Source organism: Camelus bactrianus, chromosome 29 (genome assembly GCF_048773025.1).
Source record: "Camelus bactrianus isolate YW-2024 breed Bactrian camel chromosome 29, ASM4877302v1, whole genome shotgun sequence".
NCBI lineage: Eukaryota > Metazoa > Chordata > Mammalia > Artiodactyla > Camelidae > Camelus > Camelus bactrianus.
The window spans coordinates 5,597,357-5,658,304 of NC_133567.1; the positions used below are offsets into that span (position 1 = coordinate 5,597,357).

At 42.8% G+C, this 60,948-nt stretch overlaps 2 protein-coding genes across 4 annotated transcripts; one reads left to right on the forward strand and one right to left on the reverse strand.

Annotated features, from left to right (window-relative positions):
* The first annotated feature begins 3,244 nt into the window (after positions 1-3,244).
* On the forward strand, positions 3,245-24,818 carry UBXN2B (UBX domain protein 2B). 2 transcript variants are annotated; one of them, XM_074354856.1, is made up of 8 exons: positions 3,245-3,385; positions 7,481-7,584; positions 10,887-11,037; positions 13,729-13,812; positions 14,610-14,719; positions 17,296-17,433; positions 19,585-19,746; positions 20,718-24,818. In XM_074354856.1, exons 1-8 carry the CDS (start codon positions 3,272-3,274, stop codon positions 20,878-20,880), a joined length of 1,026 nt encoding a protein of 341 aa, XP_074210957.1. In that variant the 5' UTR covers positions 3,245-3,271; the 3' UTR covers positions 20,881-24,818. The 2 variants fall into 2 exon arrangements, with proteins under 2 accessions (XP_074210957.1, XP_074210958.1); XM_074354857.1 differs by having other exon boundaries at positions 20,805-24,818.
* Positions 24,819-48,744: 23,926 nt separating this feature from the next.
* Positions 48,745-60,332, reverse strand: CYP7A1 (cytochrome P450 family 7 subfamily A member 1). Of its 2 annotated transcripts, none has more exons than XM_010970675.3 (7): positions 60,013-60,332; positions 57,063-57,179; positions 55,281-55,521; positions 53,911-54,488; positions 52,308-52,438; positions 50,766-50,941; positions 48,745-50,180 (listed from the first exon to the last, which is right to left on the reverse strand). In XM_010970675.3, exons 2-7 carry the CDS (start codon positions 57,140-57,142, stop codon positions 49,881-49,883), a joined length of 1,506 nt encoding a protein of 501 aa, XP_010968977.1. In that variant the 5' UTR covers positions 57,143-57,179; positions 60,013-60,332; the 3' UTR covers positions 48,745-49,880. The 2 variants fall into 2 exon arrangements, with proteins under 2 accessions (XP_010968977.1, XP_074211029.1); XM_074354928.1 differs by having other exon boundaries at positions 59,946-60,332.
* Between the last annotated feature and the right edge of the window lie 616 nt (positions 60,333-60,948).

The following is a 60,948-nucleotide window of genomic DNA, read 5'->3' on the forward strand; positions in this document are numbered from 1 at the left end:
GTCCTAGCTGTCACTCAGACTACTGAAATATAGATTTTCCTCTTCATGAAAACTTTGGTGCAATCTCTTCTCTTAATCCAAGGGCATGTTCCAGTCCTAATCTTGATTATCTGCAGGAGATGACACTGTTGGGCTCCTCTTGAAAACCTCACTATCACTAGTTGCTCCAGTCCCTTGTCTTCAGCCTCCCTCTCTGACCATGCTCTCCATTCTCTACCGAGTCCTTCCGTGTTGGTAATTCTGAGTATTCTCGGTCCTCATCTCTTATCGCATATCACACCGTCCCAGAAAGCATCCTCCAGTCTGCTATCAGCTAGATGCAACCAACACCAAATCCCCATCTAATTTTCAACCCAAATTTTCTCCTAACACCTAGACCCACATTTGTGACTGGTCCATGGTGTATCTTCCTCCTAGCATCCCACATCAACTTCAGAATCAAAATGTCCATCACGCTCTTTCCCCTTGCGATTTGATGACTATCTTTAGTGCTGTGTTTGAAGTCCTTTCTTTGTGTGTGTGTATCTATTAGAGATTTCTGATTGCCATGAGGTTTATATATAGCAACCTATAAATATATATATGATTACTTTAAGTTGATGATCTCTTAAATGATCTCTTTTATTTTATTTTGTATCTACATGATTTGATAGATGTTCACTAAACCTACTGTGGTGAACATTTCATGATGTATGTCAGTCAAATCATTATGCTGTACCCCTCCAACATATACAATGCTATATGTCAGTTATACCTCAATAAAACTGGAAGAAAAAACAAAATCACACGATGTCCACAACACATTCATTTCTTTCTTTCAAAGTCTGCTTCTCCCTTTCAACTCAATAATTTACAAGTAACACCATTTAGCAAATCACCTAACCAAAGCATGAGTGTCATTCTTTATTCCTCCTTTCACATAGTCCCCGTGGAAGACTCCAACACCAATTGGGTCTGACCCTAACATCCCTGCCAATTATTGCTTCTCTCTTTACTCACTGCCACTGATGAACCTTGAGTCCCAATCACCCCTCATCGTTGAAATAACCTTCTAATTTCCTGACTCTGGTTCATCTTATACAGTGATCCGTCTGTTATCTTTCTAAATCACAAATCAGTTAAGGGTTCCCAATTGCCTTAAACCAGTGGTTCTCAACCATGGCTGCACAACAAAATTATCTGGGGAGGTTTTTTCAACCAACTTTATAAATGTATAATTTACATATAATAAAGTACAGCCATTTTAAGTATACAGCTCGATGTGTTTTAAACAAATATATATAATATATATATAGTGTGACTATCACCACCAATCAAGATAGAAAATATTTCCATCATCTCGAAAGTTCCCATGTGTCCAACTTTTTCAGTCAAACTCCCCAAAGAGATGACCCCAACCAACCACTGTCAGTAGCTTTCTGCCAGTAAAGGTAAGTTTTGCCTGTTCTAGAATTTTGTATAAATTGAATGTTTACTCTTCTGCAGCTGGCTTCTTTCACTCAAGAGAATGTCTCTGAGATTCATCCATGGTGTAAGAATCAGCAGTTTCTTCCTTTTTTACTGTTGAGTAGTGCCCTACTGCATAAATTTCTCAAAACGTTGTCCAATCATTTGTTGATGGACATGGGGATTGATTCTAGTTTGGGACTATATTATGAATCAAGCTCCTATGAACACTTGGGTATAAATATTTTTGTAAACATACGTTTCCATTCCTCTTGGGCCAATACTTAGGAGTGGAAATGCTGGGTCTTATTATAACTGAATATTTAACTTTAGAAGAAACTGTCTATTTTCCAAAGTAGCTGCACCCTTCTACATTCCCACCAGCACTGCGGGCGAGTTCCAGGCAGAAAGCCAGGGCAAACAGCTCATCTTGCTTGCTTCCCTTCTCTGGCATAGCTCACATCTGTACAGCCTGTAATTCAATAATCGTCTGAAGATAATCATTTCATATATTTTGTCTAGTTTTTTCATTGTTGGGAGTGGAAGGGCAAGGTACACTGTCATGGCCGGAGCAAAATCCACTTGGGGAGTATCTTTAAAACACCTGATGCTTGGGTCCCAGCCCATTCTAATTAAATCTGAATTCCTGCTGGGAGGGTGGGGCGGCTCTAATGTGCACCCTCCTTGAGAATCACTGGCCCAGCGTGTAATACTCAAGACATTTCAGCATCTGTCCTAAGCCTCATCTCCAGTCTAGACCCGCACCCAGACTCCCCAACCATCTTTTGTCATTTCTCCTAAGATTCAACCATGGAGGATTTTATCAACATGAACATGGTATTTCAAACCTATGCCTTCCCCCTTTTGGTCCAAAATCTACTAGAAGTACATACCCTTCAAGATTCAGCCAAAATGCCACTGCCTCTACGGGATATAAAGAGCCAGTGATTTCTAGGGCAGAATGTTGTAATAAAAAGAGTATTGGGACAACCAACAAATGCACGGTTTAGTTTCTGGCACCGTCATTTACACACGGTGAGTTGAGTCGTTATTTGTCGTCTGGTTTCCCCAGGTATGACACGGAAATAATACTTCCTTGGCAGAGGGATAGAGTTACGGTTAGACTACACATAGGATGTACCTAGCCTGGTGCACACAGGTGGCGCCAATAGAATACTCCCCTTCACACCCCATGTTCCACTCATAACATTCCCTGCAAAGCTCTACTGCAAGTGGCATTTTATTATCTGTTTATATCTCTCTTTTCCCCACTGGATTGTGAGTTTTTTAATGACCGGGACTACTTCTTTTTACCTTTGCATCCGGGGGCATAAAAGTGCCCGGGATAAAGCAGGAGTCTGAACAAATTTCAGACGAACGAAGGAGCCTCTAGCTCTGATTGCAAAGAGCGTTTACGGTGTTCTTCATCCTCAACGCCAACTCAGGCTTTGGGGGCGACGTACCACTCAGTCCTCGGGAGGGAAATGAGAGAAACTGACCGACACTGGAAAAGTAAGGTGGCAACTTTCACCAGATGAAATACCCAGAGGACGTTTTCACTGTTGGGTTACGAGACCCCGCAAGTCCGTGCTGCCCTCCCGGGCGGCCCCAGCACCCTCGGGTGTCGGGCACAGGGAAACTCTCCTCGGACCCGACTTCCTGGAAGGAAAGCGCGGGACCAGGCAGGTGGGCGGGCGCCGGAAGGAGGGCGCGGGCTGCGGGGGAGGCGGGACGCGCAGGGACCGCCCCGCCCCGCGGTTGCCAGGCAACCGGCCCCGGAAGTCGCGGGAGGCGCGTCGGCAGTGGCGCCGGGAGCCGGTGAAAGATGGCGGAGGGCGGCGGCGGCGGCGGCGGCGGCGGCGGCGGCGGCGGCGGCGAGGCGGGCGACCCGGAGCCGAGGGCTGCGGGGCCGCGGCCCCCGAGCGCGCGGGACCTGCAGGTGCGGCGAGCGGCCGGGACGGGGGCGCGGCGGCGGGGGCGGCGCGGCCGGGGGCGTGTCGGGGCCGCCCGAGGGCTCAGCTGAGCCTTCCTCGGACCCCGCCTGGGGACCGAGCTGGGACTCCGGCGCCGCGGGTCTCCCCGGGCGGCGCGCCCGACGGCGGCGTCGGTGGACACAGGTGTCCGAGCCCGGCTCTCCCGGGAGCCCGCGCCTCGTTCTCCCTCCTCTCCATTTGCAGTTTAAGCCGCAGCTGGATTTAGAGTGGCATTTGGTGGGGTCGGTGGAGGGTTGATGCTTCGGTCAGGAGACTCACCTGCTGTGGTCGTGGGGAAGTCAGCGGTCGCTGAGAAAGTAACAACGTGTGCTGCTCTGAGCTTTCTTGTCTTGGATGCTGTTTCTGGCTTGATTACTTAGGTATAAAAGGGCTTCCTTTTTATCAGATAGCTTTTCCCTTTTAAAGGGGTGAACTAAGAAGTATTTCGTCTACGGCTGCACAGCCTAGTTACCAGGTACTGTCTAAACTACTGCCTATAAGAAACCGGGAAATAAAACTTTATAGGACATTGACGTTAGGTAAATAGGAGCGCACCAAATCTTGCTGTCAGATGCTTAACATTACTCGTTTTAGGTTTTGTTTTGTTTTTTTTTCACTGTCTCTTTATAAGGTCTTTGATAAAATTCAACAACTAAACATCTTTAAAGAGGTATGACTAAAAACAAATGAGACTGAATCCACAAGCCTTGGTAGGAAAATTCTATTACTTTATCGTCATACCTTCATTCTACCTCTTTCAACAAACATATTGACCACCTGCCACATAACATACTGCTAAGCTCTGAGAATGCAGAAATAAATAGGACATGAGGTCCCCAGTTGGTGCTGGGACACTATTGAAGGGTATAGAAGTGTAAAGGCATTTCTGTGTATTATTTGCAGAAATAAGATATGAATGTATTTAGCATAATATTTGAAGATGGAATATGATTGAAATGCCAAGATAAGCAGTGCATAAAATGATGGATTTGGAGGATGGAGTGGTTAGTGTCGGGTTAGTAGATGAACTCAGTGTAGAAGAGTTCCAGTGTTCAGAAGTCAGTTCAGTAGTATAAACAGAATTAAGGAACAGGAAGATCTCGTCTACCTCATCTTTTCTATTGAAGACCACTGTCACTAAGAGGCAGCACGGGCTGTTGGGGAAAAAAATGAATTTCCGGTCAGAACAACTTCGGTTTGCATCTTGGCCCTGCTACATAGTAGTTGTGTGACTATAGGGGAAATGTCTTAACCTCTCTGATCCTCAGTGTCTTTATGTGTAAACTCAGGGTGATGGTGGTGGTGTCAAGGTTGAAATAAATGTCTGTAAAGTCCCTGTTCAGTCCCAGATTATCCCGGCTCAGTACTGCTTAGTAAATACTTGGTTCTTTTTCCCTTAAAAGAGTAGAATACAATAACTTTCACTGGGTAGTCCATTCTAATGCCTTTAGGGTTAAAACTATGTAACTTAATATCCTTTCTCTAATTTAAATCTATTTCTTCTTTTTATGTGAAAACGGAAAACATCTTGGTTAATGATCACCTGATACCTGACAAATTTAGACTTAATCCAGTGGAGTAAGATATGATTGATAGCTGGAGATGTGACAGATGTTGCTAATTGTCAGAATGCCTTCCTTTCAACCATCAATTAGAAAACAAGGGTGTCTTTTATCCCCTGTCTACTTTCTATTAGGTGGGTTTAGGTAGATAATTGTTTTTTTAATGACTGCGATTTGGTATATCAAATACACTAAGTATTGATAATGTTTTCTTTAGAATTTAATAAGAATATGAAGAAGTTGCATAGAAACCTGAAAATAACCAAAGAGATGACGTCTGAAGAAATAGTATATGATCAAAGGTTTAAAAGAATTGGATAATGTTCTTCTCCCCAGCTGGTTTCTTGAATATTGATTATTTGGGGATTATCTTGTTTGATCTAGCCATGCCTCTTTTAAGAGTTACCCTGTTAGTTGGTTTCAGTAGGTACTTTTTACTTTCCTGACATCTTGCTCTAAGAGTCTTTTGCAGTATGGAGGAGAAGGGTGATGTATTACTAACTGGGACAAGCAAACACCCCCACCCCCACCCCCACCGACGGCCTTAGTTGCCATGCCACCTACGGCTTGTTGGCATCTAAACCAGGAGAGATTTCCTCATTCTCCACTAGAGGAAAAGATGGGTAGTCATCTCCCAGGAAGTCTCCCAGCACAGTGAGCCTCTGACTCACAAACCATAGAAATTTCCCCTGGGTCTCAAACCAGGAATAGATCTTAGCTCTCTTCCTCCAAAATTGGGGATGTTCAGTGGAAAGTTTGGGACAGGACTGACAGTATGAACCCTAAAACCCCTGATGTTCATTAGTATTTCTGAACATTTTCAGAGCCCTTTGTCTCTCCTGGTGCCCCCGAGGCCGTCCACACACATCGAGTTAATGGTTAAGGTATTTAATCGTATACTTATGTATACGAATTTTCCTCCAGAATAATATCAAAAGAAAAAGGTCTGTTTTCAGTTCTTTATTTCCATGTAGGATGGAGTTGGGGAGAATTAGGGCCAACTTCAGTACTTATTAGGGTTAGGGGGCAAAAAAGGGAGTTCTAGGAGAGAGGAAAGAGTGTCTGATGCTGTTAAACTTGCCACCAGTGCCTTAATCCTGTTGGAGAGCAAGGTTCTGTATCATTGATTCTCAGTTTTAAAGTGCATGAAAATCATGTGGAAGGCTCATTTAAGCACAGGTTGCCGGGCCCCAGCCCAGGGTTCTAACTCATTTGTTGTTGTTTTCTACTGGTTTAGACTAATACATCAGTTTATTTTGATAAGTTTAAATGATCATTTCCTCTTCTGATGTGGTGTCATCTGCTATGTCAAATAATAGAAATGAACTTTCTTTAATATATTTACTTACCAACTTATGTCATATGATGGATCCTGGCGTTAGTTCCTCAAAGTACCATTCATCTTCCCCTTTCAGCTAAGTGGAATCCCTGCTCTAGTCATGTGATTTTCTCCATATTCCTGTTTTGTTAATATATATTCCATATTCTATGGAGTCAAAAGACATTGTTTGAGTTACTCTATTTTTTACAGAAGAAAATTATTATTTGATTGACAGAGTTTATTCAGATCTGTTGACTAATAGAGTCTTCAGAGAATTAACTTTGCCCCAACTCCCTGTTTTTCTTTTCCTAGTGAGGAAAGAATCCCTTAGAGGTATTTTCGTATTTCTCATGTTTCTAGAAGGAGCACTTTATCTGGGTTTTTAGGGAGTTTTTTTGACTTTTTTTTTTTTAAGATTTTTCCAAAGATTATGGTCATGCCAGTTCTAATTGAATAGCCACAAGGGGCATTAAGGAAAGTTTTTGACTTCTTGTCCAAGTCTGTCAAAAGTGGAAACAAAATAACTTACACAGTAGTGAAACATTTGGATAACTTTTTAAAATTCCATTTTCAAAAACTATGTTTATTTCATTTTGAGGCTATCCTGCCATATATCTATAAAGCATAATTTGGCAGTTTTGCTTTCTAAAAGTTATATAAAATGTATGTATATAATTCATTGTCTTTTATTTTTTAGAAGCTCATTTTCCTAAACTTGATGAAATTTATATGTCTGGTAAACCTTTAATTAGAATAATTTTGGAATTTCTTTATGTGCTCAGATTTTGAAAACTAGAACAGCTAAATGAAGTGTTTTAAGGTATCTGATGAGAGCAACCTGACACTAGTGTGAAACAGTTTCAAGAATTGTAGGCCCAACTTTGAAAATGATTTGTTACCAAATACAGTTTTTGAAACTTGACTAGTTCATTAAAAATAATTAAACAATTATTGTAACTTTAATTCATCCTACTGTATTTGGCATTTTGGTTAGTTTTATAAAATGAGAGATGCAGTGGTTTTGTTCTGGAACGGAGTCATCTGTAACGACAGCCTTTACTTCTCATTAGAAATCTGCTGCTCAAATACAAGCTGATTTTCTACTCGTAACTTTGCATTGAGGGGAAGGGTTTGTTTCTAGTGTCTTTATACTGTATGACAAATCTGTTATTTCATAGTTGGCCTTGGCAGAATTATATGAAGATGAAGTGAAATGCAAGGCTTCCAAAGCTGATAGACCTAAAGCTACAGTCTTTAAAAGCCCACGAACACCACCTCAAAGGTAAGTTTTGTTTTGTTTTTTTTAAATTGTATCTCTTTTTAGTGCACTAATCCCAAATTATTTTAAATGGCCTTGGGAATTTTTTTAAACCACAATTCCTTAAAATAAATATTTTAGGTGTACTATTTCTAAAACTGTAATAGTCAGAAAGCTAGAAGAAACATGGGAAAATTGTTATCTTAAATCCCTAATATTTTGGTAGACTAGGGTTATATACTGAGTAGTATTTTTCTTGGGCACAGTGGTTCTTTTTTAAGTCACAGAACTCACTGAGGATCTGACAAAAGCTACAGTCCGTCTCCCACAAAACAACAGATATGCACAATTTTGTCAGTCATTTTTAAGGGTTTGTGTGTTTCTTAAAGCCCACCCATGAGCCCCTGTGTCTTTTGTCCTCCATTTAAGAATCTGTAATTTCAGAAATCTGTCCTCCCATTGGGTGGTGACCCATCAAGTAAGTGATTTTCTAGATAGTATTTGTGTTTGTTAAAATTCCTGGATTATAAAAAGAACCAGCCTTGAAGATTTAATAGGTAAGAACCAGGTGTATTTTCTTATCATGAGTTTTCTGGTTTCCAGGAATATTTTAATTAATGTTTTTTTAGTACTGCAAATCTCATTAGTGAGGAGAAACTTGAATTTTCCCAATATATATCATTCTCAGAAAGTCTATTATTTTACCAAAAATTGAAAAATTCACTGGAAATTCTTTCTTTCATGTTTGTCACTACTCCACATTCTTTCTTTCTTTGGGACAGATAAAAATGACATTTTTCTGGACCTGAATAGAAAGAAAGGATTTTATAATTTTTACTCCAAGTTTTTAATTTTACAAATTTCTCAAATCTATAGATAACCAAAAGATTGTGACAGTGAGTATATGCTGTATCTGCTGCACCGACACTCCCCAGTGCTTAACGTGTTACAGCAGCCCGTTCATGCACACACTCTCTTTTACTCAACTATTTGAAAGTAAATTGCAGTATGTATGTTCATGTCTGACTGAAGCTTTATGCTGTGCACCGGAAATTGACACAACATTGTAAACTGACTATACTTCAATAAATACGTATTTATATATTTATACAAAAAATAGAGAAAGAAAGTAAATTGCAGTCATCATAGCACTCCATCCCCAGATACGCTAGCCTGCACCATCCCCTAAGAAGGACACTCTCCTTTATAACAAATAACATCTCACACCTTAGAAAATGAGCACTAATAGCATAAAGTCATTTAATACATAGTCCACAGTCAGATATGTCTTAGAGCCCAACCAAGGGCCATACATTCCACTGATGAGGCCTGTCTTGACTCCAAATCCAGAGAATTCTTCCCACTTCTTTGTTGTCTGCTCTTAGCTCATCTTTATAGTCTAAAATTTATTACATTGACTTTGAAGAGCCTAGGCCAGACGTCTTGTAAAATGTCCCACATTCAGGGTCATTCTTTTCTCATGATTAGATTCTTGTAAACATATTTGTCAAGAGTACTAGTAAGTGATATTGTCTGCTATTAATTGTATCACATCAGGAGCCATATAATTTCAGGTTGCCCCACTATTGGTGATATGTTCACTTGGTTAAGGTGCTGACCACCACATCACTCCACTGTAAGGTACAGTTGTCCTCTATAATCTGCAGGTTGGTATCATGGCACTATTTGAATATCCTATCCTTTTATTTAATTCTTACTTGATATATACGTGTGTGTGTATCTGTACATACATACGTACGAATATGTAATACACATATTGGTGGGGAAGGGTATAGCTCAGTGGTAGAGTGCATGAGGTCCTGGGTTCAGTCCCCAGCACCTCCATCAAAATAATAAAACTCCAGAAGAAAATAGAGTGTCTTCATGACCTTAAGGTAGACAAAGATTGCTTACATAGGTTATAAAAATCATTGACCATAAACAAGGTAGTAAATCTTTTCTATGTCAAATTTTCTGTGAGGTCTTTCTCAGCAAGACCGAGAACAAGGAGCCGTGTAGTTGTCCCCTTTGCTGGATGAAGAACAAGAGACAGGAGGGAAGGGGTTGCAACAGGAGCAGCTGCAGCAGGAAGCTTACCCTTCCCTCCCCTCCCCCTTCCCCTCCTTGCCCCTCTCCCCTGCCTCCCTCCCCTTTCCCTTCCTTCCTCAGTGCTGCCATTGAAGGCATCTGTTTCAAGCTCCCTCTAACACGGAGCCTCCTCTGAAAAGCAACTGTGGCCGTGTTGGCCTTGCTGTGCTGCACTGGGCCCCCTGAGTATCAGCTGGGCGGGAAGGTTTCCTTGGCTCCTGCCCTGGTAACCTCGGTGTCCTTCCCCAGGGCCCCGCCCCCCGCAGTTGTGAGCTGGCCTTGGTTGGGGGTTCTGCCATGTCCCTTGTTCTCTACCACGGGATCTTTCTTCCACTACAGTGAGTGGAGGGCTAGGCTGCCCTTCCCTTTCCTGTTGGGTTTTGCATGTACTGATTTGGGGAAAGTCCTGAAGGTGACTTCTGCCCCTGGCTAGTCTCTAGGGCTGATAGGATTCTCCCCGTTGGTCTTGTTGTGTGAGTCATTTCAGTGCAGATGTGGAACTGGGTTGGAGGGTATAGGTAGTTAGGCATATGAGCTTCAACTGTCATCTTATTCTGGAAGTCTCCATGTTGACGTGTCATTGGTTATGTTTTCTGATATCCTTGATTGGAAAAAAGTCTTGAAAGATACAATGAGGTCCTAATTTTATGTAAAGGGAATTTTTATGTTCCCTGGGACCTTTATGAAATAGGAAAAAGAGTAGAAATCATTCACTACATAGTTAATACAATAAAAAAAAAAACTGTGGTTTAAATTATTTACCTTTAACACGGGGGGTTAATTTTCCGATCCAAAAATCTCTGAAGTGTGAAGTAGCCCCGTGGTCTAATTTAGATGCTGCACTATCGAAATCTTGCAGTCTCTTCCCTAACCAGGTCCTCCTGAGTGTGGGTTCCGCGGGGGAAGAGACTTAGCCTCTGGGCCTCAGCAGGGTGGTCCCCACCGCGAGCTGTAAGGATACTTGTGAGAAGCAGTCACGGGTGAGGGAGGGAGAAACAGGCTCGTTCTCACAAGAGAGGCTGCACCAGCTGCCAGCAGACGTCGTGAAAACACATTTATGAACTATTTGCTACTGAATTCCTTAATCCTGTTTTTAAAATTAGATATTTCCAGAGAGGTCATAGAAATGGCTCTTTTTAAATTAAAAAAAAAATCTTTTCCTAAGACTCGGTAGTTTTTTGCTTTAAAGTAGTTTATGTTTGTATTCTGTTTTTATTCATGAACTGTACTGTTTAAAGGTTCTGTTCAGGTGAACATGAATACAGTGGATTACACATAGTCCGACCTTCAACTGGGAAAATTGTGAATGAACTTTTCAAAGAGGCAAGGGAACATGGGGCCGTCCCTCTGAACGAAGCCACGAGGGCTTCAGGTGATGACAAATCTAAGGTAAGTGCTGAATTTCAAAACTCGAGCATGCTGTTTATATGTTTGATCTCCTATTGATTTTTATATCATTTGCAAACGTTGTTTTTCTAACTTTATATTTTTGATTCAAATATTTGCTTTATTTTTATAAGCCTATAGATTTTGTATTAAAGGTTGAAAGTTGAAGCAGTTTCTTACATTTCTATAAAACTTCTCTGATTACCATTTTATTTTGAAATAACTATAGATTCACAGAAATTTGCAAAAAGCATACAGAGAGACCTTGTTCACCCTTTACGCAGTTTCCCCCAGTGTTATAGTTCAGTGGCAAAACCAGGAGATTTATGCTGGTACAGGGCGTGTATGTAGTTCTGGGTCACTTTATCACGTGTGTAGATTTGTGTAGTTACCAGCTCAGTGTACATGCTGTTTCACCATCACAGAGGTCTCCCTCTTGGGGTACCCCTTCGTAGTCCCACCCACCGCCCTCTCCCCCACCATCTCTGACCTCTGGCCCCCACTATTCTGTTCTTCATCCCTGTCACTTTGTGATACTGAGATGGTTACACAAATGGAATTACGCAGTATGTGACCTTTTGGAAGTAGCTTCTGTTCATCTTGCTAACGCCCTCGAGATCCTGAAAGTCACTGAGTGTCTCAATAGATCGTTCTTTTTCACTCCTGAGTAACACTCCTGGTGTGGATGTACCACAATTTGTTAACTATTGGCTTGTTGAGGGACATTTTAAGTGTTTCCCGTTTGGGGCTATTGGAAATAGAGCTGCTGTGAGCAATTGTGCTTTTGTACATATACCAGTTTTTATTACTCTGAGATGAATGCCCAGACTTGCCGTTGCTGGGTCGTATGGCATGTATATGTTTAGTTTTTCAAGAAAATGCTAAGCTGTGTTTCACCGTGTATGAGAGCAGTTTCTCCACATCCTTGCTGGCGTTGGTAATGTCACTGTTTTTAATTTTATCTGTCCTGATGGGTGTGTAGTGCTAACTCACTGTGGTTTTGATTTGCATTTCCTTAATGGCTAATCAGGTCAATTTTCATTTTCCTAATGGCTAGTCATATTGAATGTCTTTCCATGTGCTTATTTGCCGTGATCTTTATTTTCCTCTTCAGACTTTCGCCCATTTTCAAATTGGATTGTTTGTTTCATTACTGTTGACTTTTGAGAGTTCTGTGCTTGTTTTAATAGGTATGAGTCCTCTGTCAGATGCATGGTTTCAAATGTTTCCTCCCAGACTGTAGCTTGTCTTTTCATCCTCTTTCCGGGGCTTGTCAGTTTATCCTTTTTTTTTTTTCTTTTATGGGTTATTATGCTTTTGGTGTCTCATCTGAGAACTGTTCATCTAACTGTAGGCCCCGAAGATTTTCTTCCATGTTATCTAGAAGATTTTATAGTGTTACATTTTACATTTAAACTTATGATTCATTTTGAGTTAATTTTCCATAAAGTTTACATCGAGGCTCATTATTCTCCTTTTGGATGTCCAGTTGCTCCACCATTGTATGTTGAAAAAGCTCTCTTCTCTTTTGAACTGTTTTTGTGTCGCCTTAAATTTCTATAAAACTTTTATAGAGCTTTTATAACCATATCCACTGACATAGTACTGGTACAGTGAAGAAGACTTCAAGTGTCCTTTTGTGTATAATTACATATTCTTACAATTATTGTTTCCCGACCTGAGTTCCCTCATCACAGTCACGTGGGGAGGTTTTCTAAACTGCCACCTGGCCTCAGGTGTCGTGGTAGGTATTCAGTAGGTCTCCAGGGTGCCTAGGAAGCCTGTCTGGTAATTGTGACGGATCTCCACTGCTGAGGACCAATTTTTAAAATAAAACATAAATTTTAGTTTTCATTTTGTTTGAAAGTTTCTTTCAGTGAAGTCTAAGGTAATTTTGGTTCTTGCAAGTTCTCTGATTCTGTGAGAAAAATGTGGAATTGATATAATTCAGTCTATAGAAAGGAGAGCAATATGATGATTAAAATCTCGTTAATGGTATGAACGGTGATTAAAAGGAATGGCATTTTTACCCCATAAGCTGTCTTACCTGAAAAAATGAAGAGCTTGTGATCGGTGTAACAGAAGTACAGCCTGGTTGATTTATTACAGTAATCAGAGCAACTTATTTATTTATTTATTCATTTTTTTAATGGAGGTGCTGGGGACTGAACCTAGGACCTTGTGCATGCTAAGCACGCGCTCTCCCACTGAGCTGTAACCCACCCCAAGCTTATACAACCGTGTGTGTAGCACTTTCCTTCAGGGTACTTTATACTCGCTTGTAAAATCCTTCCTTTCTCTATGAAACTTTTATTTGCTTTGTGAAATATGATTCAAGAATTACAATTTTTATTATAAGATTTGTCAAAATCTTAGTGGTGTTTTTCTAAAGTCTGTTTCTACTTGAAAATAGTATTTCAGTGTATAAATGTATTTCTTACTTTAAGATTGGCCTAAGTTATTTCAGCTTCTGAGTCATTAATGTTTTGGTGGGAAGAAACATAATTTCTTACTAGAGTACAATTCTCTGTAACATAAGACCTTTATTTTAATATAAAAATGTCCTGGAAAGTATAAACCAGTTTGGCTAATTACAGCTGATCTCATTTTAAAATATAGGTATAGCACACATTATCATAACATTTTGCTTAATAAGCCTTAGTGAGTTTTTAGCTCATTTGCTGTGTATTTTAGTCTTTTACAGGTGGAGGCTACAGATTGGGTAACTCCTTTTGTAACCGGTCTGAATACATCTATGGAGAAAATCAGTTGCAAGATGTAGGTACAGTAATGAAAATGGAAAGTTGTAGGGTTTTGCCTCTAGTTACTACTGTGTTTTATAAAATTTAAAATTGAGAATATAAATAGAATCTCCTTTTGTTCTGTTATTTTTCAAAGCATGAGTTAGGGGCTGGTATCTAAGCATCAGGCTCAGATTTTGTGTTTTGCATCTCGGTTGTGCCTTGCACTTAGAGATGCACAACTGTTGGTTCAAAGAACATAAGACTCATTGTCAAACGAGCCTACGTGTGTGTTATAATAATTATTACAAATGGCATACTGTCACGGTACAGAATTAGCTGAGTTATAAAGATAGAAACGCCTAAAGTCATTCTTTGTTTCTGCCTTTTGAAATAATGGGGTCGTCATTTCATTTTAAACATGTATAGTTTAGCCTTGAGGGCCCCTGGAGATCCTGTCCTGCCCCGTGCCGTGAGTGTTTGAGCTCTGCAGCTGAGAGGAACCTGGGCATGGGTGACAGGGAAGGCGGGTGTGCAGTGGCAGCTGGGTGCTCGTGTGACTGTTTTTCTCAGTGAACCGGAAGTAATTGTACTTCAAGGCCAGGGTCCTGCAGTGGGACCTTTGCTGTTTCAGCCATCGTCAGTTTGTTAAGCTAAATACAGAGCTGCTAAGTAGACACACGTAGTTTCACTTATGTCTTTATTTTAGCTGCGTAAGGAAAACTACCAGTAACTCCATATTTTAAATAAAGTAAATTGTAAATATCATGTTTGAAAATTGAAATTGTTTAACGCAGACGGGTGCTTATGTTTCTCTTCTTCCTGTCTGGAAAGGTTCAGGTTTTGCTTAAGCTGTGGAGCAATGGTTTCAGTTTAGACGACGGAGAATTGAGACCTTACAGTGACCCAACAAATGCTCAGTTTCTGGAGTCTGTTAAGAGAGGGTAAGGTGTATTATTTGTATTCTGTTTGTTGCTGAGGGCGAGACTTTTTTTAAAAACAAACAGACCGCCATTCAGTAGTATTCCGTGGGTTTTTAATTGGTTACTGGAATATGTTATGTAAGTGGTTGCTGGGGGAAGGGTGTTTTTACGTGTATAAAGGGTATTTTACATGTATATGTATTTATACGTATGAAAGTATATATGTGTATATTTTTATGTATATAAATCCTTTATGTATCTGTAAGTCACTGGTTCTTAACGTGGTGCGGGAGGAGCAGTAGACATTGGTCCCTTTTAAAATCTGGTGAAGCTGTGGTCCCAATCCTGAGAATAAGCACCGTGATGTAGCAAGTAAGTGAGCTGATCAGCAGGAAGCTGCCCGTCCGCTAAGCCACTGCCCTGCTTACCGTGGACAGGGTAACTCTCATTGCACGTGGGCCTCAAATTCAGCCACTTACATTAGAAATAAAGTGGCATTACTGCTGGCAGAAGATTTCAGAATGTTAGTTTGAGGTTATAATTTGTGAAAGTAAACCAGACTGAACAGTGCTCTGACCCATCTAAAGACCATTGTAATTCACCAGCCCTTTTGTAAAGGACGAAGAATCAAATGATTTTGCTGTGTTTTTATAAAAACTTTACTGCCTTCTGCTTTCACTAGCTGCCAGTGTGATCACCCCTTAGTAGAAATACAAGTGAAGACACTGGGTTGGTGAGAACTGAGAGGCTCACACAGCAGTGAAGGAACTGGAGCAGGAGGTATACTCCATCCAGGAGCTGAAGGCGGGGCTTTTCCAAGTGATGAAGTCTGTCCAGGGAGAGGGGCTGAAGTGGAGTGGAGCTGAAACTCATCGGAGTTGAGGGAGTCAAGGAACTGTAAAGGAAAGGCATTTTAGAACACTAACTAGCATGGATTTTGAGTTTGAATTTTACAAGGATAATGTCAGAAAACCAAAGAAAGGCAAGAAATGTAAGCAGATGCGGAAGTCATGACGACAGGTGGGAGGGTGTCCTGGGAGGCAGTGGTGGTGATAAGTACAAGGATCAATACAAGGATGTGGACTTGGGAGCCTGCAGGGTCACTGGGAGAGCCGGGGGGCCAGGGTAGGGGGAGAGTCCATCTGCCAGGAGAAGGTCAGTGTTACTGTTGAAATTGATGCCTACTTCAAGGTGGTAGAAGAAAAAAACATATTGGTGGCAAATGTGCTATAATACAGATCAAAACTAATTTGCTACTAAATGAAAATATTTGACAAGCTTTGTAAGCTAATGTTCAAACATGGTATGCTAAAGGAGTTTTTTTTAACTTTTATTTATCAAAGTATAGGTTTTTTTTTTTTTCTAATGGATGTACTGGGGATTGAACCCAGGACCTTGTGCATGTTAAGCATACACTCTACCACTGAGCTATTACCCACCCCAAAAGAACTTTTTTATTTGAGCTATACCACACCCTCAACTACAAATTATCATCGAGAACAGTTTTAGTAAAGACTCCTTGAAAAAAATGATTGATGTCACACAGTGGTTGTCAGCTGTATAATCATTGTCCCCTGGTTACAAGAAACATTTTATAACACAGTCTTCACTATCCTCAAAGAAGAATTTATATAATATAATCTGTCTATGCATATTATTTCCAAAAAATTCATACAAAATTTATTTTAAATATGATGAAATAAAAGGAAGATAATTTACCACAAAATTACACATATTTCAATTTGTAAATGCCCAGGTATGACCACGCCAGATGACGTAATGAAGCAGTCGGATAGTTCACACCAAGTGCAGTCCAGCACTTCTCATGTTGATGTGACAAACACACAAACAGAATAATGAGGTGTGGGCAGTTGGCAGCTTAATTACTGTAAGTGGCATTGCAGTCCAGGACTTGGTAAAGTTCCAAACAAAACAAAGTGCAGTCTTCCTTCAGTTTATGGCAGATGAGTTCCTGAAAATTTCAAAGCATATCAATACAATATTAAAAGAATAAATAACAACATTTGCTTATGTGTAAGACAGAGCCTAAGCCTTAAGTTTCAGCCTCAGATGTTATAAACAGCGTGGTCTTCCGTGGGAACCTCTGGCAGGGCCCTCAGTGGTTCCCTGGAAGTTGAGCCAGGTTTTCCTCGTGCAGGGTGGTCCCCCTGGCTTGAGCATCTCCCACCCTGGTGCAGACTGCGAAGGAGGGCAACACTCACAAATCACACGACAGTCAAATTCCCAACTTCCAGCAGGAATTTAGGAGTCAGTTTGTGCATTAATTGCTCTGCCCGCATAGGAATCTCCTAGTGCTGACTTCGGGCTGAGCTGCCGTCTTGCGGTTCATCTTCCTAAACGTCAGAAGGGCTCCAGGTTCGCCGGGACGCTGGGAGCCCCTCGTGGAGAATCACTGCGGATAGTGTGATGTGGCTCTAAGGGAGAAATACCTGCAGGGGCTACTCAGGTGTCACAGAAATTTTTAAATTATAAATTAAGCAAAAATTGCTGTTTTCAGTCTCAAAGCTTAGCCACCCAGCAGTCTCAACAGTGTGGGCTCATTTTTCAAAACAATAAAACCTCCTTCCGTTTTTAAGAGAGATTCCCGTGGAGCTTCAGCGCCTGGTTCACGGAGGCCACGTGAATTTGGACATGGAGGACCACCAGGACCAAGAGTACATCAGACCTCGACTGAGGTTCAAGGCTTTCAGTGGAGAGGGGCAAAAACTTGGGAGGTAAAATCCTAAAATGAGGAAAATACTTGTCGTTGTTCAACGTGAATTTTCTTTGAAAATAAGAAAAGCAAAGTAGCCTAGAAAGTAAGAACTAAAGAATGGGCTGTGAAGACCTTGCTGCTGGAATTGGACGTGCGGGTCTGGGGGTAGTATTAGTAGCTGGCGCTGAGGTGGCACTTTCACACGCTCTAACTCGTTCGGTCTTCACAGCAGCTGCCTGCACAGTTGCTGTCAGTGCTCCGCTTGCAGCTGCAGTGACGAGCCAGGGCGGCTGAGCCGGGAGGTGGGCGGGTGTGCGAGTCAGCCAGGCCCCCTGGCCCCGGCGTCTGTGCTCTCCGGTGCTGTGCCGTCCTGCCCTCTCTGATGGCGACTGCTGGGTTCAGAGGGGGAAGCTGTAGAGGGTTGTTGATTAGGTGCAGCAGTAGGTTTCTTAGCTCACAGCTGTAAGCATGCCTGTCTGCCGTGAGTAATTATTAAGCTCCTGCAGCAAAAGCAATATGCTGAAGTTGGTTGTTTTCAATATATTTTAAGCAGGCAAACTCTTCAAGTTATGGTAACACATAGAGAGCCTGAGCTCCTTCATTTGTAGGAAGAGAGGATCGTCTCAGACATTTCCAAAGAACCCTAGGACTCGGCCAAGCACATTTAGAAGCCAGTCTGCTTGGTATAACATACAAAGGGGCTTCTTTGTAGTAGCCATGGCTGACTCTTCATAAACCTTGTGAAGTAGGCTGGTGCACGTGGCCCTCTGCTTGTCCACACGTCACTGCAGGTGGCGTGTTGAATGGTGGCACTGGCTGTGTTTCCCAAGGTACCTACCTTCTGTGCCTCCTTTGTTCCTTTTCATGTGATTCCTTCCATTCCGAGCTCCTTTCTGTTGGCTTGTGCACTCTGTTCCCTCTTGCCTTCTTGTTTCTCAACGTGGGAAAGAATTCCATGTTATCAGTTCTTTACGCTTGTCTTTGATGTCTCAGGTCTCCCTTTCTGTATCATTTTCTGCAGCTAGAGACTGATTTCTGAGACGTGGAGAATACAGAACATGTGTTGACCTGGCTTTTTTTTAGGACCCAGATCCTCTAGTGCCCAAGCCCAGGGCTGCTTGGAAACTTTCTCCTTTGTCTCTACTACCAACACAGCCAGGCTTCTCCTGGGTTCTGTTTTTTCCCTCCTTTTGATTTTAGTATGACCCCTGGATTTTTTTTTCAATATTTGCTAGCACTTCTTATTTTTACTTAATATTTATTCAGATTATGATTTTTAATTAAAACACAGATAAAATGCCCAGTCATCTCTTTGCTTTATACATATTCTTTCTCTATTATTTAAGTTTGTGACCAAGCATTAATGTTAGAATGCACGTCTTTGTTAGTAGAAGGACAGTTGACCCTTGGACAACATAGGTGCTGGGGAACTGACCCTCCAAGCAGTTGGAACTCCTCTTTGTAGCTTATAATTGGCTCTCTGTACCCACGATTCCCCATCTCAGAGTCAACCAGCCGCAGATCGTGTAGTGCTCTGGTATTTGCTATGGAAGAAAATCCGCGTGTACGTGGAGCTGCCCAGTTCAAACTCATGATGTTCAAGGGTCAACTGTATAGTAAACCTACAATTGAAATTGAAGAAGGTTGCCTAAAGGGAAGATCGCCAAGAAGACCCAGTGATTATAATCGGCAATTTGAACTCATGAAAATAAGGATTTATTATCTGATCATAGTATCTTACAACGGCCAGCCTTTTTCTTTGTCAGGCAGATAGCTAGAGAAAATGTCCGCAAAAAGAGAGAGAGAGAAAGCAATGGGGGAGAATGACCGATAAGAGGCAGTGGTGCTGTGATGATCATTAGCCGCTTTGGTCAAGGTGTTTGATTGTAGAAAACAGGGATAAAGGAGGGAGGAATACAGAGTACAGATCTCTTTAAAAGAGATCGTGTAAGCTAAATCAGAATCGTAGGATCCAGTATTTTCACATAATGAAAGAGGTTGGGAGAGGTAGAGGAAACTCCAGGGAAGCCCTGTTCTCACTGGTCAGAAGCCGGAGGCACGGGCACTCGAGAGCCAGCTGCAGGGCCAGTGGTGGGTCTGCCGCCTTCAGTTCATCATGCGTCTTATGTCTTCAGATTTATGTTCTGATTCTTTAACTCTTCCTTCTTAGCCTTACGCCCGAAATAGTCAGTACGCCTTCCTCCCCAGAAGAGGAGGAGAAGCCACTATTGAACGCAGTTGTCCTCATCGATGATTCAGTGCCAACGACGAAAATTCAGGTCAGGCTAGCAGATGGGAGCCGTCTGATACAAAGATTCAATAGCACACACAGGTACGCTTGTGGTTACTTGTCTGTGTGAAACCGTGTGCGGCTGGAGTCATGAAGAATATGAAATTCTTTAGATTTACTTTTGAAGGTAGTTCTTGACAGAAGGCAAAAACTTTAAAAGGATGACAGCTGTGTGTAAGAAGTGAAACACTTAGTGTTTAAACATCCTCTTTAAACGGTCCAAATCCTAATGCAGACCAGACACCACGCAGAAGTAGAGCTGTTAGAAGCTGCAGCTCCTCACTGTTGTGCTAACGCCACGGGAAGCTGAAGCCGACTAGGTTTACTCTAGTAAAGCCTTATTTGCACTTGACTCGTTTAAAAACTAATGGTAACCCTGATTGGGATTAACTTCCTACATGGCAGACTCTTTATAATATAAATTTATAGTGTAAAGTTTATTGTGTTCTTGTCAAGTACTTCAAATAAATGATTTTAAACATAATTTTAACGTTTGTACATTTGTTGTGCTTGTAAGATATTATTTGTTCCTTGTATCCCTCTAAGAGGTAATGTTTATGATTTTAGCTGAGTTTCTATGTATGTGCGAAAGTAATTTTTTTAAATTATTCTTATAACTTACACTTTTCATAGTTATAGACTCATGTTGACACAGGCCAATCCAACGTACCTTTTTCTGGGTCATGTGCTGCTAAGATATTTCATACTCTGAAAAAAAACAGGACCTGCACCTTCACGGTAGTAACATTGTTGACATTAATTTTTTATGCATAACTTACCTTAAAGATTGTATCTGTTTACAGTGAAAGGAACCGTTAGGGACGCTCCAAAATTAATCCTCATGTATTATCTGCAAGTCAAGATAAATCCATCCATTAAAGAAAGTTACAACACATTTAAATAAGGATTAGTTAGAATTGTGCGATTTTATTATTATTATCTAGTTTTAGCTAAAAGCTTCCAAGACAGTTAACACTCCCGTATCACACATTATTTTTATCTTACTTCTTCAGGATCCTGGATGTCCGGGACTTTATTGTACAGTCCCGTCCTGAATTTGCAACCCTTGACTTTACTCTCGTGACTTCGTTTCCAAACAGAGAGCTAGCAGATGAAAACCTGACACTACAAGAAGCAGACATTCTCAACACTGTGGTCCTCCAGCAACTGAAGTAGCGCTGCTCCCATCCCCGCGGTGGCGCGTCGGTCGGATGGCGTGCCGTGTCAGTGAGGAAGACACTCAGAGCAAAAAAAATTATTTTTATTATTTATACAGATAAATTTGGGGTTTATTCTTACCCTTTCTTCCAGCTTTGGTATTGACGAATTTGGGCTCAGAATAGATCTCAAAGATAAAAATGTTTGAGGTTTTCATTACAAGGGCTGGCTTCTGGTGATAGCTTTTAAATATTCAGGCAAATCAGTTTGTTCCGTGCTCAGAATTAATGTCACAGCGTTTGTTTGCAGAGAAAATGAACAAAACCCCATTCTGATAAATGCAGTTGATAAAATTTGCACTAAAGTTTCTTAATGCTGCCTTGATTAACAGCCATTCAGAAATCTTCTGACAAAATAATTTGAAAATTTTTCTGTAATGTATACTGAAAAATATCCAAAATCGGATTTTGAAATACTTTGATCATACAATAATTACTTCTCCTATGAAGATTTTACACATCCTTTTTACTTGCTGATTTAGCTGCATTCCTCATGTCAGAAAATACAGTTTAGCCTGGTATTTTGCAGAACTATGACCATCATAAACTTGAAACAAAGACACAGGGTCAGCAGTTCTTGAGAAGATGTGGTAAAAGCACTGCAGAGTGGAGTGGTTACAGTCCCTCTCAGCCTGCCTTGATCACCTTTGTTTATTCATTCAACACATGGGACCCACTAGGGGACCCACTGAATACTAAGCACTGTTCTAAGTGTTCAACCCAGAATATACTCTACGCCAGGACAAAACGAGTTCAGAAACAGAGATGTAAATTCTGTCAGCGGGACTGGACCTGAAGGGTCCCCAGTGTGAACGTGCACTTCTGCTGAAGCCGGGGGCCTCCGCAGTGCGGGGTTCCAGACGGACTGAGAGAAGCCCGTCTTCTTCCCGGCCACCTTGCGTCTTTGGGCACTGCTCCTGGTCAGTCTTCTCTTACTGCGGTAACAAATTACTACAAATTTAGTGGCTTAAAATAGTGCAGGTTTCTTACTTCTGTAGGCTACACGTCCCACGTGGGCCTTGCGTCAGTGTCGGCAGGGCTGCATCCCTTTCGGGAGGCTCCGGGGCAGAAGCATTGCCTTGCCTTCCAGCTCCTAGAGGCCCCCTGCGTCCCTTGGCCTGTGGGCCCCTCTTCCATCCTCAAAGCTGGCAGCATTGGGTCTCTGACTCTTCGCCATCATCACCTCCCTCTGACAACAGCCAGGGAAGATTCTCTGCTTTTAAGGACTCATGTGATTAGATTAGATCTGCCAGATAATGTAGGATTATCTCCTCATCTTAAGGTCTGTAGTAACCTTAACCAATCCCGTAAAGCCCCTTTTGCTGTGTAAGTTGATGTGTCACAGGCTCCTTCTGGGGGCCCTGGGGGTGAACCTGTTCTTCGCCTCTTCCAGCCTGTCGAGGCTGCTGGCATCCTGTCACCGCGGCCGTATCCCTCCAACCTCTGCTTGTCCTGAAGTCTTTTACACCAGCTGTGATTCATCTGCTATCTTCTTAGAAGGACCCTAGTGATTACATTTGGTTTACCTAGATAATCTGGGTTAATCTCATCTCAAAATGCTGAACGTAATCACACCTGCTAAATCTCTTTTACCATGTAAGATAACAAGTTGATTGGTTTGAGGATTAGAACGTGAACATCTGGGGGGCCATTCTGTCTACCACAGTCCACTCCTGTCCCGGAGATTCACATTCCAAGTAAAAGTCACCCCATCCAGGGGTGCTCGAAAGTCTCAGCCCATCAGAGTGTCAACTTGAGGTGCAAAATCCTACCTGAATCTCACCAGCGCAGAAGTCCCAAATCTCATTTAAATCGTCTGAATCAAGTAAGAGGGGTATCTGGGTATGATCCCTGGGACACAGTTTCTCTCATCTGTGCACCTGGGAACCTAGAAAACCGCGCATCTGCTCCCACATACAATGGTAGGAAAGGCATAGAATAGCAGTTACAGTCTTGCTTAAGAAAAAAAAAAAAAGAGCCACCAGTGCTGAGCAATTTAGAAGTCCAGCGAGGGACCTGCTGTCAGATTCCAAAGCCCGGGAGTGAAGGGTCCTCTGTGGCTCCCAGCAGCAGCCTCTCGGCTCGTGGCTTTCTCTCAGAGTTCTCTTCTTTCTCACGAAAGATAGCACGTGTTTGCAGCTGCAGAGTTTCATCAGCGTATGTCTTGCCTGTGGAATTGTGGGAGGCCCAGCCATCTACTTTCACTTCTCACCATCTCTCCCTTTTGGTTTTAAACGACAGTGGCTGCTGCTGTCAACGCCCTCGAGAAACTTGTGGATCTGCTGTGTGTGTTACAGAGATTCTCCCCTTTGTTAGACCAGAGGCTCCTCCGAAGAGCTTTCCTAGATCATCCGGCTCTATTTTTGGCTTTTTCTGAGATGACTGAGGGGATCTGTGAGCCACACCCTTAATCTCTCCAAAAAGCCTTCTATGGGACTGAATTCTCAGACCTTTTGTTTCTCGGGTGTTGGCAGCGGTTGGAGGGCCGCACTCTGTTTCCCTGGAGCAGGCCCTCCTGATAGTGAATCTCTTCATTTTAACGTCTTTTGCCATTTAGGTAAGCTAAGAATTTCCAAGTCATCAGATCCTGTTTTTTGTTTTTTAAACAGTCCTTCAATTTGCCTGTAACCAGGAAGAAGTCAGCAGGCTGCACCTTCCACACCTTGCTTGGAAATCTCTTCAGTTACGTATCTTAAGTGTCTCGCTCCGCCATTTGCTTTCCACACGGCCGCAGACACAGCTCAGCTAAGCTTTCTGCCACTGTTCTCACTGGACTCTTCCTCCAGATTCCGACACCGTGTTGCTCAGCTCCTGCTGAGCCCTCGTGGGGGCACCTTTAGCGTCCTCACGTCCACCAACCGTGTCTGCCCAGCAGCTGAGCTCTTCCCTCCCGTGCCCCGCCCCTCGGAGCCCGCGCCCGCATTAACGCCCGGACATTACTACTAACAGTATTCGAGGCAATCTTGGCTCTCTCGTCTTGCTCCTGGAAGAGTCTTCCAACCTCTCCCCACTGCCCAGTTCCAGAGCCACTTCTGCATTTTAGGCATTTGTTGCAGCAGCACCCATTTCCAGGCGACTGGAAAAGTCTGCTCACTGCCAGTTGACTTGCAGTGCCAAGGGGAGATGTGGACCTCCCTTCTCTGGGGGCTCTGGTCACTTCAAGGAGCCGGGGGCTTGGGCGGTAGGGGTGCCACCAGAGCTGCCACATGACCGAGGTGCCATCTCACCACCACAGAGAAAACTTTCTCAGTGCCCTAATATAGAGTAAGAAGAATATTCCTGAGTCTTCTCAGAATAGGAAGCCCTGTTTCTTTCCACTGATTGACAACTAGAAGACAGGAGTAACAGTTCAAAAAGTCAGCTTCTGTTCAAAAAGATTTCCAGGGATAAAACTACATTTTCAAGAAGGAAGGTCCTGTTCCTAGGGAAATAATCTGCTGAAACAAATTAACATTTAAAATAAGAGGTCATCGCCCAGTTTTGGATTAACAAAAAGGAGAAGAAAATTAACCAGACCCTGTAAAGTTATGTGAAATTTTATTCTTGTGGTTTTTTTTTTTTATCAGTTGGATGGACTGCTTATAGACGCACAGAAAAACACTGCCGTTTTTGTATAGAGTAGTCTCCCAAAAAGGACTTCCACCAGGAGGGAGAATGAGACACCCAGAGGGATGGACAGTCCCTTCCTGTGTCCTGCAGAGTGTTTTGCTTCATCTAGAGTTTTCCTGAATTCTTTTTATTGTTGCAGTCACTGTAACTTTTAAAATTTATAATCATCTCAGAAAAGATTGTTACAGTAAGCAGCTAGACCACCATGGTGAGGTCAGTGTCTTGCATGACATGTAATCAAAAAGTTTGTGTCTGCTGACCAATAAAGAATGTTTTCACTGAAACTCACTGAAAGTCGTTTTCAAAATTTCCTTTATTTGCAGTTTTATTTGCGTGGCTTAATGGCATATTTTCAGTGTGAGTAACATTTCCTGTCGTGTATTTTTTTGATGGGCAAAGAAGGAACTGAGTTGTAGCAACGTTACTTCCACTTCCCCTTACTGACTTCGGTTTTTATCCCACCAAAGTGAAGGTGCAGATTTTCCTCAATGGTTTGCCACAGTGGGTCTCTGAAAACCTTATCACAACAGGTGTCAAGGAAGGGTACCGTGTTTTCCCCTTGAGCGTTTTGCCCCTGATCACTGATGCAAACAAATATGTGTCCAACATCACAAAGGCTGAGAAACACTATAATCCACCGTCCAATTTTAAAGTGTCTTTTAACTGCAAGTATTTTGTAGAGGAGCCCCAATGCGTATGTATAACTGTGTGTGCATGTGTGTGTGTGTGTGTGTGCACGTGCTGCACGTATAAATTGCTCGTGTGACCTAGAAATAACAACTGGCTATAGTCTTAGCTTAATACTTAATACTTCACAGTTTGGGCTTTTTAGAATTTATAGCTATGACCTAGGCCTGAAAACTGGGGGAACACTTTTTTTAGAAAACTTAAACTCAGTAATTTATTTTCTTTTGCATAAATATTTCTGTATTGTTAAAAACAAGAGTGTAGGCTCAAAATGGAGCCCCTCAGTGCTGAGCCCCACGTCACCAAACCCTGGCTTGACGTGATTGCCATTGGGGGCTCTCCCAGAATTAGAATCCTAAACCAGTCAGTCAGGAATCATCCAGGCAGCACTAATGAGGTCATCTGTCTGATGAACCGCCGCCCACCCTCTAAAGGACAGTGACTTTGCCATAAACAGCCCACTGTTTTTCCAGGTATGACTTCCTTGTTCTCACCCTCCTCTGCCTATAGAAAGTAGTATTTCAGTTTGAACAGGTCCTAGGGGCTCCTTTCTGCTCGCTAGACTGGATGCTGCTCATTTGTGAATCATTCAATAAAGTCAATCATACCTTTAAAACGTCTGCATTTGAATTTTGATTTTTAGTAATATGAAGCAGAGGCTTTGAGAATCCTCCTAGGAGAGCCGCAGCCTTAACACCTCTTGAGTACTGACCAGTTGATTTCGGATGACTTCTTAAGACGCTGGAAGAAAAGCTACAGGAAAGAATGGGAGTGAGTCAGTGTTGCCAAGTGTAACACACATGTCTTGGGAATAATTGCCAGCTTATTAGTAGTGTTGCAGAAAAATGTGTTACAGCTCAGTTGTGACAGCAACCTGGATCCTGGTAAGAGACCAAGCAGCACTCAGAGAATTGGAGAACTCAGGTTTACTATGCCAGCAGGCCCAGAAAGGTTAACACTCCAAGTTCTGGACCCTTTTTGTGGGTTTACACAGGCCTTTATAGGCTGCCAGTTTTACACTTGCAAACCATATGCAAATAAAGTATAACAAGTTGACCAACCAGGAACAAGCTTTGTAGAAATAGGCCAATCAGGAGTGAGAGAAATAACCAATCAGGAGTGAGCTCCATGCAAATGAAGTACTACAAATGGACCAATCAGAAGTTAGGGAAGTGGACCAATCAGAAGTGAGAGTAATAACCAATCAAGAGTGAAGGAAATAACCAATCAGAAGTGAGCTCAGGGAACCAATAGAATTTTAGGGGTAAGTAAGCCGTTTCAGAGGCAAAAAGTGAGATAGAGAGTCTGGGCCAGGGACCCTGATGGTTCCTGCAGGAGAGTAGCAGCCCTGCTTGGGGGTCCTGCAGGTCTTTTTATGGGGCTTCCCACCTCATTAGCACTGCCTTAAAGACATCACACAGTCAGCAGTGCAGTAGCCCGGCTTCTCTCTGAGTTAAGGTGTGTGTGTTAAGCAGACAACACCAAAGAAGCCTATGAGATTAAAAGTGTGGGGTGAATGCTGTTTCCTCCCTCCGAAAATTCCCGTCTGCCCTTTACCTCCTTCAGTGTAAACTCGCGTAACACGGCTGTTTATTTTCAGTGTAGACATCAATACAGTCACATCTGCGACCGTGACATCCCTCGCTTTAACCCTGGGGACAGAAGAGTACTTAAAATGAGTGTCCTTTCATTTTGTGCCTGTTTATTTGCTTTTGGATTTGTAGTCTCCTTGTCTGCACGGTGCAACATTCAGTGTGCTTTTTAGAGCGTTGTTAGTTATCAAGGCCCTACATGGTGGTTTCTGTATTTAACATCTTCCCCGCGTTGTTTTACGTTTTTGTGGGGAAGGCTTGTTTCTTCTAATGTTAACAAATTTTACCATTTTTATCCTAGGATCAAGAATGGTAAAAAGTATAATTTTTAGTTTCCTATCAGAGTCTGTGTTGATTAGGAAGTAGCAACCGTAAATACAGGTATTCAGAACATCACTTCTGGAATTAATTCACCTTGGAAGTGAACGCATGAACGTAGTTGAATACGAGTGGGGGTCCGGCCCCCAGCCTGGGATTTTTAACTGGGTCTGGGCTTTTGAGCACGGGAGGGACTAGGAGGAAGTAACACCTTGTAGAAAGAAATGTTCATCCTTCCTTCAAGTCAGTATCAGAGTTAACATCCCCTCAGGTGAGCTGGTCGTTTTTATGAACGTTAGTGAAATTATATGCAAGTAAAAGGTTTATATATGCATGTTATAAATACATAATATAAATACAGAATAATCACACCAAAGCCAGGAGTTTTTTTGTTTGTTTGTTTTTGTTTTCCCCCTTGAAAACCTTGAAACCCTTTCCCTTGAAAATGATTATCATGTCAGTAAATGTGACCGTTTGAAATGCTGCGCAGGGATGTGTGAAGGGCGGGCTACTCAGTCTAATCTGACTGCAGTCCTCGGTGTTCTGCACATGAGCGGTTCATTCGCGCTAAGGAGCCCCTGCTTTAGAGGGAACTTGGGTGGAACGTGGATGGAGGGCTCGCCCAGAGCAGGCCTGTGCCAGGCAGGCGGCGTGTTACTGCGATCCGTGTCCCTCTGAGCTCAGCTTACGTGTGGTTTCCCCGGGAGGCCTCCCCGCTGCCTGCCGTCTGACACCGGCCCCACGGCTCTCTCCGCCCCGCCGCTCTGTTCACCGCAGCATTAGCCGTACCAGTATCTCCTGGTCAGTTTGCTTGATTTTATCCCCACCTGCTAGCATTCGAACAGCCTTTCCTGCTCCGCCTATCAAAGGTCAGAACTAAAACAACCTAGTGATCAGTTTGCGGTCGTTTATCCAGGTGGGTTGAGGGTACGGAGCCTCAGCAGCTCTGGGTCCTCCTTCTGAGGCCAAAGGTGAGGTTTATAGAGGTCGGAAAGGGCAACCTGGAAGCAGGGCCTGATTGGCTAGGAGGTGGGGGTCTCCTTACAAAGCCGGCAGGTCCCGTTTTCTAGGGTGAGTGGAGGACTGTGATTGGTGGGTATTTGGTTTCCTTGGCAGGTGTTTCCCGTAAGTGCAGGCGGGTTTAGGTTTAGATTTAAGATGTGGACCAGGCCCCTGGGGTGGCCTCCATTTTACGGGTCCCCCTATACACCTTAACTTTATCACCCCAGAGTCTTAGAATGTGAGTTTGTGAGAGCAGGCATTTGTCGTATCTGCTGCTGTGTCCTAGAGCCTAGAACAGGAACTTACACGTAGGAGTCACTCTGTAAATGGAGTTAACAAGTCAGTGACTTAACAATGGGACCCTCTGAACATTGGGAGAATATATGCACTCACGTTTTAAAAAGGAGAAATTCCAATAGTACCTATAGAGTGGATCCTGGTGATAGAAAACATTTGCACCTTTTGTTCGGGTTCAAAGGAAGGAGGAGGAGAAGAGTGTTCTAGAAGCGGCGGCCTGGACTCCTCCCAGTACTGGAAGCATGTGCACTTGTGAGTGAGCCGTCCTGCCTGGCAGTTCCCCATGTGGAGTTGGGGTGAAGGGGGCCGAAAAATGCTCTCCTGAGAAGCCTGCGGCAGGTGAGATACCCGGACTGTCTGAACCCCAGGAGCAGGGCTGTGACTCTGGAAGTCCAGAGATAAGGAAGAACACTGTTGTATGAAGACACGGGGGGAACCAAAGGGCTGAGTCCTGTTGGCTGACTCAGAAGGCACGGGGCTCACTCTTCACATAATCTGATCGCTTATAATACAGTTTTTCTTACAGATTTACCTTCAGAGTTAAAATACTACTAGCCTTCTAACAGCTATTTAATTTAATCTATTAACTTAACATGATTTATTTAAAATTTTCAGCCATTGATATTTCAGTTTTGAATGTAATACCCCATCATCATTTGTTACTTTAATACTGATACTGCAAAATGTGAAAGTTAATTTACTGAAATTTAATCACAGTAAATTGGGAGTGTGTGAAAATACCCGTCAACACTCTTGTTAACTGAAAAGCTGCAGTAACTCAGATGACACTAGAGGCCTTAACCACACATCACTCGTGCCTTCGAAATCAAACAAGTTTAAGGAGCTGTTGACTTTGGCTCTCAATTTGGCTGAACTTACGAAGAAAACTCTCACTAGTCATTATACATCGTTCTTGTTCTCAAAATTAACCCCGTTACCCAATCTTCCACGCAAGCAAAGAAGGCAGAAATGACCTGGAGTTACAGATTTCCAAATAACCTTTATAAACAGACAGGGATCTCTGCAAACATGTATGAGTTTCAGTGTTCTTCTTGGAATTACTCATCAGAAAGAAAATGGTGTTATAAAACCCTCTTAATTTTGATATTCCTGAATAGCACCCTTTTATATAAAAGTACTCAACAAGTTCTTATTTAATTTGCATGAATTTCTTTTTTTAACGTAAATACAAATCTTAAGTATATTTGACATGACAAATGGCACTAAATAAAGCTTATAATTGCAAACAAATTGGGTTCTCTATGTGCAGCCCTTGAAATAAGAAATGACATTTAACAGAATTGTATCTTAATCCTTTGGTTGGTTTTAGATGTCATGAAAACAGCACAGAGGCTAGATTTGATTCCAAGGCCCAGCCGTGGCTCCATGAGTGTGTGGCGTACATTCATCTGATCTCTCCCCGGGTGCAGAGGGCTGCTAGGTGATTCACAAACTATGTTTTTTTTTTTCTTTCTCTAAATTATTTTTTAAAATAAGAGGATCTACTTTAATTTAATCTATTAGTGGAAATAAAATTATAAAAGATTTTTGCATGTCTAGAGGTTTTTCTATTTTATGAGAAGCTTTTCATACCTACGAATAGGTCCCCTAATGCCACGTTTAAATGGATGGCTCTCCAATCAAGGGTAAGATTTTACTTAAATAATTGCATTTAAGTGTATGCAAAAGCATGCTTGGTTAGTTCCTGATTCCTCCTGTTGTAAACAATAGTCAGTGCTTACTTTTTTACTCATAGGATATCTACCAAAATACCTAAAAATCTTTGTGCTGTATGGGGTGGTGGGGCTTGGGGGAGTGGTGGTCGGTGCTGGTTTGTTTTCCTTTCAGCACAGACTTCACTTCCATTCTTGGTTCTCCTGCCTTCCTCTTCTCAGCTGTCTCTTCTCTTTTTTCCCCATATACTTTTTTTTTTTTAATTGAAGTATAGTCAGTTTACAATGTGTCAATTTCTGGTGTGCAGCCTAATGTCTCAGACATACATATACATACACATATTCATTTTCATGTTATTTTTTCATTATAGGTTACTACAGGGTATTGAATAGAGTTCCCCGTGCTGTACAGAAGGAATTTGTTGTTTATCTATTTTGTATATAATAGTTAGTATCTGCAAATCTCAAACTCCCAATTTATCCCTTCCCACCCCTTTCCCCCTGGTAACCATAGGATTGTTTACTATGTCTGTGAATCTGTTTTTGTTTTATAGATAAATTCATTAGTGTCTTCTTTTTTCTTTTCTTTTTTTTTTAGATTCCACGTATAAGTGATATCATATGGTATTTTTCTTTCTCTTTCTGGCTTACTTCACTTAGAATGATGATCTCCAGGTCCATCCGTGTTGCTGCAAATGGCATTATTTTTATTCTTTTTTATGAGCGAGTAGTATTCCATTGTATAAATATGCCACAGCTTCTTTATCCAGTCATGTTCCCCCATATACTTTTAATTATAACTTCCAGACCTTTCTGACTTACTGGGAACTTTCCTTAAAACAGTAAGTCCTCAATCCTAAAATTTGTAGGGAGGAGAGCCCAGTGTGGAAAGTTGTAGGGTGAGGCCTTCATGAGAAGCCAGAAGATAAAAGAATCAACGTTATACCCATCGTCTGCAGGAAGAGAAAGATTCAGTGACTTGGGAAGAGTCACAATGTGAGTAGAAATTTTCAGCCTAGTAAGTAATATTCTAAAGGATATTCAGCTCATATGGCAACTCTTAATTTTGCACCAGAAACATTCTCAGGTGAAATTTTAATTTATGATGATTTGGTAATTTTGGTCCCATATAACTTTCTTAGGTGGAGTATTCTAATGCAGTTCAACATTTTGTGATATTTTTCCTCAGTGCTGCCTTCCTAGCAGTTTTACTACATTAAGAATGATGCAACAGAAAAAGCAGATTATTTGAAAGGTTCTGGCACTATCTCTAGAAGAATACTGTGTCTTAATAAATATAAATATCAAATTAAATAAATATAAATATAATATAAATATATAAATATATAATTTTTTTATATTGATCTAGTGTAAGAATCTAATATTCTTATACAACTATAAGCCAGAATATGTTGAAAGAAAGCCAAAAAGATGAATAAACCTAGAACTCTGAAAATGTCCTAATGCAGCCTTTTAAAAATCTAACCTATTAAAACATGCAGGGGGAGGGGCAGAGAGAACATGGTCATCTTCAATATAAGAAGAGATTGCTAGAGCAGATGTCATTGCCCGGAAGCATTTAGCAATGCCAAAAATGCTCCTGTTGAGGGGGAGGTTGTAGCTCAGTGGTAGAGTGTGCTTAGCATGCACGAGGTCCTGGGTTCAATCTCCAGTCCTGCCGTTTAATGAATAAATAATAAAATCAGTTACCTCCCTGTCCCCCCCCAAAAATAAATAAAATAAAAATTTAAAAATAATCAATAGAAACTTTTTTAAATGCTACTGTTGATTACAATTTAGCCTCTTTCACAGAATGACTCGTCTTAAAATGAACAGCCCAAGATGTAAGAGGAGAAAGAACGCCTTCCTACCCACCGAGACCTATGTGCAGGGGAGGAACCAGGTAGGGTAATAAAACAGGGAGTGAAGGCAAAGATTTTTTTCATATGTCGTCATCTGGCAACAAACATCTAAGGCCACGAGCCCTGTTAATCTTTACAAAGATCAAGGTGTTGCTGATAGTAAAACTGAATCACGTGGTTCCCTCTGACGGGGTGACATTAGGACAGGCGTGTGTGGGAATCTGGTCACTTAACTGGCATCTCCACCAGAGGGCGTGCGGGCCCTGGGAAAGAGTCTCACCAGGACTTCCCCGCCTTAGCTGGTCGGCTGTTTGTTTATTTACTGCGGTATAGTTGACTTACACTGTTACGTTGGTTTCAGGTGGGCAACATAGTGATTCGATATTTTAATAAAAACAAAGACAGGATGAAAGTCAGTTGTTAACATAAGAACCAGGAATTACCCAGACGTCACTACCCTTCAGCACTGCTTTTTTTCTGACCTTTTGCAGGATAGATAAGGAGTACTTGTCTAATATAATTAGTGTTTTTAGAAATGTAACCAAGATATTAAAAGTGTCAGTGAATGAGGCCTTGGGGTTTTCAGTAGGATCTTCCTACAAAGCATCACCCAGATGTCCATCACTTTGGCATCTGAGCGTTCTCCCTGGAAAGCATTTAAAATGCCCCCCAAGGGTCTCACCTCTCTCAGTGAGGCAATCTCCATTATCGTGCACTGCCACAAAGTGACCCCTTAACTCTCTTTCGCATGTGTTCCGTTTTGTTTGTTTTTTTACGCCATGTCACATCCCCTCCTGTTTTCTGTGGCTGAGTTCTAATAACTCAGATTTCAATTCTGAATTCTTATGTCTGCAGTCACCAGCTCTCACCATCATGAATCCTACTTTGATTGCTACCTTTCCCTCTTACGGAGATGTGCGTGCGCCTTTACAACCAGCGAGCACACTGGCAGAGATGTGAGCGGCAGAACCATACAATGGAGATGGAGAGAATTGGCATTAGAGGCGGACGTCCTAAATTCCCCATCGTGCCTCCCCCGCCAGCCAGCTCTGCAGGTCCCAATGTCCTCGTCTCCAGAAGCAGGAGATTAGAACATGGTCCTTCAGTTCCTAATTCTATGATTTTCTACAAAATGAATCACTGACCAGTATAACATGCCTACAGATGTTATGATGGAGGTAAGGACAGACAAATGATATAACTTGATGGAAACCAGTAAGTAAATACAGAGAAAATATGACTTGGGCTGTTTCTTCTCTTCCTTTTAAGTTGCTTTTTTGGGACTGTTGACTGGTAAGGGACTTTTTATTAAAAACATTTTAGTCTACAAATATCTGTGGAATAGCTGGTAAAGGATAGCATTACCTGATGGTTAACATTAAAGGCAGTGGACATTTTGCAGGCCAGTACAGTTCTCTGAGGCCTAATGTTTCATAGCCTCTTTAAAACATTATGTTAGCATCTAACTGCACAGACCTATTCAGCGAAAATTATGGTGACTTCATAGGACACTAGTCAGCCTTTTGAAAAATGTCTAGTACAATAATGGTGTGGAAAAAAAATGTGTGATAAGAAAAAAGTCAAGTTAGAGTTGCCATAGGGTTACAGTTTACTGAGGGGGAGAAAAAACTGCTTACCATTTCTATTTCTAGCCCAAATCTTGGCCTCTAATATTCTTCCTGACTGAAAATAGCCAGAGCCCCTGGAAGGAATGGCTGACTCCGGGTCTGGAAAAGGGAAATAGACAACAAGCCCCAGTTATCTGGGGACTCACAGTAAAGATGCTCTCAAAGACCCGTGGGGTCATGTCAGAAAAACACAAAGGCCAGGCTGACGTGGTTCCCACTGTCCTAATTGGGCCCCATTTGAGCCTTAAGATCATAGTTAACTGAAATCCACTGGGTCTGTGAAAATTCATGTTTGAGTCACTGTCACCTCTTTGTCACCACTTGAGGTAGCCCTTAAGTTGGCTCCTTGCCTTGAAAATTTTATGCATTTACCCTGCCTTTCCAGGAAGACCTCTGTTTCTAGTAACCAGTAGCCCAGATGGTAAGTGAACGCTGTACTTTACAGAAGTATTCCAGCTAATAGTTGTCGATGGTGATGGAAATACAAAAACACCATTTTGTAGTCCCTGAGGAAATTACACACTCAGACAAGGATTATGAATTGGTATTAAAATTAGTAGATGATGGATAGATGGATGGGGACATGAAATTTGTGTGTGGTTTGCCAGAGTAACATCAAAATAGATTGCAGCCATCACAAGGAGGACATCTTTACAGTAGAGGAAAAGAGGCTAAAGTTGTACAATATGAAGAGTAATGCCACCATCACACTACCTCATTGACCAAACGTAGCGCCACCTGTCGTGGTGAAACAACCAGGTGCTGCACGTGCCCCAGAGGACGGCCCCGGGGTGTGCACATCGCCCGTGATGTGTTCTCCGCTGAAACGTGTGACCTGAATCTGCCAAGCCTTCAGAGGCCACTTTCATTCTACAGGAAACATGCAGAAGGATGAGTTAAAAGCTGCCACAATTCAGACAAAGCCAGACAAAGTGAGACAAATCCAGGTGGTGCGGCATTTTACAGGACAGATCAGTGTCATGAAAAGAAGAGACTCTTCCGGATTAAAGGAGGGGTAGAGGGTACCAGTAGACCAGTGCAGCTTGGACTAGACCCTGATTTGGATTAGACCAGCTTCACGTGATATTTTGAGGGAAACTTGTGAAATGTGAACTTGGTACATTGAAAATTATATTTTGTGAAATTAGTTGTTTTTAGTGATTTAGGAAAAAAATTTTTTTTGCTGTGTCCTCAAGTCTTCCAAAACTGTGAATGTTCATTAATACAAAAATGTTGATGGTGGTGGAGTGTAGACATGAGACACTCCTGGGCTTGACCCCTGGCTCAGCATTTACCGGCGGGTCAAGACGCTGAAAGTGTAACTTAGTTACCTCTGAGGCTTGCCCTCCCTTTCATAGGCAACGGGAATTACAGGAGCCAGTGCAGTTTGACAACTAAGTTCTGAGCTTTGCCCGTTAACCTCCTGCTGCTCGACCTGTGCTTCTGTTCTGCATTTCTTTAAGTCTCTTCTTTGTTCCTCAATGTTTTAAGCTTCCCCTTGATTTCATTCTTATTTCCACTCATGATTCTTTTGTTCTGTCTGTGTACTGTGAGTGCTCAGGGTGAAAACACGCCTTGTCACCTCTGTGCCACTGAGGACTTCAGCTGCATAATTACCCACTTCTCTTAGGGCTTTTGTCGCGAAAAAGTTCAACAGTCCCCACCACTTTGTCACTTTGTGACTCTTCGTTTGGGACACTAGCTTTTTTCTCATTGACTCTTCATAATCCTGCCATGATAAGGTCTTCTTCAACCTCCTCTTCCTAGACTAAATCCAGCGTCTTCCTTGTGATCTGTAATGTTCCACTTCTACAGTTGCTGGTGACGAACGTCTGACCTCATCCGTGTTAACTGATGTGTAGCTGGCTTTCTCACTTTCCCAGTAATTCACTGAACTTGCTCATTTGATTGCAGCCTACTTGTCACTCTCCCCAACTTGTCCCTCATTTGCTCGTCATGGATTCCTTCATATAGTTACATCATGTTTACTTTCCAACTCCTACAATTTCTGTCAAGAGAACAGAAACATTCTATTTTCTGGAACAAATTCACCCAGAAAAATTGACTCTGCTGAAGAACCATTGTTGAAAGATACAGTGAAAATGATGATACAGCAAAGGTCCTTCATCCCTTTCAAATCTCCTACTTATTTCCTTAAGGATCTGAAAATACAGATCAATAAAGAGTTAGAGTCACTAATATATGGTGAACCGAGCTTTTTAGACCATAAGTCAGCAGAAGTCCTCCCTGCCCCCAGGGTAAGAAAGTCTGCTTTTCAGCATTTCTTGGGGGGCCATGTCACCTGTGTGCAGCCTGATGAGATGAACCTGGCCCTGGAGTCAAATGTCAGTTTAACCCCTGAGTGGCCCTGGAAAAGTGACTCAAAACTCTCATCTATAAAGTTAAATAGAAGCTAATATATTCCCCAGGGTGAGAAAATTAAAAATTGTGTAAAGATACTTACATATTTGTTAATTAGCCCCTGCCCAATGGGAGGGGAGAGAGAGAGAGAGAGATACCAGTAAACAAAGTACTTCTACCCGAAGCAGCTGTGGCTTCCTTTCCCCCCAATTTCTAGAGGCGGTTGGTGCTAACTTCCATTCCGCGTCCCATGAAGTCAAAAGCCCCTTCCCAGCGATCCTCCGCACTCACTTCCTTTTCGTGAACATCCTTACCCCCAGCTCCTTACTTCTGTCCAGCTAGTCGGGTTTATGAACAGTAGCCCCGCTGCCCCTCTGTTCCGCATTGACACGGATGTCCACCTGACACACTCTGGTTTCCCCACCCACCCAGCCTTCCCCCAAAAGCAGAGCTCCGCAAAAACAAAATCCCTCACTCAAGACCTTTCTTTGGCAGCTGATGCTGGTAAAAGGAGATTGCAGGGGAAGGAGGATGAACTGTGACAGCAGTGTACACACAACTTCAGTCGAACACTCAACGTTCTATTTTCAGAACTCCTTCCTCCGTCCCTCCCGCGGGTTCTCTTTGGCCACCTGCTCCGTGCCGCTTCCCCAGGCGTAGAGCGCCGCAGCAGCCCTGGGCCCCTGTTTGGAGGTGAGTACTCCCTGGAGCTCCAAGTTCTGGCTCTATTAAGTGGAGCCAATGACATCTTTTCTGTCTCTAATCCTAAACTCAGCCCCTCAGCCAAACCCATGGAGGCCTTCAGTAGAAAAAGGTGGGAGTTCATTCCATCGGATTTGCCTTCCTTAAAGGTTGTGGACAGCGTGGTCTTCACATGTGACATAATGGTTCGGGTTAGCACGAAAGTGTGGCTATAGTATCTAAGTTAATTTTTTTTTAAATGCCATTTACCTAGAGTTCATAGACCTAAGAATAGAGAGCTATGTCAGTGTAAACGTAAGAAGTGGAGCACACAAAGGGTCAAGGCTACTTGCAAGGGCAGTTTGGTTTCAGTGTTTCCAAATAGCTGTAGTCCTTAAAAAAAAAAAAAAAAAAAAGACCTTAATAAATACTGTTCAAGGTCTTCGCTTATCAGTAAATGGCCTTGATCTTGGCTTTTGGGTTCAGAGTGGAGCAGGCTCTGTATATAACCCCCTGGCTCCTGCGGACCTTGGAGGCTTTCCAGCCTGAATTCAGTAGCAGTGCTTGCTGCCTGGAAGCTTTCTAACAGACACAAATGCGCCCTCCAGCTCTCCTGGGATTCCTTTGTCCTTAATAGATGTAATCATGAGTTTAACTACCGCTTTGTGTCAACCTGTTATTTATAGGTTTTGAAAAGTGTGCCATTTCAAAGTGAATCAAAACAAAGAGGGGAAAATAATACTGAATCAGTGAACACATCTCAACAGAACCAACTTTGGGTCATCCTGCTTTATTTGAGATAGGTATTTTTCAAACACATCCAGCACCTAGCATGGGGTCAACATAAGGTGAACCCAAGGTGAACTGGAGGCTGGCATGTGGAGAAGGTTCTTGTTGTCTTTCTTTGTGCTTCAGTTCAGCCACCATCAAGAACAGCATCTCCCATGATTTCAGATGCTTGAACCATTCTTCCAGTTACGTTTTCAGAAATATAACATCATGGCAGTGGCCTCATTGGATTAGATGTCCAAAAGTGTTTATTTCTCATATGTCTGTCTTTCCTATGGGTTTCCTATAGAGGCAGCATGGCTTAGAGGGGAGAAAATGATTATAACCTGAATCCTAGTCTTTATTCCCCCACTTACCACCAGTGGGGCCTTAAACAAACTACTTGACTCCTACAAAATGTTACACAGCATAGTAAATGATCATGCTCCGACCGTCTATTGATCTGAAGTCTCCTTGCCTTGCTCACTACCGTCTGTGACATAGGAATTACTCCTTTCAGTTGTCCAAAACCTTGTTTACATCTTAAGGGATCTGTGCTTTTTAAATAATTTGGAATTTGATGAAAAATAAAGTCACTCTGTTGGTAACTGTCCTGAGCTTACATGCATCTCCCAAAACTCTTCTGACACTTGATCATCATAATCACCAGCCCGGAGAACCCAGACAAAGGGCTCTGCACAGAGACGGTGGTCAGGATCAGCGGGAGGACACCCACACGCTTCAGGGCAGAGTCCTTACAGCTCCTGCCCTGAGGATCCGTCTTTGCTGAGGATCAGTCACTGTCATATTTCTTTTTTCCAAATTAGTGGTCTTACTGCCGTTATCCAAGCCCTGCCTCCGCGCATCCTCAGCCGGACACAGCACAGCAGAACCACTCTGTGGTCTCCTCCTCTACCCATCCCTGAGGGTGCAAGTCTGTGTCCTTGACTCCTGGCCCCATTTCCGCCCCCGACCTCCCTCCCCACCTCTGCTCCTGCTGGGGACTCCTCCCTTCTTGTCTTAACTGTTCCATCAAACCCAGCAGATGTTCCTCAGATCTTTCTTTCCTCGGGAAGAAGCCCTACACTGTTGAATCAGTGGTTTTGGGGTTGAGATACAGCTTTGGGTTCCCCAACATCTTTAGCGTGTCAGTGCTGGTCCTTAGTGGCCCAGCCTGGCTGGAGCTCCAGACATTCAGAAAGTAATAGCAGGTGCTCAGCTCAGGCCTGTCTCTGAGAGAAAAAGACCCCCACCCTCAACCAACCGTCACTAAACACCTGCCTTCCCTTCAAGCCAATAGCAGGAGGAGGTCTTTGCGTTGGGCCTGAGGGCTCCAGCTTGGACTTGGCCGTGAGTTATTTAGCTTCGCTTAGTCTCAGTTTCCTCATCTGTAAAAAGGGATAACAACAGTACAGGCCTCCCAGGATGGCCCTGAGGGTTAGACACGACAACCTGTGACCGTCTTCAGCACCACACCTAACACACGACAAGCATGCAGTAAGTTTACTGGTAGTCTTGTTACTGCTATTAGTCTTGGCTCAAAATGTTCTGTGTAATCAGGCACCTGAGATTTCAGTCTGATTTAAGAAATCTCTGAAAATCTGAACAGAATTCTTGTGTCACTTGCCATCACTAAATTTCATGAATTGCAGTAACTTCTAGGTGGTTTACGCGTCCATTCTCCTGGACACATGGGTTAGGGGATGGCGTGAAGGGGCGTAACAGCTCTGCAGTTCTCACCCTGCTAGGACCTGAAGAACACACGTTTTGGGAGACGGACGCCCATGCCTTATGTGTGACCCTCTCAGAGTTGGAGATTGGCCTCTGACTTCCCGTGTTCCTGGACTCGCCACCCGACAGGTGAATGGTGAGTGCTCGCCAGTTTTCTCTGGGGCAATGCATGTTTCCAGGCCTGGCGGGGAGACGTAGCTGCACCCTAAGGTCAACAGTGACTGGCAGAAGTATGTTTACTTTTGCTTCAGTTTTATTGGAATTCTGTAACCTTGGACTAAAATGGACCCTTCTTGAATATATTTTTTATGATGGGCAAAGTCAAGAGGTGCCCTCCCCATCCCCTGTTTTCTCCAGGAATGGAGAAGAGGGCCCGTCACAAACAGGTCGGAGCTTCTGCTCTTCCAGTTCTGAGGGTTTCGACTTGCAGGAGTTTTCACAGCGAGATGTTGGTCCCTCCGGTCCAGCACCGCCTTTCATCTGAGGCCCTCCCAGGCTCCGCTGTCCGTGATGTCGAACCACCTTGTTTTTCCTTCAGCACCATCTCTCTGTGTATCATGCACTTAACAAATGTATTGACTACTATGTAAGCTAGTATAGAAAGTTCTCTTTTTTATCCCTGGAACATTCTGGAACCAAGAGCATTAACCACACCCTTGAAATAAGAGCTGCAACCTCTGTACGGCTTACTTGGTGCTCTGTCGTGTTTCGAGCACCATTTACTCCTCATAACAGCTCTAGGAGGCTGGTGCTTTGTTTCCCCCTTTTTAAAGGCAGGGAAAGTGAGGTGCAGAGAGATCAAGACCGTGACGCACGTAAGTAGACGACAGAGCAGTGAATGCGGGTGTTCTGGTTCCAGCGTCCGGGCTCCTGGCCGCTGTGGCAGGCAGCCCCTGAGGTGGCCCCAGGGGTCCCTGTCCTCTGGTGTCCACGTCCCGTGTCAAGCTGAAGTTTTTTTAGTTGATATATAGTTGATGTGCAATATTACATACGTTCCAGGTGTGCAACATAGTGAGTCACAATTTTTAAAGTTTATGCTCCGTTTATAGTTATTATAAAATGTTGGTGGTGTTCCCTGTGTTGTGCAATGTGTCCTCGTAGCTTATTTTATCACAGCAGTTGGTACCTGTTGATCCCCCTCCCCCTTTCCCTCTCCCCTCTGGTGACCACTGGTTTGTTCTCTGTATCTATGAGTCTGTTTCCCTTTTGTTATAGTCATTAGTTTGTTTTATTTTGTAGATACAGTATTTGCTTTCCTTTGTCTGACTTATTTCACTTAGCTTAATACCCTCCAAGTCCATCCATGTTGCTGCAAACGGCAAAATTTCATTTTTTTTATGACTAATATGCCATTGTGTGTGTGTATATATGTATATAGAACTTCTTTATCCAGTCATCTGTTCATGGACACTTAGGTTGTTTCCATATCTTGGCAATTGTAAATAATGCTGCTGTGAACATTGGGCTGCATGTATCTTTTCAAATTAGTGTTTTGGGGTTTTTTTCTGGATATATACCCGAGAGTAGAATTGCTGGGTCATATAGTAGTTCTGTTTTTAATTTTTTGAGGACCCTCCACACTGTTTTCTGCAGTGGCTGCACCAATTCACGTTCCTATCAGCAGCGCACGCAGGTCCCATTTACTCCACACCCTCGCCAACATCTCTTAAGTGCTGAGAGGCCACTTAATCTGTCTGTTGTTGTTTTGTTTCTTCTCAAAATCCTTTGGCTTGCATCATTTTTAGTTTGCTGTCTAGTTTAGAGAGATTTCACTATTTAAAAATACTTTTCCCTGCTCTTATATGAATGCAAAGCATTACTTAGATTGTGTGTGTGTGTGTGTTTTAATCACACCATATTTGGGCAAGAGTTGGATTTTCTATGTTAACCAGTCAGCCTTGCCACTGCTCTTAACTGACTTTAGATTCAAAGGCTACCTGACTTATCAAAGATACAGTCATGGTTACATCATTTTACCAGAGGTAACCAAAGGGAATACTTTGGTTACAGGCAAACAACTGTTGACCTCAGGTCTCCTGCCAAAATTTCAAACACCATGAGGTAGCACTGGAGCAGATCCAGTGAGAGTTTGTAGTTTGGCCCTGCATGGAGCCCAAAGGTTAGTTTGCAGGATTTATATGGCACATGAAGGTTGATGAAGGCAAAAGAGTTTTGATGAATAAAGCAAACAGCTTCCCCCAAGACAATCCTTGGTGTTTTGTAAATGATCGCTCCAGTGGGAGCAGCAACCCCAAATCCTGCTGTTGAGCCTGGAGGCAAATGCTTTTTGCACTGCCGCTAAAACAGGAAGACATCCTCACTCACATGGGACAGTGTCACCCATCACCCCTTCAGATCCTCTAACGTAGAATGGAGTCTGTTCCTCCTGCCAGTAGAGGCTACACTTTAAGTACCCTCACCCCCGAAAGGCATCATGTTATTGTAGAGCCACCCATAGGCACGTGTGGTGCTGCTCTCTGCTCCCTGTGTGTCTGAAATGGGCACTGGGAAGCCTGCCCTCCTTGGGGGCCGCACAGCCATTGGCCAGCCTCCTATTCAAGACCTTGAAAATGGGATCGAAGTGCCCTTCGCGGAGCCTGTGTGTGATGGTGTTGGCATTTAGGGCCCCGAAGGAAGAAGTGAAACCCACAGGGATGAGAATCGTGGCTCTTAGTCACCCCCTGCACGCTCGCGCGCACACACGGAGGGGAGCTTGAGGCTGGCTCAGGAGCCCTGTCCCCCACCCTACCTGTGTGAAAGCTCCCAGCTCTCTCCACCCCAAGCTCTGTGCGCCATGCCCTGTCCCCCGGCCCCCGGGCAGCACTACGGCCTCTCTGACTTTCTTCCTACTTCCTCTCCTTTCCCTGCTCATCAGGGCTGAATTGTGTCCTCCCAAAATTCATCGGTTGAAGCCCAAACCCCAGTCCCTCAGAACGTGACTCTAACCCTAACCCTAACCCCAGTCCTTCAGAATCTGACCCTGACCCTGTCGGGTTGTGACTGTATTTGGAAATGGACACTTAAAGAGGTAATTAAGGCTAAACAAGGTCAGAAGGCCCTATGCCAGGAGGACTGGTTCCTTAGAAGGAGAGGAAGAGCCCACAGGGATGGGTGGGCCCAGAGGACAGGCCGCATGAGGACACAAGGAGAGGACGGCCATCCGCAGGCCCAGGAGAGAGGCCGAGGTGAACCTTGCTCAGATGTCCAGCCTCCGGAACTATCTCGGCAGAAGGAGTACCCATCTGCCTCCGGCCTTCCTTAGCTACAAAATAAGTGAGTGTCCACGACCTGGAGACGCTGTGACTCTGCAGCACAGAGAATCGCCACCTTCGACGTACCCAGACGAGCCGTTCAGAACCGCCGTGCTCCTCCTCCTGTCCCCCTTTGAGACGTCTTTTCTCAACGTAGATTAATACTGTTTCTTAGCTGATTGAAAGTATTCATATTTCAACAGCATTTCCCCCTCTTTTCCTTCGCATTGCAAAATTATTCGAAATCGAATGACTCTCGTGATGTTATGGATTAAAGGAGTGTTTCTCTGGGAATTTAAGTTACGCTTTTAACAGTTTCTTCAATAAAATATGTTCTGAGTTACAAACATTCTATATGCAGGTAAGTCTTCGGAACATACTACTGGTAAGTTGGGACTGCGTAAACGTGGTTGAGTTGAAAGAAGTCATAAATCCTGACGCTGCTTCTTTGGCAGTAAGCTTTTACTATGAGATGAGCAGCTTGACCTAATTGTATTAAGAACAGAAATCTAAGAGGTGGCTGGCCTTACCGCTTCACCCTCCAGCCTCGAAAACTCTATGAAGAGTGGATTTCCTCCCCGGTCTCAAGCAAAGGCCTGATTATGACCAAAACTTGACCTGGACCCTCAGCAGGCTGGACATCTCTGAAACTTCCCAGAATAACAAAATAGAGTATAAATGCAGGGTGTTCAGTAAATTAGGGGTCGAACAGGAGGATGAAATTCCTATCCTCTGCTCCACTTCCTACCTCTGACCCTGCAGAGTGGGCCCCCTCTGCCTCTGAGACCCTCGGACGGACCTTTGATTTTAGCAGAGAGTAACCCGCCTTATCACGCAGCGTGGGCCTGAGCGCAGGCCAGCCATGTTCTCAATTCTGTGTGTAACTCTTTCCTAATATTTTAATAGAGGGAAGATCAATAGAAGCAGAAAGGTCTGTGCACAGAGCAGCCAAATAAAGCACTTGCCGCGTGTCGGCGCCTGGACTCAGAAAAATAGAGACCCAGAGTGCAAACCGCCCCCATGCAAATCGTTACTACCCGCCTCCACGGCCTTAGGACTTGTGTGGTCCTACTACGCACGGCACACCAGGTAGGAGCTGCGGGGAGGGTTGAACCGAACAAAACAGGACCACTCCCCTTGTGGGGCTGGAGTTCCCTGGACTCACTCCAAAAAAGTAATGAAGCAAATGTCCTTACAGCCAAATTTCTGAGAAGCAACTGCTGACTCTGCTGGGCAGGTTTCCATGCCCGCACCCCCGCCCCCAGGTACCTTGGCCCTCAGGCCCAGGCTCGCTCGCTCCCAGGGGCAGCCCTGGGCAGGCAGGCTGTGTTAGTGGCAGCACAGAGCACTTTGGGGGGTGTTTCACCAGGGTCCCTGCCCCTGCCCCCAACCATATTCTCACTTATACACCATAAGAAAAACTCTGAATAAAAAATAAAAATAAAATAAAGATAAGATAAAATACCATGGGAACATTCAGATTGATAGCTATGTTACTGAAGAATAATCTGTACTTAATCCACATTTTAGGATTCATTTTTTAAGAAGATTGACATACAGTATTTAAAATGTTTCAGCTCACATTGCAATTCTGTGGAGCACACAGTATTATTATTACAATTGAGTAATTACTGGTATTTTCAGAAGTTATGGCATACCAGATGAATGCTTACTAACTTAATTGGTCAGCAATTTGTTCGTATTTGTATTTCTAATGAAATTGTGCTTTTCAAAATAAACCAAGTAATTTATCTGTAATTTGGGTGATTTCAAAAATAAATAGAAAAAAATGTTTAAACAGTTTCTATACATCCCTATTTTATATACACACACACACACACGCACACGCACACACACGCACATTTTTGAACTATAGAAACTGCTTGTTGGACAACAATGGTAAAGTGACAGTTGAGCATCATGTGAGTTTATTTTCCAGGCTCAGGCTTTGAGCTAATGAAAACCATGTTGAATCTGCCCAGTTTGGGGAAGGAAGAGACCAGATCTCGCCACAGCTCTACCATCGCTGAATTATCAGTGCCCTTGGGGGTATTTGAGCCTCTAGGAACCTCTGTTGGTCTATAAACCTTTTTCAATAGAAGAGGGGATCTTGTAAATATATAGTAATGTTAAAGTTTCTGAATATTTTTTATTTTTCGAATTTTTTTCAGGTGTAACTTTAGAGATAAGGAAATGGACTTTGCGGGACCTCTGGTTTGAGGGCAGGGTCCCTAATGTTAAATCTATTTGGGTTAATTTAGTGGCTACAATACTTGCTATACAAGTAGGGGGTTCTAGACCCAAGCCTGCCCTGTGACTTGCTGGGCAGTCCTCTTAAGTCAGTCACTTCTCCTTTACCAGCTGTCAGTTTCTAACTAAAATAAGAGCTGAGACCAGTGACTGTGAATGGTTCACAGTGCTCTGTGGAGCATCAGTGCTGCTGTCTAAACCCGAACTTCTGACTCGTCTCACCCAAGGTGAGCGAGAAGGGGCTGAGTGTGGTCTCGGCATTTCATCATCTATTAGTGAGACCAAGGCCTGCATCCCACCACCCTGAAGATGTCTCGCGCTGATCTTGAGAGGAACAACGTGAGGTTCCACGATGAACAGGTCCGAGTTGGGGGAAGGCCTCCCTGTGTGAAGGGGAGCAGAGCATAACACTGCGATCCTGTACGTGGCCGTGGCTGGGGTCACTGCAGGCTGGGCGTCCACAGCACCCTGGCGACGCTGGACTAGCTGAGTGTGGCAGCTGAGGGGCCTCACCCTCTGGCCAGATGGTGTCCCCAGCAGTGCCGATCTTAGGACAGAAATGACATTATGTATTTTGTTTGAGTGGCCTGTCTTCAGCAACCTGTGTCAAGACTGTCTGCCGATAGGACTTACCGCAGAGTGAAGAGGGCTGGCTCTGGACTAGGGGCCGGGTGAATTCCACCACACTGCGGTCCTGCCCCTTGCCAGCCCCGTCACCTTGGGTCAGGGCTTACCTTTCCTGCAGTTCCTTTCCCCTCTGGAACAGAGGGATCAGAGCACCAGGCACCCGGCAGGACTCTTGTGAGGGTCCCTTGAGATGGCACGTGTGAAGTGTTTGAGGCTGGACCCGAACCACAGTGACCCTGAACTAATTTAGCTGTTAAAATCTCTTTTAGGCCCATTCGACCTTACCACAAGTTACTATAATATTTTTTTAAATTTTAGGCCCCTGTTTCAAATAAAGATCTCTTGGCTAAATGGGACGGTTTTGCCTTCAATAAAGTTCTAAATTAAGGTTGTTTACAAGAAAATGATATCTTGGAAAAGAATCTGAAAAAAAAATGTATGTACAACTGAATCACTTTGCTGTACACCTGAAACTAACACAACATTGTAAATCAACTATACTTCAATTCAAAAAAATACTTTTTAAAGAAAATCATATCTGGTTTTTGTTCTCTTGTAGTCCCCACACGTGCTTTTTTAAAAAAATGAAAAATTTTTTCATACACTAGTGCATTTTTTTAAGGTTAATTAAATTATAAGACAAACTAGCCTTTGGGATTGCTCTATAGTGGGAGTTGTCAAGCTTTTTTTGCAAAGGCCCAGGTAGTAAACATTGAAGGCTTTCCAACCATGCAGTCTCTGCTGCAACCGCTTGGCTCTGGACTCGACTGAGAGCCGCCCGGGACAAGAACACAGGGAGGCGGGCGCGCCGTGTCGCCAGGTAACCGCGCTTTGGCCATGGAGGGGGAGCTTCACGTAGTCTCCATGTGTCATGAGATATTATTATTATTTTGCTTTTTTCCCCAAACAATTAAAAATATAAAAACCACTCAGAGCTTTCAATCTGTACAAAAACAGGTAGAGGGGCCCCGTGGCCCCCGGTGCCGTGGACTGGCAGCCCCTGCTCTGCAAGAATAAAGGTGTGGAAGGAGGTGTGGGCGCATCCACCAAGGGGCAGGTGTGCCTTGTTTTACTGCCCTTTGTTTTATTCTGCTTTGCAAATACTGCTTTTTTTTTTTTTTTTTTTGCAAATTGAAGGTTGGTGGCAACCCCACAATACGTTAGTCTGTCGACGCCATTTTTCCAACGACAGTTGCCCACTCTCTGTCTCTGTGTCACATTTTGGTAATTCTTGCAATATTTCAAACTTTGTTATTAGTATGTTTGCTGAGGTGATCTGTGATGTCACTGTTGTCATTGTTTTAGGGCACCGTGAACCATGCCCATGCAGGACAACAGACTTAATAAACATCGTGTGTGTTGTGACTGCTCCACCTGCCGGCCGCTCGCCTGTCTCTCTCCCTCTCCTCGGGCCTACTTCCTGAGACACAACAATGTCGAAATTAGGCCACTTAACATCCCTCCGGTGACCTCTAAGCATTCAAGCGAAGAGTCCCACATCTCTCCCTTTAAATCAAAGGCCAGAAGTGATTACACTTAGTGAGGAAGGCACGTGAAAGCTGAGACAGACTGAAAGCAAGGCCTCTGGCACCAGACACTTGGTTCTTGAAGGAAATTAAAAACGCTGCTCCAGTGAACACAGAAATGATAAGAGAGTGAACCAGCCTCACTGCTGAGATGGAGAAGGTTTTAGTGGTCTGGATGGAAGATCAAACCAGCCACAACATCCCCTTAGGCCAAAGCCTTGCCCAGAGCCAGACCCTAACTCTCTCCAGTTCTTTGAAGGCTGAGAGAGGTGAGGGAGCCCCATGAGGAAAGTGTGAAGCCAGCAGAGGTGGGTACAAGAGGCTAAATGAAAGAAGTCATCTTCAGAACATCTCAGTGCAGGTGAAGCGGCAGGTGCGGATGCAGAAGCTGCAGCAAGTTCTCCAGAAGATCCGGCTCAGATAATTCATGAAGGTGCTGCGCCAAGCAGCAGATTTTCGGTGTAGACAGAACAGCCTTGTTTCGGAAGGACATGCCATCTGGGACTTTCCCAGCTGGAGGGGAGAAGTCCTTGCCTGGCTTCAAAGCTCAAAGGACAGGCTGACTCTCTCGTTAGGGGCTAAAGCAGCTGGTGACTTTGAGGTGAAGCCAATGCTCATTTACCATTTCAAAAATCCTAGGGCCCTTAAGAATGATGCTTTTTTTAAAAAAAAATGCCAAATCTACTCTGCCTGTGCTCTGTAAATGAAACAACAAAGTCTGGATGACAGCACGTCTGTTTACAATATGGTTTACTGACCATCTTAAGCCCACTGTTGAGACCTACTATCCAGAAAAAAGCTTTTCAAAATATGACTGCTCGCCGACAACGCACCTGCCACCCAAGGGCTCTGCTGGAGAAGGACAGTGAGAGTCGCCGTGTTCCCACACCTGCTGACACAACAGCCCTTCTGAGGCCCATGGGCCAAGGAGTAATTTTGACTTTCTGGTCTTATTATTTAAGAAATACATATGTCATAAGGCTTCATCTGCCATAGACAGGGGTTCCTCTGCTGGATCTGGGCAAAGTCAGTGGAAAATCTCCTGGAAAGGGTTCATTGTTCTAGATTGCCATTGAGAACATTCATGATTCATGGGAAGAGGTAAAAAATACCAGTATTAACAGAAGAGATGCTTGGGAATAGTTGACTCCCAGCCCCGACAGGTGGCTCCGAGGGGTTCAAGACCTCCGTGGAGGCAGTGACTGCAGACGTGGTAGGAACAGCAGGAGAACTAGGTTAGCAGAGGGGCCTGAGGATGGGACCTAACGGCAGTGGTGTTGTGAGGAGACCTGAATGGATGAGGAGATCTTACGACTGAGCGAAGTGGTACCTTGAGAAGCAATCTACTCCTGATGAAGATGCTGTGAAGATTGTTGAAGTGACAGCAAAGAATTTAGAACATATAAACTGAGTGGATCAAGCAGTGGCAGGTTTGGGAGGACTGACTCCAATTTTGAGGCTATCAGATGATGGTTAGCACTTTTTAGCAATAAAGTATTTTTTAATTAAGATATGTACTGTTTTTTAGATATAATGCTATTGCACACTAAACAAACTAAAATATAGTGTAAAAACATAACTTTTATATGCACTGGGAAACCAAAAACTTCATGTGACTTGCTTTATTGGGGCGGTCTGGAACCCACAATAGCTCCACAGTATGATACATTAGGAAACCACACTGGAAATTTAGTTTAAAACAATTTTCCATAAAATAGAATTTTGTTAATCTTGAGCTGAGTTTCATTTTCTTGATATGAAAAATAACTTACATAGGAGATAATTTCATGATAATATTAAATAGCAAGACAAAATCTTTAAAGAATTTTATGAAGTGTGGAGATTTTTGAGTGAATAATTATGTTGCTTTTTCTAAACTTCTTCTAAGAGATGAATAATGAGCAAAATTGTTGCAGTTTATCTGTAGGTGAATGGTTTAAACATGGGGAATATTTAAAAATTTAAAACAAAAATTCATACTTTTATTTCTGAAAGGTGAATCATTTCAACATTATCAAATATTGCAATATATTCTTAATATTTGTAGTACAAGGAAAAAGTTAAATATAATTTATATAAATACATAGAGAAATAGCAATAACAATATTATAGCTGATAACTCAATATTTAAAATATTCTACCTAACTGTTGTGCACAGTAGTTAAACACTACCGTATAGCCTTATTTTTCTTCCAACTACAAGTCATTTAAAGATAAGTATTTAAATAAAATACAATGCCAAGACACATTTAATGGACACGTATCCAAAGCTTTTAGATGGCCATTTTCATCCAGTTTTAATTTTAAAATATATCACATGAGAGCTACATTCTTTTCATAGGTGCGTGTTTAGTAATATCGGAAAAACTGCCTTTTCTGGAAAAAACCTTCCAATTAATATGGTGAAGGTATAGACAAGATGGTTGAAACCTGACATAGACATTAGAGTTTCCAGCAAAAATAAATTAAAACAAAGGGAAAATGCTAAAACCATCTTTAATGTTTTCAGAACATCAAGTTCGTCATTTTAAAAGCGTTGAATACTGGGTATAGGGAAAGCTGAGAAACATTTTCTTTTTATTAAAAGGCATGATACAGTCCTTTAAAATGTCCTTTATAATATATATGTGCACTCCATATCTGGTCAAAAAGTCATGCAGTTTCACTAAAACGTGAATGTTTTAATAACTATTGGGTGGTTTTTATAGAAGTAAAGCTGTTTCCTTAGGAAAAAAAAAAAAACTTCTGCCAATTGGAACATCTTCATTCTAGGGGGCTGGGAGGGGTGGGGAAGAAGATTTTTCCTCTGAAAATAATGAAGTTCGGTCCCTGGCTCAATGAACATTCACTACCTTATTCAAATGAAAACAAATTATCATGCTTCTGGAAAGTAGTTGTTTTCACTTGCACATCCTGAAATAGCATCTGGAAACCATCACCAAAATGTTAAAAGTGACACGCGAGTGTTGGTGAACAGAACTGCACCTGCTGCATCCCGTCCACCCCCGCTAAACGCCACTGTCCGGAGGGACAGATGAGTGACGGCATTCTCCATCTTGTTACATCATCAGGTGTCCTCTTCTTCCAACCACGCAGTCACAGCTGCTTGAGTTTATATTTAAACTCAATGTCATTTAATGGTGGCAAAATGCCCAAGCCGGCACGGGACTGGTCCAAAGGGGGACATTTGACTTGGCTCTCCACAAGCTCCAGTTCAAAATAGGAAAGCATCAGAATCAAAAATTGCTTGATTTCCTGGACAGCAAATAATCTTCCAGGACATATTGTAGCCCCTGACCCAAAGGGCATATAGTAGTATTTTAACTTGAGTCCGTTACTATAGAAGGCCGTCTTTGTCTTCCCGTTTTCATCAAGATAGCGATCATATTTAAAAGTCTGCAGCAAAGATACAGAGAAAATAAATTTATAAGCTAATTTTAAAGGAATTTATCTTTTTCTTAACCTGGAAGCTCCAGAATAATTTTTTTTTTAATCCAGTCTTTTTGTAATTTAGCAAATACCCCACCTTGAATCAGAAAGTGATGAGGAACGAACTTAAGGAGAACTGATGGGGATGGGAAAGCTTTATGCGTCCCGTCCTGCCTGGGTGACTAGTTCCTCCCTCTGATTGGCAGAACTAGACAGAAGGATTCAGATCAGAAACGAGAGGAGTCAGTACACCAGCCTCTAATTTCCTGGATTTGGGAGCAGAATCTTTTTAGGAAGAAGAGAAGCAGCAATGGTGTTATCACAATTGCAGATAAAATCTAGTAGAGATTATGTGATAACAAACACCAGGAGTAAAGATTAAAAATTCAAGCCATCGTCCAAATTTTCCAAAACATATGAATTTTTCACCTAATAAAGGAGGCAATCCTGTGGTTTCAATGATCAAATCAATTCTGTGGTGGTAAATTTCCTCTCTATTTCAATATGGGTCGATGTCACCTGGATACTGAGCTTTGATGAACAGTCACTTACCAAAGGGTCTGGGTAGATTTCTGGATCTAAATGCATTAACTGCGGATAAAGAGCTATGATGTCATCTTTGCGGATGTTGTAGGAACCGTCCTGGAGGTGCAGAGTGAAACCTTCCTTAGCTGTCCGGATGTTGAGGGACGCACTGGAAAGCCTCAGAGACTCCTTGATGATACTGTCTAAAGATTTTTAAAGGACGGAAGGAGACGAGGGAGGGAGGAAGAAGAGAGAAGAAAGTATTTAAAGGCCACATAATGCAGAGTCTGACATATTTCTAGCAGCCTCTAACACAAAGCTGAGCAGACTATGGGTAGCTGGCCAGATAAAAATTTCCCAGACTCTTTTCTGTGACCATGACGCTGTGATCAATGATTCAGTTATGTCTTAATGTATTTTTAATCTGATAATCTGAGTTAAGAATCTTCTGATAAAGACGGAATCTTCTTTGTCATCAATGGGAACTAGACTTCCAACATTTTAAGGAAAGGTAATCTTGTTTCGACATGATGCTAGACATCAAATATGACTGGGAAAACTCAGATATGTGAATTATTCAAAGTTTATCACTTTCGAGTTTATCAGTTCATATACTACTAACGCTTTTATTTAGAAATAATTTTCCAGATGTTTAATGCAGCTCCACTTCAGGGTTTGCAGGAACCCATTTTTAGCATTACGATCTCTGGTGTAAGATAATTCCCTGCATTCTGGTAGGGACCTAAAGGCACAAAAGGAACATGCTGACAAAAGCTAAAATATAAACTGAGAAGTTGCTTCCTGACCTTCCACCCTCTGTCCTTTTAACTGTCATGGTTTAGGTGCTCAGCACATGATTGTGTGTAAAAGCATGGCACTTCAGCATCTTTTTCACAAATGAGAAAATAAGCCCCCCAAAAGTGAAGGGACATGTCCGCGGTCTCCAGGGCAGGGCAGCGCCCCCCAGTGGACCCTGTGTCTCTTGCCTCCTGGTCCCTCCCACTAGGACACACTGTCCCTGAAAGCACGTGTTGGCTTCTTTCCTCTAGAGAAACATCACAAAAACAAAAAGGGAACCCTTTCTTACTATATAAACAGAGTACTTCAGGATTTCTATAAAATACAGAGAAGCAAATCATTTTTAAATGTAATAACCTTCCGATCACCCCACCCACGCAGCTAATTGCGGTTTCACGATGGTACCTTCCCCCTTTTATTTCATGAAAGTGCGCTCCCATTAACAATAGAGTTAGTGGCAAGTGCAGGAAGGAAGCAGGCAGCGCGGGGTACTGCAGAGAGGTGGCTGAGCGTATCAGTCAAGCGTCCCACATTAACACTGCCATTGCTTCCACCATTCCATCCCAGGCAGGAACCTAACCTCGAAACAAGCAGTAACCAGTTTCCTCCCTTGTTATACAGAGATGGTCATCGTCCCGGGTCCCAGGACAGCTGGAGGGTCACACAGGACAACACTCCCAGTATAATGCCTACAACAGGTAAGTGCAAGGCATGCACTGAGGATTCCTATGGATGGGGCCCAGTTAGTGAGACGGAACACAGCCAACACACCTAGCACAGGCATGGCATCCAGCTGTGCTTGATTCAGATAAATTGGATTGCCTTCTACGCTAACTTTTTGATCAGCGTTCTCTAGTGTCTTGTTTATTTCTTCAGTAGCTGCTTTCATGGCTTCAGGGTTCCTGTTAAAGGTTAAGGGAAAAAAAAAGATGTACAGAAAGTAAGTTCTTTTCTCTACCAAAAGGCCTGCATTTTCCCCTTCTTTTAACTAGACAGTCAGGATCCGCAGAAGTTGGGGAAGGGGCGCTCCTGTTTATTTTTTACTCTGTTTTGTAGTTGTGTTTAAGTCCTTGGATATTAGCAAGAATCGTTGCCTTCACAGGGTCTTGCTACATAGAAGTAAGACTTTGGTCAGACTTTTAAATAAATGATTCTATTAAGGATTAAATGGTCAAATTAGTCAAATGCATGGCAATGGAGAAGGAAAATTGCATTTAAAATAACAATTCTGTAGTACTGGCTAAATTGCCAAAGGAAATTTAAATATACTCTTAAAATCCACACCAGGATGTCACGTAGCACAGCTTTTCTATTTATATGATAATTGTTCTAACACTTTGACTTGTGACATGAATGCGACTTCATTTCAGTGCCTTATGTGTACCGGGTCCTCAGGGCCATGGTGATGTAACCTGTAACACATCACAGTAAATTGAGTCTCAGAAACGTTTGACTGGTAAGTGTCTATGTGACTGTCATACAGTGGCTGCTGTCGCCTACATGGTATAAAATCTATGCTGTAACCTTACTGTACATATGTGACTTTATTCCAGACGGAGCTTTCTTAAGTAAAAACTTTGGAAGACATTTAACATTTGTGACAGAATTGCAATGATTGTTTGTATCTAAAATTCTTTAAAAATATTTTTTATATTAAAGACACAAAGTTATTAGCCATCAATGGAACCTTGGCATTCCCAATCCTATGGAATAGTAACTTTGTGTCTATGGGATGCTAAACACCCAATTCAACTGAAATAAGAGCCATTTGAAGGTCAAATTCCCCAAAGATTAACACATTGGAAAGAAATCACGTTATGCAAAATATATGTTGCACGTAGGTTTTTTGGTATACACAGTTTTAAAAGGCAAAACCAGGCTAACTTCCATCAATAATAATGTATTATGACGGATTCGTAGCTATCAGAGTTGGTCAAATACACATGAATTACTAGTTGAGTGAAAACAGTCGATGCACCAGTGAGTAAGGTACAGGCACTGCCCTTCTCACTGGACACCAGTAATCACGCAAGTGTATTTTTATGATTATTAAGACCAAATTCGTGGATGTAAGGAGGCGTCATGAAGAACAGCCTGGGGTTAAGAGCGAGGGCTCTGGGTGCAGGCAGCCTGCACTGACCCTGGACCAACACAAGCCTCTCCCTGGGGTGTCTCTGCTGCCGTAAGATGCATTTACCAGTCAGAGATGCTCATGTTTTTGGAGGATTGGATGAGCCAATACACTTACAAGGGTGAGTGCCACCTTCTTGATTAACAGCATGAGAAGGTACCACAAGTCTTTTTTTTTTTTAAGTTAAAATAGTTGAACTTCTGCTTTCAACCAACATAAACACATGACAAAGTCGCTAATTACCTAATCATCTGAAATAAGCTCCAGAAGGTCGCCGGAATCGTGTTTGCTTGCGATGCCCAGAGGACAGCGAGGAGCGACTTGGCCTTCTCCGTGTCATCCCGGGTAGAGAGCATGTCATTCAGAAACCTGACCAGTTCCGAGATGTGGTCTCTCCTCCTGAGTTTCTGCAGCCTCAAGCCCTCCGCCAGTTTCTCCCGGGCGTGGCGTCCCGTCTTGAACACGTGAATGGGGAAGCCTGCTACCAGGGCCGGGAAGATTTTGTCAAACTGCTTGAAGTTGTCGAGGGTATTTAGAATAAGTGCTTTTTGGGCATCCTGCCCTGTAAGATCTCTGCCAAAGAGTGTGAAATACCCGGCTTCGAACATCACTCGGTAGCAGAAGGAATACATCCCCTCCGTCGCCCAGGCCGCCGCCTTGGGTTCGGGGACCAGCCGGGCTCTCAGGACAAGCTGGAGGTTCTCCATCATGGTTTCTGTGAGGGAGCCCAAGGCCTCGCCCTGCAGGGTTTTGATGATGGTTTTACTTATGTTGTCTGTGGTGTTTCCATCACTCGGGTCAATGCTTCTGTGCCCAAATGCCTGACAGTAAACGAACGTGTGAAAAAATAAAGTAAGCCTGACTCAAGACTCATAAATGGCTGAAACACAGATCAGATGCTTTCGTAACTCTCTCCTTGTTACCAAAAAAAAAAAAAAAGGGAAATCGGCCTTCCCACATACAATTTCATAGCACTTTACAAATAAATGGCCAAATCATGCTCTTCAAGGCCAAGTTTAAGTCCCAGGTGTTTGGTGAAACTTCCCTCACAGCCACTCTAGTCTTCTGTATCTTATTTTTCTCTTGCATCTGCATTTATTTGCACACGAGTTTGGTTCTAATCAAGAATGTTTCTAGATCATTAGGTCTCCTTTATATTCTATGTACATGTATCTTAACCAGACTTTAAGCTACTTAGTAGCAGAAACCGTGTCTAATATTTCTTTGCAGAGACTAAGTGAATATGAATTCACTGTTTTCTCTGTACAAGAGCCTCTTAGATCTCATCTAAGTGATGCCAAAATGTCAATTCCTTCACGAAACCAAACACTTGTTCAATGTTAAGTTTCCAGCGGCCGCGTGTGCCCTGGGGATTGTGTAGAAATCACTCACGTGAGTGAGTTTGTACCGGTCTTATATCTATTTCGGCTTTTTCAAAACATTAGTTCCAAGAAAGTATGTCTAATTTGATTTATTGCGTTTGTAAGAATCTCCCTGTGAGGGTAACCCTCTGTAACATGTCTCACTTCAAATTTAAGTGCATCAGAATGATTAAATAGATTGACAGGAAGAACATAAACAGACCAAAGGCTTATCAATGCAAAGCTGGTTACCTTTGCAGAAGCAGTGAAGTGAAATTTTTTCCAGTCTAAGTACTTTCCATGGCACAACACCTTGTGGTACGACAAGGGGTTGGTGATGAAGTGGACGTAGTTTCCCATGAGTTTGCAGGTGAACACGTGACCGTGTTTCCTCTGATTGGCTCTGAGGAACTCGAGGGGGTTGGCCCCAAACTGCAGCGCGCAGCCCAGGTACGGGACCCACCCATTCTCCAGAGGCGGTTCACCCACTTGCCTGTAAGACACAGATGGTAGCTACGGAAAGCTGCACATTGCTTTTGATTTATACCAGGCTTTAAATATTTTACCAGCGACTTTGAACTTCAAAGTTCTACAGGGTATAGGTACTTTTTCGTTGTTGGTGGGGGGCCTTGCTCCCTACTAAAATAATGAGTTAAATTAACGTGAGATACTGGTGGAAATAACTAACCCCATCCATCCATCCATCCATCCATCCATCCATCCACGCACGCCTTCAGCAGAAACTTACCGGATGTCTAATCTGCGCTCTGCACTCTTCCCAGTGATGAGGGTGAAAGGGACTACGGGGCCAGCGAGGTTTTCCCTCTCAGTGTAGAGAGGACACCACGTTCTAGTGTTTATGTTTTTTCTAAGCATCATTTGCCTAAGTCTCTCAAAATGTTTCATCTGATTGTTTTCTTTAAAGATACAGGATACTGAATAACGGAAAGGATTGCAGAATTGAAGTTTTCAAAATCTTCCTAGTTGAAATCTGCTACTATTCTGTGATGACAGCTGAAGCGGGGCGGGGGGTGGGGGGAGTCTCTGAGAAATTAGCATACGACAAAGCAAAACCGAGCCAGGTAAGTATTGACAGGATCATCTATCATAATTCAATGCTCTTTCCTGCTGTTTTAAATGTTTTTATTTAAGAATATAATGTTTATTTTCCAATGTACACCACCATCCCTCTTGGTAGAAGAATATAACATAAAATAATTATTTTTATTTTTATAGTTTGCAGGTAAGTAGTTTGATTAAGACTAGAAACTATCAGGCCTAAAAAGATACCATAAAAGGACAAAAATACCTGTAAAAGGTGGACAATACGTAGCAATCTACATGGCTGGAGGTATGCTGTGAGTAATTCTAGCATCAGCAGACTGACACAGCAGAGAATATTTACATACCACCCCACCCCCCAATACTCTGAGCCAATCAGAAGTTAAACTATGGCTCTGTATCTGATGCTACTTGCATTTCTTGTATTCTTGAACCAATCATAAGTGATACATACAAAAAGGATGTCCCATACATTTAGCTATTCCCCAGTTCACCAGGGTGGATGATCATTAATAAGAAACAAAAGAGGAGTAGAATGATGAGTGCAATTTCTGTGCCCCTGTCTAACTTAGGCTGAGTCTGTACAACGCAGGGGACCGAGCTGAAAACAGAACGTGCATGTAGTCAGAACATCTGTTTAATCCCCACGAGAGGAATTTTACATCCCACTCACCATCTGTATTCTTACTAACCTGGACTCTGTACGTACACATAAACACACAGAGGGCTTATGGAATTTCTGTCACTTACATTTGGCAAGTGTGAACATTTTTGCATTACCACTCACATACCGATTACATACCATTACCATAAATTTAAATTAAATTTTAAATTGTTTAATTTTAAAAGAATTAAGGAAGAACATTTAAGAAAAATTTAGCACAGAAAACCAAACTTACTGTATAATAATGAAGGTAAAAGAACGTTCAATGAATGGACAGAAAAGCAATTTAAAGATAAAACTTTCCTTACCTTCTCCTCATGCCAAGAATAAGCCATAAACAACAGCACACGGCTGTAACAATCCCCCAGATCAGAGACATGCTCATCATTTTGCAAAACTAATGCCAAAATTCCGAGGAGGAGAGTCTGTGGTGAGAAAGGCAAGGAAGTCACAACACAGACTCCAGCTAGACGTCTTATATACAGTGAGATGCCTGACTTGAGTGACCAAAGCAAACAATTACCCATTCTATTAGAAAAAAAAAAAAAAAACAAAAACTGGCCTTGAACTAAGTCCACAGTTGTCAGAAGAGATTCCAAAACAATCAGAGACCTGCAATAATTGATCAGGTGAAGGTCCCTCACACATATGTTGACTTAACATTCAGACCTTGGAATGACAGCTAATATTACAAATGTAGTATGTTTATTAAAAGAGTAAATAAACCTGTTCAGGATGAACATACCAAGTAGAGACGCAAAATATAACAATTTAAAGAAAAATATGCATAAGTTATCATTAAGCTAACGATTTCATCTTGCTACCTTTTCAAGAAGAAATCAGTTTGAACGATTGGTGAGTGATACAGCGGTCAAGTTCAAAGGAAAGAGAACTTGGTGAAATGTTTCTGCTGCTTCTTTCAGAGCTTTTACAAAATCATAGATATTTTACTATATATAGTAACATGTTACTTACCTAACATCCTCAAGAAAGAAACCGGCGTAAATGCATCTTCCAAATAAACAGTTTATTTTAAAGCATCAAAACTTTATCAGCCATTTTTTTTCTAATTGAAAATGTTTACTAACTTTTCTAGTTGTTAAAGGAATACAATTTCAAATAGTTTAAGACCAACTGAAACATACCTTCATTAAAAGTGAAAGCCAGTTCATAATTTATCTCCTCTAGTGTTCCCCACTCAGAAGTAACAACTGTTAACTCTTTGGTATGTAACCTTCCAAACTTTATTTCTATGCACACTTAGTAACTGAGCACCATTTTGTGCCAAGAACTCTTCAAAGAAGGTATTCTGTGTACAAGCATGAATAGGATGGACAGATTCCCCACTCTAATGAAGACACTATTTCAGTAGAGAGGCAGATAATAATATATGACTCATGAATAAAAGAAAACAAGGTGTGGAGAGCTATTGGGGGATGAAGGAGACTGAAGATATGGTGACCAGGGAAGGGCTCTCCGAGGAGGTAGGAGGTGACATTTAAGATCTGAATGACAAAAAGAGATTAGCCAAGTAGAAACCAGAAGGAAGAGAAAACTCCAGGAAGAGAGAGCACCAAATGCAGAAGTTCTGAGATAAGGATGAATTTGGGGTATCTAAGAACAAGAAGGAGGCAGAATAGATCAGATCAGAGTGAAGAAGGGGAAATTTGGCTAAGACGTAAGACCAAATGGTTGGCAAGAGCTAATTCAGATATAAGGAGTAGGGAGAGAGACTTTGGAAGGCAACAGATCAAAATGCTGTCTTCAGCTATGCAGACCGCCATGCTGTCAGATCAAGAATTGAACCTGAGTCCAAAGCTAGGGAGAAAAGTCAGGGGCGGAAATAGAAATCTCAAGTCATCGGCATTTGGATGGCATTTAAAGCCCACAGACCTTATAAGATCACCTAGGGAGACAATAGAGCCCAAAGAAAGAATAGTGTCCAACATCCAGCCTCAGAGAAGCCCACTTCTTGAGAAGCATCAGAGAGCAGGTGCAGAGGAGGTGGGTGAGGAAGAACCAGGGCGAAAAGCAGGAAACCACGGTGTTACGGGAAGAGGAGGATGCAGCTGAAGAAAGATGAGAGATTATCTGCATCACATGCTACTCTGAGGCCAAGGAAGATGACAAAGAAATGACCTCTGCACTTGACGACACGGAGGTAGTCGGTGAGTCACACAGAAACACACATGCAAAGATGGGGTTCTAGCAAAGACTTTGCTTTTTTTATAGCACTAAAAAATGGGCACTGTCCTGTGTGTACTTCCTATGACAATACATATATAGGTATTAGATGTGTATCTGCATAGAGATCTTCATTTTTTTTTACATCAACTGCTTTATTTTTTTCCTTTTTTTATTGAAATATATAGTCCGTTTACAATGTGTCAATTTCCAGTGTACAGCATAATGTTTCAGTCATACATATACATGTATATATTCCATATATATTTCTTTTCATATTCTTTTTCATTATAGGTTAGAGCTCTTCATTTTTCATGTGTATATAGTTTTCCACTGACTGAATTTAGTACTATAATTTAATTAACTGATTCCCTACTGGTGGACGTTTGGTTTGTTTCCAGCTTTTGACTATAGAATCCATTGCTTTATTTCATGCTTTTTTGCCTCCTTACACAGAGACCACGAATGTTTTCTCATGGATGATTCGTGATCATAATTAATACCAATCACTGGATGGCAGTGCATAGATTTCTCCATCCATTTAGGGTTTTTCTAGGGCTTTGTGCACATTACATGTATCTAGACTGGTGGGCTTCTTGAATCACTACTTCTATTTTCTCCATGATTCCTGAAAAGCTGAACCTTCACGTGTCTGTCAGAGTAGGATGCCACAGTCGGAGAAAACGCCAACCTGATAACCAAACAAGTTAACCCTTTGGTGTCCCCTCTCAGTGAAAGCAAACGAACAAACACCTGGCACCACTAGGAGCTATCTGCAACCTCCTGTGACTCTATAATTTTGTCAAACTTAAAAGGTTTTCAAGATGGTGAAGAAGTACATTCTCAAGTCCAGGAAAACGTCCTGGAGCTTGGCCCCCACCCCACGGCGTCTCAGAACACCACAGGCTGCTTCCAAACACAGCCGTGCCCTCCGCTCTGCACCCCGGTCTCCCTCCCCCACCCACAGCCTCTCTGCTATACAACAGAAGCCCAGGAAACACACACACACGCTTTTCTGTTGCGGGCTGAGGAAAAGCAGAGGCTTGAGCATCCGTATTTTCCTCATTTACATACGGTTTTTGTCTTCCTCCCGAGGATGTCACTTCTTCCTGCTGTCACGTGTCCTCCCAGGCATTTGTCACACCCCCGATGCGCTGCCTCCGCTCTGGGGAGTGGGGATTCAGACGCTTGTTACAGTTGTCAAAACTATTAATAGGCTGAAAGGAAATTCCTACAAGGCTTTCCGATGAATCAAGTGCATAGAGTTTCCTGTGCGGATTTTATGACATTTCCATGTGTTCAGCACAGCGATCAGAGGGTCGGGAAATAAATACACGCTAGCTGAGTTGGAAAGCTGTTTGGTGCTTTTTTCATTCTCTGCTATGTTTCAAACTGTGAAGTGTCATCCCTCCTCCCCCCACCCACCCACACATGCTAAGCACCTACTGTGTATCAGGCACTGTGTCAACGCTGGGAACACAGTGGTAAACGAGGAGGCAGTGAGCTCTGGCCTGTGGGGTTTCCACGGCAGCAGGACCTAGAGTCAACGCCCTGATGCAGGAAGGAGTGTGTTTTGTCGCCAGAAGGTCTGGCGTGGAACGAGCTTGTCTAAGCGATCTGATCCATCCACGGCCTGCCAGTTCCCTCTTTACTTGGAGAGCAGCAGCGGGAACACACTGACGTGCAGAGGAAAGACTGTTCTGGACCTCAGAGAATATAGGACCAAGTCCAACACTCCATCCCCATGAACAGATGTGTGCAAAACACGGAAACGCAAACCAGAGGAACAGAGAGCAGAAAGCACAAGTGAAGCCATGGCTTATGTAACCTGCTGGTTAAGAAATGCTGCAAGCCTGCTTCACAGAGCTCACCCGGCAGGGTGGCCGCCTGAAATAAAATGAGCTGTGAGTATGGTCACACTCCGGAGCCAAAGCAGTTCTCTTCCTGAATTCACAAGTCACACCAACTCGGCGGTGGCACGTGGGTGACCTCGATCGGTACAAAACCTCG

Bases quoted from the DNA above. Each gene is read 5' to 3' on its own strand.
- UBXN2B (XM_074354856.1), top strand. From the start codon at position 3,272: ATGGCGGAGGGCGGCGGCGGCGGCGGCGGCGGCGGCGGCGGCGGCGGC. The intron at 7,585-10,886 runs GTAAGTTTTGTT...TACTGTTTAAAG, and splicing joins CCACGAACACCACCTCAAAG to GTTCTGTTCAGGTGAACATG. The intron at 19,747-20,717 runs GTACGCTTGTGG...TTACTTCTTCAG, and splicing joins AGATTCAATAGCACACACAG to GATCCTGGATGTCCGGGACT.
- CYP7A1 (XM_010970675.3), bottom strand. From the start codon at position 57,142: ATGATGAGCATGTCTCTGATCTGGGGGATTGTTACAGCCGTGTGCTGT. The intron at 55,522-57,062 runs GTAAGGAAAGTT...TGTGTCTTACAG, and splicing joins ATTCTTGGCATGAGGAGAAG to GCAAGTGGGTGAACCGCCTC. The intron at 52,439-53,910 runs GTAATTAGCGAC...AACCTTTAACAG, and splicing joins AGCTTATTTCAGATGATTAG to GAACCCTGAAGCCATGAAAG.